This window comes from Rosa chinensis, chromosome 6 (assembly GCF_002994745.2).
Source record: "Rosa chinensis cultivar Old Blush chromosome 6, RchiOBHm-V2, whole genome shotgun sequence".
Taxonomy (NCBI): domain Eukaryota; kingdom Viridiplantae; phylum Streptophyta; class Magnoliopsida; order Rosales; family Rosaceae; genus Rosa; species Rosa chinensis.
In genome coordinates this window covers 15,470,533-15,528,568 of record NC_037093.1, presented here as the reverse complement: position 1 = coordinate 15,528,568, position 58,036 = coordinate 15,470,533, and the positions used below count along the sequence as shown (strand labels likewise).

General features: G+C 38.6%; 3 protein-coding genes and 1 long non-coding RNA gene across 9 annotated transcripts; 2 read left to right on the top strand and 2 right to left on the bottom strand.

Moving 5' to 3' along the window:
- Nucleotides 1-4,782: 4,782 nt before the first annotated feature.
- On the bottom strand, nucleotides 4,783-5,697 carry LOC112170900 (pentatricopeptide repeat-containing protein At2g15630, mitochondrial-like). Its single transcript, XM_040507554.1, has one exon. The coding sequence runs from the start codon at nucleotides 5,688-5,690 to the stop codon at nucleotides 4,869-4,871; it is 822 nt and encodes a 273-aa protein (XP_040363488.1). The 5' UTR covers nucleotides 5,691-5,697; the 3' UTR covers nucleotides 4,783-4,868.
- A 15,197-nt stretch (nucleotides 5,698-20,894) lies between these two features.
- Nucleotides 20,895-34,651, top strand: LOC112169583 (disease resistance protein RUN1-like). Of its 6 annotated transcripts, none has more exons than XR_005802397.1 (7): nucleotides 32,276-32,402; nucleotides 32,493-32,633; nucleotides 32,920-33,042; nucleotides 33,183-33,300; nucleotides 33,487-33,571; nucleotides 33,686-33,841; nucleotides 33,995-34,651. XR_005802397.1 is itself a non-coding variant. In XM_024306646.2 (6 exons), the coding sequence occupies exons 2-6, from the start codon at nucleotides 21,564-21,566 to the stop codon at nucleotides 31,986-31,988; spliced, it is 2,799 nt and encodes a 932-aa protein (XP_024162414.2). In that variant the 5' UTR covers nucleotides 20,895-21,396; nucleotides 21,532-21,563; the 3' UTR covers nucleotides 31,989-32,273. The 6 variants fall into 6 exon arrangements, 2 of the variants coding, with proteins under 2 accessions (XP_024162414.2, XP_040365650.1); XR_005802396.1 differs by having other exon boundaries at nucleotides 33,387-33,571; XM_024306646.2 differs by lacking the exons at nucleotides 32,276-32,402; nucleotides 32,493-32,633; nucleotides 32,920-33,042; ... (2 more) ...; nucleotides 33,686-33,841; nucleotides 33,995-34,651 and adding exons at nucleotides 20,895-21,396; nucleotides 21,532-22,075; nucleotides 22,330-23,431; ... (1 more) ...; nucleotides 23,963-24,426; nucleotides 31,550-32,273.
- A 265-nt stretch (nucleotides 34,652-34,916) lies between these two features.
- Nucleotides 34,917-38,451, bottom strand: LOC112169585. The gene is made up of 3 exons (XR_002924753.2): nucleotides 38,055-38,451; nucleotides 36,613-36,904; nucleotides 34,917-35,170 (listed from the first exon to the last, which is right to left on the bottom strand). It is a non-coding gene; the product is annotated as an uncharacterized LOC112169585 (long non-coding RNA).
- A 10,435-nt stretch (nucleotides 38,452-48,886) lies between these two features.
- On the top strand, nucleotides 48,887-52,348 carry LOC112170899. The gene is made up of 4 exons (XM_024308173.1): nucleotides 48,887-51,316; nucleotides 51,460-51,495; nucleotides 51,681-51,984; nucleotides 52,104-52,348. Exons 1-4 carry the CDS (start codon nucleotides 48,887-48,889, stop codon nucleotides 52,346-52,348), a joined length of 3,015 nt encoding a protein of 1,004 aa, XP_024163941.1.
- Nucleotides 52,349-58,036: the final 5,688 nt, after the last annotated feature.

Genomic DNA, 58,036 nt, shown 5'->3' with positions numbered 1-58,036 from the left:
GAAGAAGAATAAGAAAGCAAAGAGCTCCATCGAGCTGCATCTTGCCGATAATGTCTTGCTTCATATTGGTGAGAATATGACTGCAAAGGAAGCATGGGAGAAGCTTGAAAGCGTCTACAGGGGTAAAACTATCAGCAGCAAGTTACTCTTGAAGGAACAGCTCTTTGGCCTCAAGATGGAGGAAGGGGATGATCTTAATGATCACATATGCAAGTTTTAGAATTGCATATCGAACTTGGAGAAGGTTGGAGCAAAGATGGATGACGAAGACACGGCTGTCATGTTACTTCATTCGCTTCCTCCTTCATTCAAGCACTTCAAAACCACCATGATATTCAAAGATACTATCACACTTTCTAAAGTGTGTGAGAACTTGGAATCATATGTCAAAATGGACAAAGATGAAGAAAGTTCTCAAGCACGGGGACTTCATGTCAGAGGCAAGGAGAAAGGAAGGTCCAGGAATAGAGGTGGTGGATTTGAAGAAAGAGGCAGGTCAAAATCCAAGGGAAAAGGCAAAGAAAAGAAGAATGGTTGCTTCGAATGTGGTTCACTCGACCACTGGAAGAGGAATTGCAAACAATGGAAGGAGAAAAAGGCGCAGATGTTAGGAGAAAGCTCCAAGTCAGCCAATGTCGTTGCTGGAAATTATAGTGACGATGGAGAACTTCTCGCAGTAACAACCAGCTCCAGCGCGCTTAAATATTGGACCTTGGATACAGCCTGCACATTTCATATGTGTGCACACAGAGATTGGTACAATACATATGAAGAGAGGAACACCGGGGAAGTGTTGATGGGAGATGATTCACCTTGTAGGATTATGGGAATCGGAACAGTAAAGATCAAGATGCATGATGGAATTGTCCGAACGCTGGGAAACGTTCGACATGTCCCAAAATTGAGCAGAAATCTGATTTCATTGAGCACTTTGGATAGGGCTGGATTTTGGTATAAATCTGAAAAAGGACAGCTCAAGGTAGGAAAGGGACAAATGGTCTACATAAGGAGTGTGATGCAACCAGATAATATGTATAAACTTACGGGTTCTACGGTGGTTGGTGGAGCTGCAGTTTGTACAGAGGAAGACAAGACTGAGCTTTGGCATAAACGGCTAGGGCACATGAGTCAGAGAGGGTTGCAGGAATTACACAAAAGGGATCAGCTGGAAGGTGTAATGAGCTGCAAACTTGAATTTTGCAAGTATTGCACACTCGGAAAGCAGACCAAGGTGACGTTCAATGTGGGCAGCAGTGAGAACAAATCCAAAGGAGTATTGGACTATATTCACACAGATGTTTGGGAGCCTACACCAACAAAATCAAAGGGTGGAGCCAGATACTTTGTCTCTTTCATAGATGATTTTTCAAGGAAGGTTTGGGTATACTTTATGAAAACTAAAGACCAGGTTTTCACTAAGTTCAAGGAGTGGAAAGCTGAGGTTGAAAACCAAACAGGCAGAAAAATCAAGTGTTTGAGAAGCGACAATGGAGGTGAATATAGAGATAATCAGTTCTTACAGTTGTGCAAGGATGCAGGCATCACAAGACACTTTACTGTTAAGAAGACTCCTCAACAAAACGGTGTTGTAGAAAGGATGAACAGAACTCTTATGGAGAGAGAAAGAAGCATGAGACTTCATGCGGGGTTGCCTGAAATTTTTTGGGCAGAAGCGGTTAATCATGCATGTTATTTGATTAATCGATCACCTTCTAGGGCTATTAACTTCAAGTGTGCAGAGGAGGTATGGTCTGGAAAGCCAGTTGATTATTCCAACTTGAGAGTGTTTGGTTGCAGTGCTTATGCACATATTCCCAGCGATGAAAGAACCAAACTGAAACCTAAGTCCCATGAGTGCTTGTTCATCGGCTTTGAGAAAGGGGTGAAAGGTTATAAGTTGTGGGATATAGTCAACGACAAAAGGGTGATCAGCAGGGATGTAATCTTTGATGAGAAGACTATGCCATTGAATGAGGAGGTTAATAGCAAGAGGGAGAAGATCGCTGTTGTTGAAGAAGAAGCAATCAAGATTTCATTAGCTAAACCATCAGATGAAGATTCCCAAGTTCAGGTGGAGCAAATTGAGCAAGTAGGGAATGATCAAGGAGCTATTGAAGAAACAGAGCAGCAACAACAGTCACCAGTTAGGGCTCAGGTGGAGCAATCCCCACAGAGGGGTCGAAATTCCCCTATCCCACAAGCACCTGAGTCATTTAAAAGAAGCATAGCACTTGACAAACCTAAGAGGAATCCAAGAAAGATACAAAGGTTTGGGTTCGAACCAGAAGAAGATGTGAGTCATGCTTTGAGTATAAGTCAAGGAGATCCAACTACTTATCAAGATGCCATAGAAAGCGAAGAACGGGCAGGTTGGATTGGTGCTATGATAGAAGAGATGGAATCTTTGCATAAGAATTCCGTGTGGGAGTTGGTTCCTAAACCCAAAGAAAGAAAACTTGTTGGCTGCAAGTGGGTGTTTAGGAAGAAAGAAGGAATACATGATGCTGATGCCATAAAGTATAAAGCACGTTTGGTGGCAAAAGGGTATTCGCAGAAAGAGGGAGTGGATTATGACGAGATTTTCTCTCCAGTCGTCAAACACACTTCAATTCGGTTATTGTTGTCTATAGCAGCTCAGTATGATATGGAGATTGAGCAGATGGATGTGAAAACTGCGTTTCTTCATGGGGACCTCGAAGAAGACATTTATATGTCGCAGCCGGAGGGTTTTGTCGAAACAGGAAAAGAGGATCTGGTTTGTCGGTTCAAGAAGTCTCTATATGGACTTAAGCAATCACCGAGACAGTGGTATAAGCGTTTCGACACATACATGCTGAAAATAGGCTATACAAGGTGTCTATATGACTGCTGCGTTTACTACCATGTATTCGAAGATGGGGAGATTATTCTACTACTTTTGTATGTAGATGACATGCTAATTGCATGCAAGGATATGTTGAAAATTCAAGAGCTTAAGAAGAAATTGGGAGCTGAATTCGACATGAAGGATCTAGGAGCTGCACAAAAGATCCTTGGAATTGAAATAAGACGGGATAGAAAAGCTGGTAAAATTTGGCTGTCACAAGAAAAGTACATTCTGAGGGTACTTGAACGCTTCAACATGGATGGAGCTAAGGTTGTTTCTATCCCATTAGCTGCACATTATCAGTTAAGTGCAAAGCAAAGGCCATCAAGTCAAAAAGAGATTGATGCGATGAAGGATGTTCCATATGCAAGTGCAGTAGGGTGTCTCATGTATGCGATGATTTGCACAAGACCAGATTTAGCTCAAGCATTGAGCGTTGTCTCTAAATACATGTCAAATCCGGGTAAGCCCCACTGGGAAGCAGTGAAGTGGATTTTGAGGTATTTAAAAGGGACTAGGCAGCTTGGAATCATGTTTGAGAGGAAACAAGAAGTAGCATGTGTGACTGGTTTTGTGGATGCTGATTATGCAGGAGACTTAGATAGAAGGAGATCCACAACAGGTTATGTTTTTACTTGTGGAGGAGGACCTGTGAGCTGGAAATCAACTCTTCAAGCAGTCACAGCTCTATCTACTACTGAGGCAGAATATATGGCATTAACAGAAGCTTCAAAGGAAGCTATTTGGTTGAATGGGCTAGCAAGTGAATTTGGAATTCACCAAGAAGGCGTGGTAGTGAAGTGTGACAGTCAAAGTGCCATTCACTTGGCAAAGAATCAAGTGTTTCATGCAAGGACGAAACACATTGATGTTCGCTATCACAGGATCAGAGATTGGGTAGAATCTGGAAATATCTTTGTGGAGAAGGTTCACACAAATGACAATGCTGCAGATTGTCTTACCAAGCCCGTTGCTGTAGAGAAGTTCAAGCATTGCTTGAACTTGCTCAGTGTCACAACATGCTGAGTTGTGGTGGAGCACCTCCTCACTTGAGGTGCGTTGAGGCAAGAAGAGTCTTGCCAAGGTGAAGGTTCTTGAAGGTTTGTTCGGGATTACTTCAAGAAGTTCAAGACATCCTGAAGGTTGCAGCAATCGTTTTGGTATCAACTCACCAAGGTGGAGATTGTTGTGTTTTTGGCTCATTGATACAATCTGAAAATTAGGATGCAGAATTCAAATCCAAGTCTAGAAAGGAAAGAGGTTTGCGCGCAGCTTTTCTATAAGTTCTAGGAAAGTTAGTCTTTCAAGTTCTATTAGGATTTGTATTAAAAGCTTAGTCTATTAGGGTTAGGAATCCTAATCCCATATTGTATCAACAGCCTCTATGCCCTATAAATAGGGGCTGTAGTCAGTTTTCTGGAATTAAGACAGAAAGTGCAGAAAATTGAGAGTCAAGGTGATAGAGAGATAAGAACTAGTCTGAGGGGTTTGAGGGATCTGCAATAAGTACTTGTAAACACCTAAATTCTTCATAGTGCTAGTGAATCTCTCAAGAGAGATCACGAAGTGGACGTAGGCTAAAGTTTTGGCTGAACCACTCTAAAATCTGCTGTGTTGTTTCTGTTTTCAGTTCATCTATTTTCTGATTTTGCTTAAGTAAAACACAAAGATCCTAAAGGGGGCTTACACAATATTCCCTTCTCTTCCATTTCTCTAACCATACAATCAGCCTCACTCTCCCTAGCTTCCCAAAACAATTCATGAATCAACAAATTGTAATTTGACACCGTCGGCATTATACCCTTCTTCACCATCTCATCTCTATAACCAAAAGCCCTGTCCAGATCACCCTTATCAATCAGGGTATTATAAGTAACAGCACTCGGAAGCAGCCCAATTTCCAGCATTTAATCAAAAAGACCAGACACATCCCACTAATAAGCAATCCATACGTGTAAGAATCCGGCTGAACTGCTCTACCTTTCATAGCACTAAAGATCATCTAAGCCCCTCCAACTCTGCCTCTCAAACAAAACCCATGAATGATAGTATTATAAGTAACAACAGTAGGCTTAATCCCCAAAATCTCCATAAACCCAAGAAACTCCTTTGCCTTGTTCAACTTGCCTTCTTTGCACAACACATTAATCATGATGTTAAAAGTACAAACACTGGACTTGATCTTCAACCTAAACATGTCAGCATACAAAACCCAAGCCCTCTCGGTTCGATTCAATTTCGAAAACAAACTCAACAATTCATTACAAGTCTTAGTCCTAGGCATAACATTTCCACTCGTCATCAATTTAAAACACTCAAAAGCCTCATTAGCCCTCTTCAATTCACAGCAAGCACTTACCAGCAAGTCCAAAACGACGCCGCTTTGGGCAGTCAAGCGCACTCGGGCAAGAGCCAGCGAGTCGAAAACGTCCCGAACCGGAGCAATGCCGCTGCCGAGGAGTTGCTTCAGGAGCTCCAAGGAGGGTTTTGGGGAAGGGAGGGCGGCGAGAATGGCGACAGCGAGGCATTGGGTTTGGATTTCGAGGCGGGGAAAGTCGATGTGGGATGTGAATTGATGGACGAGGTGAGGGCTTTGGTGGAGATGGAAGAATGTTTGGGAGATTAGAGAGGAGGGAAGGTTGGGCGGAAGGTGTTCGATGAAATGCCACTGACAAGTTTGGATGGAATTGAGGAGAGAGTGGTGGGTGATGGGTGGAGGAGGGTCTGGTTGGGTGAGGAAACAGAGAGATTGGATTGGGAGGAAAATGGGTCCGAGCTTTTGGGGTTTAAGGGTCTGAGGGTTTAGGAGTTTGTGAGATTTCATTGTTGGCTAAGAAAGACGGGTTGTGATTTTGTGAACGGGAGAGAGGAGTAATGAGGGCGCCTTGGTGCGGAAACGAGCGAGGGGTTTCGATCACATATAAGTGTATTTTTGAATGTTTTTTAAGCCATAAGACCACCAATTATTTTTTCCCTTCATAAGACCATTAGATTAAAAATGGTGTTAAATTTTAAATATAAAAACCAACATATTTACATAAATGCCACTAGAGTAAAAAGTCAACAATCATTCTCTCTCTCCTCTCCTGCGAGGTCTCTGGCCAACTCCGGTCGACATCCGGCCAACTCCGATGGGTCTCTGGCAGACCTTCGACAGGTCTCCGGCCAACTTCCGGCGAACTCCGGTGACCACAAAAGCTACTGTCACCAGCAACAAAAGCTACTGTCGCCAGCAACAAAAGCTACTCTGGTGAGATTTCTGGCAACCTCCGGCGATATCACAAAAGCTACTGTCACCAGCAACAAAAGCTACTATTACCAACAAAACCTATACTCCCCAAAACCAAAAGCTACTATCTTCACCAACAAAAACTACTGTCACCAACACCAAACGCTACTGTCACCAGCAACAAACGCTACTGTCACTAACACCAAAAGCTACTGTCACAAGCAATAAACACTACTGTCACTAACACTAGAAAGCTACTCTCACCAGTAACAAAAACAATAACCAAACAGAACAAAAACTACTACCAAGCAGAACAAAAGCTACTCCCAGAGACTGAAAAAGCTATTCTAAAAAACTACAAAGCTATGGAAATTTAAAGGATACAACCAAAATAAAAATGCTACTGTAATAGAGAATGGAAAACATATTCAATAATACACAAAATATGCAGGATTCAACAATGATATAACTATGTAAAAAGCTACTTCCATAGTTGTAAAAAGCCACTACCATAGCTGTGAAAATCTATTACAATAGTTACATAAAGCTACTGTCAATGTTGTAATGCTACTGTCATTTTTCAATGGTGACGCTCTAAACTCATAGACATAATTCTGCCACCTTCAGCACGAGACTTCATTTCAACACTTCTTGGTTGACTGAATCATCTCTTGGTCAATGGAGGCTTCAATATCCAAATTCACATGATTTTGGAAATCTACTACTACAAATGCAAAGGGAAAGAATACTGCAAGAATAAAGATACAACAAAATATTAATATTTGAAATGAAAACTAAAAACAGCGATGTACCGCTACACCCCAAATTTGACAGTCTTTATCAACTACTATAAAACATTTAGAAAGCTACTACACCAGTGATAAAAAGCTACTGACATAGGTATATAAAACTACTACAACACATGTACAAAGCTACTGGACTAGTAATAAAAAGCTACTGACATAGATACTGATTGCACAAAACCAACTGATTATACATGTTGATAGTGTAATACAAACTCCAAACAAGAAATGATAGAGATACAAAATCATAACAAGAAGAAAATTGAATTTCATTCAGAATCATGCTTTTCCAATTTAATAAGCTAGTGACAAAAAACCACTTGAAATGAATCAAAATGAAAACAGAAAAGCTACTGACATCTAGTTGAAAAAATACTAACATAGGGATAGAAAGCTACTCATACTATGTTGAAAAGTCACTACAACATTTATAGAAAGCTACCGACTGCAACAAAAAATGAAACAATTTTTGGAAGAACAGAGACATGACAAAGATCAACAAACAGGCATGAATGAAAACATATGAATCTAAAACTCGATCAACTAGATTATTAGCTTCTAGTTTTGAGATGAATGAAAACACAGAGTAACTAACAAAAATGCACAGTAGGTTTGTTTCGCATTAATAGTAGTTTTTCAAAAGCATGCTAATAGCATTTTCAAACAGTATTAGTAGCTTCTTTCTTTTGCAGTATATCAGTTATCTAGAAAAAACATAAAAACTAACTAGAGGTTTGTTTGACAATAATAGTAGCCTTTCAAAACTATTTTCAGAGAGTTAGTATCTCAAAATCAATATACAAATGAAACTCATGAATGTCAATCTCAAATTTTGAGCTAAACAATCATATAATTACAGTAACTACTTGGACAAAACGTTATAGCTTGATGAGAATCACAAATATTTAACGTTTTAGATACCAAGCAAACACAAATGATTCAATAAGATAAATATAAGAAAATATAAATGAAAGTCAAGTCATCTCAAACCTCTTTAGAAAACTCGTTTCACTCTTTGGATTTACTCGTGGTGATTTACGAGGAGAGCTACCAACCCAAACACCACAAAAGCCTCAAATTCAAGCACAAACTACCAATCCAGTCCCTCAATTGCAAAATCATATAACAGGTAAAGATCTGCAGCAGCACAAGTCATAAAATCAAATCAAACACAAGTAAGAGAAGAGAATCGAAAAGCAAAACCGGAATTTGAAGTGAAAATGAGATTACTTGAACTGGAGGAGAGTCGGAGGCGGTGTGTTTGGTTTTGGTAAAATCAGGAGAATCCATGGCGGGAAACCCTAACCGACTGCATTTTTTGTTTTCCAAGTTTTACTAATTAAGCCTCCACTTCTCGCAATCGGAGTCTTCGTTGGAGACGCCACCGCCGTCGTCGTAAGAAGAAATCATCATCAGACCAACGCTTCGATCTCGCCGAAACAAATGGCCTCCTAACCTGCTGCTCCACCACCTTCTCCACACCTCGGAAAACGCTATCTCCGCCGGAGAACAAATTTCCGGGAACTGAGGGACAATAGCTTCGATCTCACCAGAACAAATGGCCTCGGAACCATTGCCCGCCGTTACGAATCACTAGTGATCGTGCGCCGGGAGAACCAATCATAGAGTTCAATTGACCTCAACGAGTACGTCGACGAGGCGGTGGCAAGAAATGTGTCTATGCTGAGGGGGAGAGAGAGAGAGAGAGAGGAACGAGATCTGGTTTCAAATTTGAACCAGCTCAAAATTTTCTTTGAGATATATCTGGAGGGCATAACAGTCCTAGTGTTTGGACCCAAAATGAGCATTTTGGCCTGACAAGGCACGTCTTGGAGAAATTGAGCCAATGTCAGTGGTTCAAGCTATATATTGTCGACAAGTTCGAAATATATATTTAGAGGCTAAATAAAGCCTACTATGGAAGCATGGAAGCATGAAAAATCAACTTTAGCACATTTTCCTACTTCGGCTAGGAGAAACCGAGCTAAACAAGGAAGGAGGGGCCGAAGACTAACCAAATGAAATTCAAATGAGCTAAAACTGTCCAGATTAAATCTAGACATCCCAAAGATCATTTCTTATGAAGAGTGCCAGAGCTAGTTTTGAGTGGAAGGCCTTCAAACAATCAGTCCAATTTTCTGCAGAAGCAAAACTGGAAAACTAGACCTGTAAGAGGTCCAGCAGCGTTTCCGGCCCAACCACTATATGAAAAGCTCTGAAATTTGACCAGGATGATCTACACTCATAGTGGAACATTTGTTATGAAGAAGTCACGGTCAAATTCGGAATGCTTGATGGAGATATAATTGAAGGAATAAAGGAGCCGAAAGTGCTTCCTTATCTCCAAAATTCATCATTCCTTATCTCCAATTATGCCTCCTTATCTCCTTATCTCCGAAATTCATCATTCTTTATCTCCAATTATGCTTCCTTATCTCCAAAATTCATCATTTCTGATCTCCAATTAATGCTCCACCATCATTTGTTTAATGCTAAACACTTTGGCATGGTAGCCTATAAATAGAGGTTACAATGAAACACAATTCACAACACAATTCACTCATCAATACATCTCTAAGATGATCTAAGTCTCTCTAGAGCAAACCTCTCTAAGAGCAACTCCTCTCCTTCTCTTTCTCTTACCGGTGATCACACTCCTAGTCCTAGTCTTCTTAGAAGCCGACTTTCAGTGCCACCAAACCCTCTGTCAACGTGCTTCGGTCCTAGTCTTCTCGGGAGCCGATTGTAGTACCACGACCACAACGGTTACGGAACCAGCCAAGAAAGGGTAACGCCCTCGCAAACCAGCCAAGCTAAAGTCACGCTTTAGCAAGTTCTCTCTACTTCCCAGTGGTTCTCGCTCTGCTCGATCTACAACATTGAGTATCGATTGTGATTTTCAAGAAGATTAGCAAAAGTCCTCACCACGAGGCATAAAGAATCCCACGACGAGGTTGGTGCTCTCCTCGTCTATAATCGCTTGAAAGAAGTCAGGTCAAGGGACACCCCCAACTACCGCACCTGAACGATGCTGGCACGCCGGCACAGAAAAGAGACTGTTGACCAGCTGCAGCAAAATTGGAGCCAAACACCTAGCACAAAAAAGTCATCACGTTTTTTGGTCATGAAGTGGCCTTATGAAGACAAAAATATTTAGGTGGCCTTATGACTAATATAAGTTTCAAAATGACACTTATCTGTAATTTTCTATTGATTGAACTATTTTACTAAAATGGCTCGAGAGAGGTGAATTTTTTTTTTTTTTTTCACAGCTAGACGCTTAACTTGCTTAGGCTGACTGACTCAAGCATTGTCGAGCTGAGTTTGATTGAGCTGACATATTTCTTAAAACGATAACGCATATATTCTCAAATGAGCTCGAAGTGAATAGAATTCTCATGTATAACACAAACACAAACTATTGTTTAATTCTAATTTATGGTACGAATACTGATAGTGAAGCCAGGGGTCCGTGTGTTTAGTGAGGTGATAAGACAATGAATTTCCATTTAGGAGGTTATGTGTTCGAACATATTAATTAGGAACGCGCGCTGTGATATTTGTAATGACGCTTCTTCGTTTTAGAGTAATCTTTCCGTTATGTCACAACTTTGTTAAAGCAAATTGAGTAGCCTTGTGTGCACTCTTTGCTAATTGGTGCTTGTCAGAATACATAGACTTAGTGGAGACTCCCGATATTATTTCAAGAGGTTCTATTTATGCTTATGCGCATTGTAATCAGGGGTTTAGGCTCTTTGTCCCCCCCTTGTATTCGGCAGTTTCATCAATCAAGGCTTGAGGGTAGCCGTACAAGCCCTTTATTTTCAAAAAAAAAAAAAAAAAAATCGTGAAACCATTGCCAAGCAATGTGTTTCAAACATTTAGAACTAAAGTTAGATTTGTGAAAAAAACCATAAGGACTTGTGATTGCCAATAATTCATATCATTCGTTTGCAAGTCTTTTTTCACATTACATTGGAAGGAAGTCGAACCCCTATTCTAACGACGTACTCCTATTCTAGCTTAATTCTAAGCTGATGAAGCACAAATGTCTAACCGTTTCACCACCAACAAAAATGTGAGTTAAGTTTAGATAATCATGAGACAGGTTACCAAATGGTCACTCAACTATGACTCATTCGACACTTCGGTCACTCAAGTTTCAAATATATCATTTTGGTCACTCAACTATTACACTGTCAATCACTTTAGTCACTTTGTTAATTTTTTTCATTAAAAAAAATACTCCTTAGGTGACTAAAGTGATTGATAATGTAATAGTTGAGTGACTAAAGTGATATATTTGGAACTTGAGTGACCAAAGTGTCGAATGAGTCATAGTTGAGTGACCATTTGTGGAATTTTTCCTAAAAATAATTCAAACCCGGCAATAATGATTCAATTTTTCATAATTTTACTTTACTTTAGCATTATTCATATTAAGAGATGAATTGGAAGTCAGCTACCTATATACAATGTTCAACATTTAGTTTAGCCCTTCTTGCTATTGGACATAATTTGTTTTTATAGAACTCTTTTTCTTTTTTTTTTCAAGTTCGTAATTTTCTTTGTCTATCACAATCCATGGACTTTTTATAATCCAAAATAATCTTAATAAAACAATGCCTTAGTCTAAATCCATATGGAATTTATCTAAATCCATATGGAATTAAAACAATCAGTCGAATTCTGAAGAATCCAAGCCCCGTAATTACCACACCATCTAAACAGATTCGAAAGTGCCAATACTAAAGTTACAATTTCTAAAATGGTATATAGAAGGTCTGGTTCAACAGTAAATAGAACAAAACAATTTGAAAAGAATAATAAAGCACAAAAAGCAAATTCAAATTGCTTATCAATTTCAACTGCTAAGCTTAAACGCTACATCCCAGCACTAATTTCATTACAAGACTCTACTTTACTTCCCCAAAGTTCCGATCACACATTCCATAGAAGAACAAACAAAAAAGGAGCTTCTTATGTACAGCGCTATAGCTTATCGGCCCACGTAAACGGAACCTAAAACTCATCAAAACAACACTAAATCATCATATTCTGCCCATTCATCCCAGCAAACACGAATTAAGCAGTAAACTATAATCTCCAAATTCATTCTTGATTTCCTAAACAAAAAGCATACCCATTTAAGCTCAAAAAAAGCTGTGATGTAAAATTATAACCCAAATTGTCGACCAGCTCTTCCTTTTTGGTCTGAGAATCTCTTTGTTTGATACTGGCTCAACATCTTTTCCCTTCTTACCCTGGTATAATAAGTTAAGAATGTAGCACTTGAGAAAAACGAATACCTGGCTCAAAAAGCAAAAGGAGGTGGAGATACTCTTATCTTCAAATCCTACTAATTCCATGCCTAAATACCAACTTAGGCGCATCAGTTCAGCTTCCTTTTAGGCTTCTAGCTTAGCCGCTGTTTACACATGGTCTTCCTTCATTATCATTCAGCTTCCTCTATTGTGTCGCTTATGGATTCAGAAATTTTGGTTTTGCATTTTTGAGAATTGGTATTTTCCATAAGAAATAACTTTCTAATTTCAAAAAAAAAAAAAAAAAAGTTAAGAATGTAGCATTCTTATTAAAGAGAGATCAATTGCTAAATAAGGTTCTCTGATAAAATCTGCGCCAGATATTGGTATTCAGTCCTACTCTGTGTTATACCTTTTACATTTAAGTTAATGGAACAAAAACGGATCTCAGCTGCTCCCAATGGCGGAGCTAGGATTTTTAAATAGGGTGGGCTAAAAAAAAAAATTTTTCTTAAAAGTTTACTAATGTTTTCAGATTATTTTTTTTCTTAAGTTTTACAAGTAATATGTTTTATTCTTTTCTTAAATTAAACTACATTATATTTTAAATACATATTAAATAATCAAATAGCTAAATGACCCAAAAAATCAACATTATAACGTGTGATAGAAATTCGATAACAAAAGTTTAAGACAAAAGAACACACTTACTCAAATTGTACTCCGTGCCCTTGAATAGAAGCAAAAATCTTTAATTATTGAATATGTATTATAATTCTCAGTTGGCTCTTTTTCAGACCTAATTTATCAAAAAAAAAAAAACACAAATTTTTTATGCGACTATGCCTCTTAAATCATAATACAAAATCAAATAAAATCAAATACTTCAAGCAAATAAATAACATATCTATACTATTATTAAGAGAATAGGCTTTGTTAGCCAAAATTGAAAATTTTGACAGATTTAACCTTGAAACATTAAAAAACTTTGAGAATAAATTAAATCGGAAAAATAAATAAGACAATTATAATAGATTTTTATTAAGAAAATAAAAAAGAAATGATTCAGGGACTTTTCTCTCCCACTATTTTCTCTCTGCAATAACTACCAGTGAATCTACTTCTTCTGTAATAACTACCCACCTTTAAAAAAAAAAAAAAAAAAAAAACAAAAAAAATTCGTACACATGCAGAGCATGTGATTGCAGACTAGTGTATGACTAAAACAAGAAAATAAATAACATATGGGCTAAGTTTAGAAATTTGAGGTGGGCTAATTTTTAATATTTAATCTGTTAAACCATAATTAAGCTACAAATTTATGTTTTTTCAAAATATGGGGTGGGCTGTAGCCCAACGGAGCCCGTGTATAGCTACGCCTTTGGCTGCTCCTATGCTACAATATATAAACTTTCTATACTAGTGTATTTTTCTCTTCTCGAATATGTGTTTACTGTTGTCCCTTATTTATCTACACAAGTTCAAACTGCAAAATGAAAATAGACGAATATAAGAATTTTCAGAGTTGAGGCCAAGGAGCAGAGCCAGAAGGATCAAACCCTTGTTGGTAAATATATTGGTCTAATTGCTATATTTATATGAAAATCAAGAAACATTTATGCAGATAAATCTAACCAAAATAAAACCGATAAAAGTTAGAAAAACCTTAAGTAATATGGTCGAGTCTAGAACTTGGTTCTATGTCCTTAAGACGAAATTGCCTCCTCATCGGTGCTTAAAGGATTTTAATGGCAAACGTCTCCCAGGATACAACGACCTTCTTCTTGTGGTAGTAGCACTCCAAACCTCAAGAACAGCGAACTTAGATTGTGTATGAACTCTCTCTTGAAAAGACTCAATTGGTTTTCAAGACATTAGGAAATACTCATATGTAGAAGGAGAGGAGGAAAGATAAATTCAAGAAGTTATTTTTTAGAGTAAGGTGTAGTAAGTGTTTTATAGATGTAAGGTGACTTTTGGAGGAGATATGACTTTTCACCAAAAGTTATCTTTTGTGATCAGCCATGACTTCTCATTGCATAGTCATTTACATTTATTTAACTTCACACCTTTTCACTAATTATTCATCCACAAATTATGGAAAATAAAATATGTGGTGACCCGAGAGGGGGGTCCCACAGCGCCGCGACTCCGAGCCAATGAGGAACCGACATGTCACGAATGACATCCCGATAACTCATCAACCCGAAATCGCAAGGCCTTTTGGGTTCAGACTGTTGGTTTACAAAACACTTTCTTGGACAAATCACTCTAGCAACCGAACAACATATTTTTAAAGGCGGAATTTAAAGTGGGCTAAAGGATTTGGGCCTACAATAGGAGCCCAATTTGGGAAATAACAAATCACGAAGTAAAAACAAGTATGAGAGACGCGCCCCAGGGTTACGAGTCTCTCGAAATTTTGTAGATGAGCGAATAGAAAACAAATCAATAAATAAAAAGGTAAATAAATAAGTTACTTTAAAATCCGATAAAGGACCAAAACCTTCTTTTGATAAAATTAAAGAAGGATGCGCCAAGCCGGGCCATGTGCCTCCCCTGTACGCTTCCCGACCACATACTCGAAACCTGCACACTATAGTAGGGGTGAGCTTTCGTCCTCGCATGCCCAATAGGGGCCGACCCAACCATGCTAGGTTTGAAAAATAATATACTTGAAAATATTTACTACATAATATTGTGCACGTTTATCGAAAAATACTTTTAATAAGAGGCAACCACAAACATTTATTTTCTTTTATAAAGCATATGCAATATGCTTCACACAATTTGGAGCTCCGAGATACTTACCTGCCGGCCAATATAAATCAAATCGGTGACCGACCTGGTTCGTCCTGAATTCGAGAACCGGCCAACTACTCTGTAGTACTTCTGACTACAAGTAGCGAAAGTGTCCATTTCCTGGCCCTGAGTCTCCTATGACAGGTTCACTGTCTGTACTCACTCTTCCTCGACAAACATAGGAGCATGGCCCCCTCCGGAGGTTCACGGTTATCGACACCGTGGGATCCCTAGGAATCTACGCGTCTAGGTCCCATTCACTTTCAGGTCACAAGTACAAACATACAATGGGTACAGTATCTCAACATGCAAGTCTACCCTCGGTTTTCACAATAAGCAATTATCAGTTATGGAAACACGGATATCACGAGGCATCGACTAATGAACAACCAAAAACGTACTTGCAGGCAACATATTATGATACTAGAGCATTCCACATATAGAAAAGCCTCTAACAAGGAATGGACAGCTCACCCTACCTGGATATGGAGTGCTCGTCCACATTCGGATTCGTTCCCGACTTTCGATCATTTGTCCGAATCGAAGTACACATGCTCGAGTCCTTTATAATAAAAATCGAATCAATGAGTAACTTAACGTCATTATAACTCAACCAACCGAGCAACCAAAACATTTACTTAATTTCCTTAAAGTCCAACGGATTATCTTTTAACATAAAAATTTACTATCCATTCCCAAACAATCCAAATGATATTGCCTTTGAACCATTTGGGATATGGTGATTATACTTAGCACTTTGACTTCATTTCTTTAACCTTTTTACTTTAGAAAAACAAATCACAATTTCCATTCCCGAACAATTCACTTAACATAGTAAGCTCATTCGGGAGATGGTGATCACACTTCTTTCCATTTTAAAGTTTCGGTCAACCGGTTTGACCTCACTTTATTTAGCCTTTAAACCTTAAGCAATTAAATAGCAACCACCATTCCCAAATAATTTCATTCTACGGTAAATCCGGGATATGATAGGTTTGGAATATTTCTATTCACGGACCTTAAATTGAACATCCCACATATTAATTCACTTATCCAAAACCAGTCCATTCTTATTTACCACTTTTCTCATGCATTTGACCAAACCACCCATTCCATTCTTATTCTACATTTCGATGTCGATAACAAATTCATCCTTTTAATTCTCAAGATAATTCTCCTCTATTCAATAAGCCGATTCATACTTAATCATGCCAAGTTTCCAACATAACTATTAATACACAAGCAGCATAACCATATCTCTTTTTGTTTACTTAGTAATGCCATAACTTCTTTCAATACAAACAGCACACAACCATATAGATCCCAAAATGCACAGTCCCCTTACCATTCTTCTTTTCCAAAACAGAAACCAGTTTCGTCGTAGCTGCAATCCCACCAACAGTCACTCGAATTCCTGGCAGCAGGACAAGTTCAATAATCCAATTCTTAACCAAATTCATATTCAACACAGAGTTCATGACCCTTACCTCAATCCATTTTCAATGGAAACTGACCCAACAGTTCTTCTTCTCCAAATCTTCAAACTCCCAGATTCCAAAGCTCAGGATTTCCAAAATCTCTCAAAGCAGAACAACAACTAAATTAGTTAATCCCAACGTCCAAACAACAATCAAACTCATAACTCAAAGGCCTGCATTCCTTACCCATTTTCAGTTCTGCCGAGACCACACTCTTCACCCTGTATCGCACCCATTTCCCATTTCAATCGAAACTGACCCAGGAGCTTCTTCTCTCCAGAAATCCCAAATTCGCATACTCCACAAAACCTCACACAGTCCAATTAAATGACAGAGTTAGGGATTTCAATCTAGATCAAACCAGAAGCCTCAACTAAGGAGAAGGGATAAAAATCCAGCTTACCAGACGAAAAGGATAAGCTGGTGGCGCTCACGGCGGCGTCCACGGTGGATGTGGTGGTCCACGTGCTATAACCGGCGCGTGTAGCGCGTGCGGTGGCCCTGGTCTGGATCGGAGGTCGGCGTCTCAGAAACAGGTGGGTAGTGAGGCGCTGATTACATCTATGGTGGTAGTTTAGCTCGATTTGGACTAGAGGTTGGGGAACGAAGGCATGCAGAGCTAGCTACGAGTTCCGGCGAGCTCGTACGGCTTTTCCCGGCGTTGAAGACGAAGAGGACTCTCTGGGTTTTACTCCACTTTGCTTGCTGAGTAGAATGACAGTGGCGGAAGGGCGAGGAAATCGCCGGAAATCAACGAAAGGGAAGGGGCAGTGGCGTCGTAGCTTTCCGGGCATGCATGTGGCGGTTAGGCACTTCTGATCGGCGGCGGAATGGCTGGGCTTTGATCAGATTTGGGTGCTGGTTCGAAGGGTGGAGACGGTGTGGTGAGATGGTGGCCGGAGCTGGAGTCTTCGGTGGTGGCAGAGGGAGTGTGAGAGGAAGAGAGTGTTCGGGGAGAGAGAGAGAAGACGCGGCCGAGAGGGTGAGGAAGGAGAGAATTTAGGGTTTTGGGTTCTTAAGTTCCTATTTATACTTATGCGTTGTAAAAAGTCGAATTTGCCCTTTCGACGAGTTACAAAACTCCTCTAGCTAATTGCTTTCGGTTTTGGGCACGTAACATTTTCTTTTATTCGTTTTTCGTCGGAAACTTCCTAAGTTACTCCTCGACTTCGTCCTAGGCCCAAAACTCGATTTCGTAAAAATTAAAAATCCAAAACTTTGTTACAACTCAATTTATCGTATTCGAAACTTCAACAAACGGTCGCCTCACTAAACTTCGGTAACCTTCTGGGCCCAAATCAAGGAATCTTGGCCCAAACTTAAATTATAAGGCCCAAATCGAAGTCTTGACACCGAAACAATTTCCAAAATCGATTTCTTCACTTAAATCACCTTGCGAAAATCTTATTGGCGAAAAATTACATTCTAAAAATTAAACAAAATTTTCAGGGGCTCACAAAATACTTAATATTAAATTTTCCAACAATCCCCCACATGGATGAAATAATTAGTTAGGAAGGAAAATTTCAAAAGACGACGCATGCGGACATATGAGAGAGTTCGGTTGAAATGATATCGCATCGGGATAAGTAGCTTTTGGCTTTGAACTTTCCTTAGTGAAATACCATCGGATTTACTAGCTAATTAGTGAACGTGATGTCTTGAACTATTCAGCCATTTATGTAAACCAAGACAATGGTATTCACACAATATCTTTTCATACACATCTAGTTCTACGGTTGTGTCCTTCCGGCCATGGACAACACCCGGTATTCATGAGTGCTTTAGAGAATTCAGCCTTCAAAATTCTCATAGAAACGGCCTCATTTCACACTCATATAGGTGGCTTCCTATGAAGAGTATCCTTCTATACCCCACTTGAAAATTCAAGCTATAGGAACCATTAAAAGCAAAGCTTACCCTAACTCATTATGCATTGTTTCTTCATCATAGGACATGGGAAGGAGATTTATCTCCACAATGCTACTTCAAAATTATCCACCATTTAGTTGTCCCTTTGAACCTAGATCTTGGGATCTCCAATCAACTAGGTTGGGTATCCATGATGGCGACTTTATGTTTTAGGCTTATATCCCATTCCTTTCGATGATCAACTTACTCTCTAGTCAAACTTCGATTCAAATCTTTTGGGCCCACTTTTTAACTATAACTCTATTGCAAATCAAATTCAATATATGAACTAATTTCATTGAGAGTAGTTGTTACCAAGGCAAGTCTTCGTTTCACCAATTGGTCGAGACTTACGACTTATGTTGGCTAATGATTCATTTAGCCACACACCCCCACATTTCTAGAAATTTGTAGGAAACTCGTTAAGTGTTCCGAATCTTGTAATGTAATCATGGGACTGTTGCAAGTTCTTAATTCATGTAAAATTTGAACAAAAGGAGAACAGAATAGTATATCATACTCTCAACAAAGTAGCAATTAGTTCTGTAACTGTTTTGCCAAATTCCCGTTCATTTTTCCTTGGAACACTTATGATCAAGCATGTTCTAGTTGTTAGTCATTCATCGATACTCACATTGATGGTGTGATATAATAATCACCCCATAGCTGAAACTGAATGATTAATAACATCGAACGTTGATGGCAAATTCATTCGGCAGTTGCTGCCAATGATTTTCTCTCACTGAGAACTCTTGTCATTTTCTTTGATTATATAAGATAATTAGATCGATCATATACAGTACACAGTGGTAAATGCACATACTGTTATCATAATATATGCTCAAGTTCAAATATCAAATCTACATGTAATCTCTGCATGTTCTTACAACATCTGCTTTTTCATATGACAATTAAGTTAATAAGACTTGAATTAAAGGCATAAATCAAGGTAAACATGTCAAGCCTTATTGAAGCATGAATAAATGGAATCTGACTAACTGATCCCTGATTTTCAAACATGCATTAAATCATAAAAGACCAAGTGTATCTGATGAAGAAAGGCTAACTGATCGATGTAACTTTTCAAACAAAATTGCGCACACACAATTGTATATTTACTTTTCCAATTATATATATATATATATATATATAATTGATTGATCTTAATTCTAAATAACTAACTTGTAACTGCAAATGCAATCAAACTAATTTGATACGTCTCTACCTAGTCATACTGGGCAAATAAAACATTAAATGTTGCTAAATTACATATCAGTAATTTGCAGATTCTTCAAACTATACAAATGCAATTATACAAATGCACTAAAGGACAGATGATGATTGTGCTCGAATCACACTCAAAAAGTAAACTTCTTAGAATGATCAAAGTAACCATAATAAAAACACAGAACCCAACTTAGATGGAACAAAACGCATGGAAGTTTATGCAGGATAACTATCGCACGGGTGCGCATGAAAATTGAAGAAGAACATGCGGTTTTAAGTTTGAAACAATGTATTCTGGTTTGTGTATACCAAGTCTGTGACTTCTTTCTCATGATAGTAATTAAAGCATGAAGCACAATCAAAATTCATATTTCTTCATAGAACACAAGCCATGTAAAAGTTATTGGGCGTACTTTAATTATCGATATAGCAAATAAACCAAACAATTTCGTCTTAAGATTGTTGGTAAATATATTGGTCTAATTGCTATATTTATAAGAAAATCAAGAAACATTTATGCAGATAAATCTAACCAAAATAAAACCGATAAAAGTTGGAAAAACCTTAAGTAATATGGTCGAGTCTAGAACTTGGTTCTATGTCCTTAAGACGAAATTGCCTCCTCATCGGTGCTTACAGGATTTTAATGGCAAACGTCTCTCAGGATACAACGACCTTCTTCTTGTGGTAGTAGCACTCCAAACCTCGAGAACAACGAACTTAGATTGTGTATGAACTCTCTCTTGAAAAGACTCAATTGGTTTTCAAGACATTAGGAAATACTCATATGTAGAAGGAGAGGAGGAAAGATAAATTCAAGAAGTTATTTTTTAGAGTAAGGTGTAGTAAGTGTTTTATAGATGTAAGGTGACTTTTGGAGGAGATATGACTTTTCACCAAAAGTTATCTTTTGTGATCAGCCATGACTTCTCATTGCATAGTCATTTACATTTATTTAACTTCACACCTTTTCACTAATTATTCATCCACAAATTATGGAAAATAAAATACTTAATATTAAATTTTCCAACAACCCTTTCGTCGAATGCCTCAGCCTCATCAAGCACTGATGTTGGGGTTAACCAAATGAAAGGTGGGATGAGCTCGTGTCAACCTTCTTAGCTCCTGTTTTCGGCCGAGTTGTGCTTGTCAACTCGCTTTTGACACGCTATTTGTCTGAAACCTCAGTTTCTATGCTTGTCGAGTGGTTTAGCCGATGTGTAGTCTTGTCGTTTTTCCCCCTTTTCCTTTTTGCTTCTTATCTCTCTCTTTGCTTAACTTTCAGATCAATAACTGTGCTAAGGTTGTAACATCTCAGTGCGATATTGTCGAATTATAGAGTTAGAGAAAAGTCAGAAAACCAGTCTGAACTATGTAATTAAGCCAACACTATCACATAATCTAAGAAAAAATTAAGCTAGATAATTACTGGTATTATACAACTTCACTTGACAGAAAACAAAAAACAAAAGTGTTCAGATAAATCAACAATCGACTAAAAGAAAAGTAAGGCAGAGGTGGCCTCTGGTAGACAATTTTGTTTAAGATAGGAACCTAAATAAAAAAGTTTGCAGCCATTCTTGAGTCTTGACTAACTAATGTGCTAAGGATCATCCCAACTCTCATATGTATTCACACAAATTAAAGTCTCATATGTATCATCTGAACGATCACCAAATGTTTTTACAGTAGTGTGAAGTGTCACTTTTTAGAAAGAGAAAGTGCCATAAAACCAAAGCAGATGCCCCGAAGGCCACTATCCCAGATTTTTGAAGATATCACCGTCTTTTGGGGTCTAAAGCCGTCAATCACGTTGGTGTCTGTCTCCCACTTTTGTTGTAGTGCTATTTCTAATGACCACTCCGTGACACTTACAACTCGATTACTTCAATTATTTCAAGAGATATAGTCCTTGACAGTAACAACATCATCCCAAATTATTTCAATTCAGCCTCCTCACTCATCCTCCTGCAATCAAACAACATGGAACTGAGCAAACCTCAATTTGGAGCCTCTTCCTCTTCATCTTCTTCCTCTTCCACCCATTCATTCACACACGATGTCTTTCTAAGCTTCAGAGGGGTGGATACACGCAACAATTTCACAGGCCATTTGTACAGCAATTTGGTTAACAAGGGAATCAAGACCTTCATGGATAATGACCTCACAAGAGGAGAAGATATAAGAAAGGAGCTTCTCGATGTAATTGAAGGATCAAGGATTTCCATTGTTGTATTTTCTGCCAACTATGCATATTCGAAGTGGTGCTTGGATGAACTTGTCAAGATCTTTCAATGTAAAGAATCCAAGCAACAAATCGTTTACCCAATTTTCTACAAGGTAGACCCTTCGAAGATACGATACCAGAAGGGCCAGGTTGGTGAGGCAATTGCTCACCTTAGCAAATACAAGGATAACTCAGAGAAGGTGGAGAGTTGGAAGGCAGCTCTTACACAAGCAACAACTTTGTCTGGGTGGCATATCTCGGATGGAGGGTACGTATGTTCAATCTCAAGTATCTCAACTTTATAATGTATATTTTAACGTTCCATCATTAACACATGGTTAACTTAGTTAACAGATCACATTATGTTTAATCTTACCCATGCATCAATAGTTTCACTAACTAATGGACTACAATTAGAGTATAATTTTAAATATGATCTAGTCCGTCATTGATCCGTCCCCTAAAAAACTAGACATGTAGGAAAGTTGAAACTAAAGGATTTGTATGCTTTTATATTTGCAGGCATGAAGCGAATGTTATTGATGAAATTGTTAAAGAGATAACAACCAAAATAATGAAATGCACCCCTTTAGATGTGGCATCATATCCTGTTGGAATAGAATCTCGTGTAGAAGATATACTTAAGCTCTTAAATGTTGGGGAAGACGATCCTCACATGATAGGGATATGGGGAATTGGTGGAATAGGAAAGACAACACTTGCAAAAGCTGTCTACAATTCAATTAGCCATAAGTTTCAACATAGTTGCTTCTTGGCAAATGTGAGAGAAGAATCATTTTCACATGGAGGTCTTGTCATGCTACAAAACAATTTTCTTTCTAAGATTATAGAGAGAAATCCACCTAATGTGACCAATGTGGATGAAGGAATCACTCAGCTGAAGCAAAAACTAAGCCAGAAAAGGGTTCTCTTAGTTCTTGATGATGTGGACCGCTTGGATCAGTTAAAAAAACTTGCTGGAGGGTGTGATTGGTTTGGTCCGAGAAGTATAATTATTATAACAACAAGAGAAATGAATTGCCTAAGGGCTCATAACGTCAATCCAATATATGAGGCCAAGGAATTAAATGATCAAGAAGCTTTAGAGCTCTTCAATTTCCATGCCTTCAAAGGAAATATACATATGGATGATTTCTTTAACCTTTTAAATGGTGTAATACGTTATGCTAAAGGGATTCCGTTAGCTTTGGAAGTTTTGGGATCAGATCTATGTAGTAAAAATAAGGATGAGTGGAAAGATGCATTAGAGTATAACAACAAATATCCTAACCAAGAGATTCAACAAGCTCTCAAAAGAAGTTACGATGCATTGGAGGATCGGATGAAGGAAGTTTTTCTTCATATTGCATGTTTCTTTAAAGGTTACGAGCAAAGCTATGTGATAAATGTCCTACAAAGCTGTGACCTCAATCCTATGTATGGTCTCAAAGTCCTCTTAGAAAAGGCCTTGATAAAAATTGAGAAAGACAATAAAATTTGGATGCATGACCTTCTAGAAGACATGGGAAAAGAAATTGTTCGGCAAGAGTCTCCTGATGAGACAGGACAACGCAATAGACTGTGGCTTTATGAGGATGTTCGCGAGGTCCTTGAGGACAAAACAGTAAGTGATATTTAAATTATTCACCTTTATGATAATTAATACTTCCTTGCTTAAAAAATTCTTAAAAATTTTAGAATTTAATGTAAATATTTTTTATAAGAAGAAATTGATTAACTTGACGTGATTGCTATTTTATATTAGGGAACGGATAGAATTAAAGGCATAGTGGTACGAGATTACAATTCACAAAAGATATGCTTGAACGGCGGAAGCTTCACAAATTTGAAAAATCTTCAAATTTTTAAAGTCGATTATAAGAAGCTTTGTGGAGAGGGCTTGGATTATCTCCCCAACCAGTTGAGGGTCCTTGACTGGATGGAGTGTCCATTACGGTCTTTGCCGACGAATTTTAATCCGAGGAAACTTGGTATATTGCACATGGGTGGGCCTTGCACAACTCCACTAGTGAACGAGGGATTGAAGGTATTTGAGAGAATTCGATCACTTTTGACACATATTTTAACTTATCGATCATTTCAACCTTTCTTTAATTTCAGTTTTCGATCGGTTCTCTTTCTCCCATGCAAACAGAATCTGCGATATTTGAAATCTATCAAATTGTGGTGGTGTGATGGTCTAACAAGAATTCCCGACTTGTCTGGATTAACAAGCTTAGAGTATTTGGAGCTGTCTTCTTGTGAAGATTTAGTTGAGGTTCATCCTTCGGTTGGCCGTCTCGATAAGCTCGTCATTTTGAAACTCAACTATTGTGAAAAGCTCCAGATGTTTCAAAAGAGGATCAACATGAAATCTTTGGAAACTCTGGATCTCTCTTGGTATCCGCTTAAGTTCTTCCCTGAAATCGAGGGAGACATGAAGTCTTTGAGTCACCTGGATCTAAGTTGGAATCGTGCCATCAAAGAGTTACCTTGCTCAGTTGGAAATCTCACTGGCCTTAAATCCTTGTCTCTATCTCACTGTGATAATCTTACAAATGTACCATCGAGCATTTTCTATTCATTGCAACGTCTGGAGGAGCTTCATCTACAGTGCTGTGTAAGATTAATATGGACATCATCATTTTAGTTCAATCAAGCATTTAACAACTTGTCAATCTACTCGCAGAATAAGCAATGGAAATCATGTGGCTTAAATCCAGATTGCCTATCCATTTAAGTATCAAAATGTGTAAGGCATGGAATCTGATAAACTTGGTAACAAAACCAAATGTTAATGATATACACCTACAATCAAGTGATTCTGTATTGAATGACCTCCTTTATGGGAGGGGGTCAAAGCCTAGGTTGAATCATATTTAAGCCTGGTCCCTGCACTCTCATTTCATCATCAGATATTCATGCTTGTCCCATAGAGAGCTAAGAGAAGTGAGCAGTGCAGAAGATCAGTGTCTTGAGATCAATGGCCTCTTCAGGTTTGTTGATTCTCTAAAGAACACACATCATATGCATATATGTATCATTGTGTGTTTATTATAGTTTGATTGATATTGTATTTATGTTCTCTTGTGTGCTGTTTTACAAGTTCCATCTTGAGTTTACATGTGGTATCAGAGCCTCACACACAAAGGCTTAAATCAAAAATAGTTTTCCTAGAGAATTTATGTGTACGTATCTTAAGGGTTTTACTCTTCAGAAATATAGATGAATAAATAAAGAAATTGCTGGGGCCTAGACACCTTTAGTCAAGGCATGTCCAACACCATATCACAAGGCACGGACCCAATAAGCCCAAGTTTTGGAACCACCGAGAGAATACCTTCTCTCTAATACAACCATTGTAAGAAAACGGTCAAATTTTGTTTTTCTCTGGAATCAATTGGGGCTTAGGGTTCATACGGACTTCAAAAGGGGTTTTTCGATTCAAAGTCTTCTGCACCAAATTGGTATGTTTTAAGACCTCAGATTGCTTTGATTATATGCTGCTATACACTATTTGCTTCCGCTAACATGTCTTATGCAGCGCGGGATAGCGATCGGGTCAGTTTTCGTAATGCCCTGAAACCTATTGATTTTTGTTCAAATTTCTCAGTATTTGATTAGAATCCTAGCAATTATGAAATGAATGGTTGATATCTTTTACATTCACTGATGCCTTGTTCATATCTAATGAACTGTGGGATTCTATGAATTAATCAATAGCGTTGATTGATTGAATTTGCTTGTGATGAATGATTGAAGATATATACATATAGAAATTGTTTCCTTCATCATGTGAATGCATTTTAGTTGAGTGAATATTCAATTCATCACAGGTATAGTTGGTGGTTCATCACCAATTGATGAACTTGCAAAAGTCAACAATTGATTTTGAGTCAGTAAGGGTTCCAGGGATACATGTCGCACAAAGCAACCTATTTCTGGGATTCTCACTGGCCATGTGGATACAAAAATCAGGAAATTTTGTGTTTATGTATTTTAGTATGTAAATGTATCTTACAAATAAGGTCTAAACTTTTATATTCTAAATTACATAAACAGCACATTACAAGATGAATTTAAGTGCATCAGGTTGCTTAGGTCTTTTCTTCTTGCCATAAAGGTGCTGACTGATCTATGCAAAAGGCATTTTTGTTTATCTTGGTTTTGTGATACAGAAAATAAGGAATGTTATATTATTTTGCCATTAAAGGTATTATATAACATTGAGACTTGTGGGATTCTATGTGAATGTCTGATTTGAGTTATGTGTTTTGCGTGAATTCGGTGTGTTGAGCATTATGTTTAATTCTGAAACACATCCCATAACATTAAGCAGAACAAAAAGACTTAGAAATGTTTTTTTTTTTTTTTTTTTTTTTTTAATTTTCAGCTTTGGCAACCTCTGGCATTAGTCTTGCTACCATTGAACCATTGACTGGTTCTAACTTTAAGAAATGGAAGGCAGACATTGAAATCTATTTAGGGCTGCTGAATATTGACATTTGCCTGACTGAGGATGCACCTGGGCCAATTACTGATGACACTCCTGACATAGACAAGGTGCATGCACAAGAATGGTTGAGAGCTGATAGAATGACTAAGCTCATTCTGAAAAGAACCATGAGTGAGACTGTGAGAGGTAGTGTTCCTGATGAAGGTACAGCTAGGGATTACCTGAATAATATTGCTGACATGTATCAGGAAAGTGAGAAAGCTGAGACTGGACAGCTTTTGGACTCTTTGATCACCATGAAATATGGTGGTTCCACTGGAGTAAGGGAGCACATTATGAGGATGATTGAAACTGCTGCAAAACTTAGAGATTTGCAGATTTCTGTGGATGACCAGTTCATTGTGCACATTGCACTGAACTCACTGCCCCCAAAGTTTAGCCAACTGAAAACAGCTTACCATGCTCAGAAAGACAAATGGTCTCTCAATGAGCTCATTGCAATCTGTGTCCAAGAGGAGGAGTTCCACAGGAAGGAAGTGAGTGTGAATCTTGTGGGTAGAAATCAGGGTAAGGTATGGAGGTTTAAGGGAAAGAAGTCTGCTAATCCTAGTGATGTGTCAAAGCCTAGTACCTCAAACGCTAAACCAACTGCAGCCTTGAAACCAAAGAAAAACACTGTCTTTAAGTGTTATTTCTGTAAGAGAGAGGGTCACATGAAGAGGGATTGCCCTAAGTATAGGGACTGGCTTAAGAAAAGAGGTAATTGCATAGTTTTGTCTATTGAAATTAATTTGATAAATGTTTCACCAAATTCTTGGTGGCTTGATAGTGGATCACCAATACACGTTTCCAATTCTATGCAGGGCTTTCTAAGGTGGAGGGAGCCAAGAAAGAGTGAGCAGTGTGTCTGTGTAGGGAATGGTCAGAGAGTCACTGTGAAAGCAGTGGGAGTAGTTCGACTAGAATTAGGGCCTGGAGTCTTTTTAGATTTGAATAATGTTTTTTGTATTCCTTCCTTAAAAAGGAATCTAGTTTCTGTTAGTCTCTTGATGAGAACTGGTTATTGTTTTTTACTAAGTTATGATGAAATAAAAATCTCTCTCCATTCAAATTATATTGGTTCTGGTATTCTTATTGGTGATTACATTCAATTGTGTTGTTCATATCCAACAGAAAAATCAATCTTATTTTTAGAACCTGCTGAAAATGTTGAGGAAAGAGTAGGAACCAAGAGAAAGTTTTCTGAAAATTCTTCTTTTCTGTGGCACAAAAGACTTGGCCATATTTCCATTGAAAGAATGAAAATTTTAGAAAAACAAAATCTTTTACCAAACTTGGACTATTGTGATTTTGAAACCTGCATTGAATGTGTAAAAGGGAAATTGACTTCGACTAGAAAGAAGAGTTCAACTAGGAGCTCAAAATTGTTGGAGATCATTCATACAGACATTAGTGGTCCATTTAGAGATACAACTATCTGTGGAAATAAATATTTCATAACATTTATTGATGATTTCAGTAGATATTGCTATGTATACCTCATGAATGACAAATGCCAATCTCTAGAAAAATTTAGAATTTTTAAGGCAGAAGTAGAGAAGCAGTTGGATAAAATGATCAAAATAGTGAGGTCTGATAGAGGGGGAGAGTATTTTGGGAAGTATGATGAGTCTGGACAACACATGGGGCCTTTTGCAAAATATTTGCAAGAGAATGGGATTACAGCACAATACACTACCCCAGGGACACCCCAACAAAATGGAGTGGCTGAGAGAAGAAATAGAACTTACCAAAACATGATCAGAAGCATGATGTGTGCTTCTGGTCTTCCCAAATACTTGTGGGGTGAAGCCTTGAAAACAGCTAACTACCTCACCAATAGAACCCCAAGCAAGGCCACAACCGGTACCCCATTTGAACTTTGGTGTGAGAGAAAACCTAGCTTTCATCACTTGCACGTCTGGGGATGCAAGGCAGAGGCCAAGCCTTATAATCCACAACTTGGGAAATTAGATAGCAGAACTGTCAATGCTTTCTTCATTGGGTATCCTGAAAAATCAAAGGGTTTTAAATTCTATTGCCCTTCACATAGCACTAGAATCATAGAAACCAACAGGGCAGTCTTCTTTGATGAGATGAGTGAGAACCAATCTGTGGAAGAGTATTCTTTTGAGAGTGAAGGGAGTTCAGAAGATGGAAACATACAAACCACACCAAAAGCTATGTCAGAGGCTGTTCTGCCACAAACTCAAACACCATCCCTGACTGCTATTTTACAAGAAAATCACCTGGGACATGAAAATCACATAGAAGAGCCTGCAGAGTCAATACCAGAACCAGAACCCCAAACTGAAACTGAACCACCAATTCAGCCAGTACCCCAAACACAAGCTGAAATCCAAGTTCAACCTCCACCACAACCACAAGACTTGAGAAGATCTGAAAGAGTGAGAAAACCTGCAATAAATCCAGATGAATTTGAGATTTATTTGCAGGAGGCTGAAACTGGTTTTGGGGAGGATGATGATCCTTTGAGTTACAAGCAAGCTATAGAGAGTGAGAATGCACAGAAATGGAATGAAGCTATGGAGGCAGAATTGAAGTCCATGAACGATAACAATGTGTGGGAATTAATTGAGCCAACTGGAAACCAAAAGCCAATAGGGTGCAAGTGGGTCTTCAAAACCAAGAAACATGCAGATGGCTCAGTGGAGAGATACAAGGCAAGACTAGTTGCAAAGGGCTTCACACAGAAGGAGGGAATTGATTTTAATGAAACATTCTCACCTGTTTCAACCAAAGATGCCTTTAGACTGATCATGGCCCTTGTTGCCCATTTTGATATGGAACTACACTAGATGGACGTGAAGACTGCTTTTTTAAATGGTGACTTGGAGGAGGAGATATACATGAGGCAACCTGAGGGTTTTATCATACCTGGAACTGAACACTTGGTGTGTAAATTGAATAAATCCATTTATGGATTAAAACAGGCTTCAAGACAATGGTACTTGAAGTTTGACTCGGTAATTAGCTCATTTGGTTTTGTAGAAAACATGGTTGATGAATGTGTATACATGAAGGTCAGTGGGAGCCAATTCATTTTTCTTGTATTGTATGTTGATGACATATTGCTGGCAAGCAGCAGTTTTGGTCTTTTAAATGAAACCAAGAAATTTCTGTCAAGAAATTTTGACATGAAAGACCTTGGTGAAGCTTCATATGTTCTGGGGATTGAGATAAAGAGAGACAGGAATAGATGCTTACTTGGTCTATCTCAGCAGAGTTATATTTCAAAAGTGTTGAGGAGGTTTGAAATGCAGAACTGTTCTGGGAATGATGTTCCAATAGCAAAGGGTGACAAGCTAACTAAACTACAATGCCCATTAAGTGAGTTGGAGAAAGAAGAAATGAAAAGCAAACCTTACTCTAGACTTGTTGGCAGCCTGATGTATGCGCAAGTGTGCACCAGGCCAGACCTTGCTTTTGCAGTTGGCATGCTTGCAAGGTTTCAATCCAATCCAAGCAAAGCTCATTGGATAGCAGGGAAGAAAATTCTTAGGTACTTGCAGAAAACTAAACATCACATGCTTGTATACAGGAGGGTTGAAGACCTAGAAGTCACAGGTTATACTGACTCTGACTTTGCAGGAAACTTTCCATCATCCAAGAAGTCTACTTCTGGGTACATTTTTGTCCTTGCTGGTGGAGCTGTGGCTTGGAAGAGTGTGAAACAAACTCTCACAGCTACATCAACTATGCAAGCTGAATTCATTGCCATTTATGAAGGAGTATGTCAGGGTCTATGGTTAAAAAATTTCCTGCTGCAGACCAAGATAGTGAACTCCATTGTAGCTAAGCCTCTAAGAATTTTTTGTGATAATACAGCTGCTGTGTATTTCACAAAGAATAACAAAAGATCCACAAACTCCAAACACATTGACCTGAAGTACTACAGTGTCAGAGAGAGAGTGAAGCACAGGGAGATTGAGATTGCCAATATAGATACTTTGTCACAATTGGCGGATCCCTTCACCAAGGCCCTGCCAATTATTGCCTTCCAGAAACATGTTAACAACATAGGAATTTTAGCTACTTTTGATAGCTGAGAACAGTGGGAGTTGTGCTTGTTTTCCTTGTTATTTGTCTTTCATACATGTCTTATTTCTTAGACCAAATTCTGTGTAATAAAGTTCTAGACATCTTATAATAAAGGCATTGGCATTCAGTTCATCCAGAATAAAATTTCAGTTCATATCCAGTTTTGTTTTAATTACTGCAGTTTCAGTACGTAGCTCATTTGAAACTTCATTGGACTTTCAAAATTGAGTGACATGTTTGCTTGTACATTTGCTGCATACATGTGAAATAGCTATTTATCAAGTTGTTGTTTGTGTTTAAAACAACATGAAGCATTTTACAGATATTAAGAAACACCTTCAGTTTGCAGTTCAAATTAAAGGCGATTGTGTTTCTTGAGGACCATAGCATTAGAAATAATTTTGATACACTCTGGAACTCTAATGCATTTACAGGTATATTATTGTTGGTGATTCATGTAATCTACAGCTGCTGCATTAGTAGTTGTGCAAGTCTTCTATTCTGTTGAATATGAAGTGTTTTCACAGCTCTATGTCTTGGTTATGGATTGACAGAATCTTGCATCAGATTAATTAAGCACTTGATTTCAGAATGTGCACTAAGGAACTTATTGCTATATCTGATCATCTTGGCATTCTTGTTGAATGAACTTCATGATATGTCCAAGTGGGAGAATGTAAGATTAATATGGACATCATCATTTTAGTTCAATCAAGCATTTAACAACTTGTCAATCTACTCGCAGAATAAGCAATGGAAATCATGTGGCTTAAATCCAGATTGCCTATCCATTTAAGTATCAAAATGTGTAAGGCATGGAATCTGATAAACTTGGTAACAAAACCAAATGTTAATGATATACACCTACAATCAAGTGATTCTGTATTGAATGACCTCCTTTATGGGAGGGGGTCAAAGCCTAGATTGAATCATATTTAAGCCTGGTCCCTGCACTCTCATTTCATCATCAGATATTCATACTTGTCCCATAGAGAGCTAAGAGAAGTGAGCAGTGCAGAAGATCAGTGTCTTGAGATCAATGGCCTCTTCAGGTTTGTTGATTCTCTAAAGAACACACATCATATGCATATATGTATCATTGTGTGTTTATTATAGTTTGATTGATATTGTATTTATGTTCTCTTGTGTGCTGTTTTACAAGTTCCATCTTGAGTTTACATGCTGCTCTTACCTTGTTACATTTCCGACAAAGTCAGAATCACTTCCTCCTCCACCGGTCTTTTCAACTAGCCTCACGAGATTACAAATTGATCTGGACGGTTGCAAGCGGCTGGAAGAAATTTCAGAATTTCCACGCGAAATAGATGGCTTATTTGTGAATTGTTGTGAGTCATTGGAAAGAATTTCAAAGTTGTCAAAAATTTTGGAGGGTAAAGATTCAAAAATGTTCGGTCAGTTGGACTTGACCACCTGCTGGAGACTCTGCGACAATCTGGCTCGTGGAGTTGAAGTTGACAAGCGACTATTTCATGTGGCCAAGAAGAGAAAGAAGATGACATCATCACCGTCTGCGGGAACCAAAGAATTGATGGCAGAGGCAGACAAATTGACGGCTCTGTTGACTCTTTTTTCTCTTGTCCGAAATCTGAAGAATTCCAAGTAAAATTTTCCGCTAGTGTTCCACTTCCAAACTGGTTCACCTGCCGTCAGGATGTGAATTGGGATGTGAATAGTGAAGTGATACATAAAGAGCAAGAGTTTTACATTGAAATTCCTCAAAACTCCAATTGGGACAACAAAGGGTTGGCTCTCTGTATTCAATCGTGTTTTTTTGAGGTCACTCATTTTGTTTACATCAATGGAATAAAGTTTGATGAGAAAATCACATATGGGGGTAAAGTGTGGGTGCATTATATTCCATTGGTTACAGTAATAAGGAGGTTCAGTGAGTGTTTCGAGTTATGTTTCGTTTTGAAGATAAGATAATTTTAGACACAATGACTTTGTGGGGAAGCTGGGGAGTCCACCTGATCGAAGATTTGGAAGGAGAGGCCGATGATGGTCCAGCTGACTTCCAGTAGGTTCATTATCTTTTTCCTTTTGTTTGTTTTGAGGCTTCTTTAATAGCCTACTATCATTCTCAAAATCAAAATCATATTTGAACCAGAAACGCATTCCGTTGTCCAAGTATATGCTGATTCTGCTGCCAGTGAGGATGACATTGACACACCCAAGTTACAAAACACTTACCTCGGAAGAAGTACTCCTTTGAAAACATGATTCTCGATCATCAACATACAATGTTAAGGTACTTATTCCCTGTCTCTGAGATAATGGCACATACATATGGTGTATATATATCATATATTGTTTCTAGTTCTAAACTCGCCATATGTAGTAGAACTACTCTTAGGTTAAACACTAAAACTTTACTTGAATTCCCTCGACTTACTTCGGTCAGGAGTTCAATTTAGAGGAAATGATCGAGTGAGTCTTTGGAATCAAATCTCTATGGAGTTGCTTTTTTTGGTGAATTAGTTAGCTAGTTGCTAATAATGGATTTTATTAACAATGGAACTTTTGTGTGTATTCAGAGCAAGTGGGTTATGTACGTCATTAGCAAGCAAGGTTGGACCTACCATGGATTTCAGTCATTTTTTCCATGCATAGTCAGACACACCTCAAGAAGAAGGCAAGACATGCCTCTAGAAGTTCCTGTAAGTTATTGATGGATAATCTGATTAAGATGAGAGGAAAACAGAATTTGGCCCTCTTAAGAAGAAGGCAAGACATGCCTCTAGAAAGTTTGAGTTATCCTTGATAAACGGTTCTAAGGGGTTGAGTAATGTCTGCCCAGATTGAGAAGGACACTGATGCAGAAGAGTTGCAGGCGGGTGGAAGCATTTGACCAAGAGCTTATATTGGAACAACATGGTGATGCTAAACTTGAGGAAGGAATTTTCTGCTCAACTATGGTACAGATTTCTGCTTCCATTAAGGCTTTTAGTGGAGACGGTCTCGTTTGACTACTTCTAAACATCTTTGTTTGTTTGTTTTGTAGGCACACTGATCTAGTCAGTGGGATGCCAACCTGAGATTTAATTACTTTAGTACTGGGTTCTACTCTGCACTCATCTTTGTAACTTCTGATATTTGACAAGGTGAAAATCAGCAATGTTGTCGTCTTAAGGGAAGCTAGATGATTCTAGAGATCTGGTCGAGACAATAATGAGTCACTGAGTTTAGGTAACTTCTTTTTCTAGGAGCTACTAGGACAGACAATCTTTGCAATATGTATTAAATGTTGGTCTTGTGGATTTGAACTTTTGAAGGAGCTGTCTCCTAATTACATGTGTGCAGTAATCTATGCAGAATGCATTGTAAGGTGCTTAGATTTTAGATTCTTGGTAGCTTGCATGGTGTGTTACATCCCTACTTTTCCGGTCAATTCTCAGCATTATCAGAAGTAGTCTGGAAATGCAACATGGATTCTGCATCGTGCATCTGCATACCAATGTGAGTGCCCTGTTTTTCTTTGTTTTGTTGCAGTTTGTCATTGCAATTCTTTCTTCCACAATTACTGTAGGTCTTTGACAGTAATATATGTTCAGCAAAGGTGTCCGGTCCTTTTGGTAATCGTTGATTTTTGCTGTCTACCTATTTGTGTAGGCAATCAGTTTGATTTTGCACAACGCGTGTCTTAGAGAGACCATGATCCCACTCTGCAGTAGGAATACGAAACCTACACGACTACTTAAATACTCAATGTACCCCAAACCTCCAACACAAATTGTCCCAACTGGTGCAAGGTTAACATTGACAGTGTTGCAGCTCTGTCTCTGGAAGAATTGGTGCAGGAGAATATTATGGAGTTTAGCAACCGGATCAAAGGTTTTTCTGTAACCCTTGCTCTTCGTACATTCATGAAAGCTGGAGTCTGGGGTTTATTGAAGGTTCTTCTTATTCCAGCTTAGTTAATCTGCAAAGAGCCTATTCCGTCTAGCTACAAGGAAGTTAATGAAACAGCAGTTAACTTGCCAAGCTCGATCATCCTTAGCCATTGATTTGGAAACGCACCCTATGTAGTTGAATTTCAGATACTTACGGCTTTGTGTGCCACATGAACTTTTTTGGATATGGGAAACTGATTCCTTTCCCTTTCTTCCAAATTTTTGTTTGTACTATTTTTGTTGTATATCTAGGGAAAATGTTGAGACTTGAGAATTCTAGAGATAGGCAATCATGAGACAAGTTAGACAATCATGAGACAAGTTATATTGACTTTATTGATGATCGTATCACAGAAGTAATTCAACCTGACGTAAATGATTCGAAATTTTTTTACTTTACTTTAGCATTATTCATATTCAAGAGATGTCTTGGAAGTCAGATATCTATATACAATCATAGCCTATATACTATATCTATACACAATCCCTTTAGTTTACACGTTAGGGTCACCACTACTCTTTCCACCAGTGTTCTCATTCAGGATTTCTATTGACTGCAAATCCACAATGATGAACAGATAAGGAAAGATAACTAGTCCCTTGCAATTCCATCTACATTGAGATCTAAAAGCATTCGCAGATAGTGACTAAAGTGATACCTTCCTTATATTGGCATCACATTACGTACATGTATTCAGTAAAATATATGTCAATCAGTCAGGTTAAGCTCAATAATTATTATAAGAATACCATCCATGTATCTCAAATAAATTCCCTTTCATGTTGAATACAAAATTTCCCACTCCTAACTTGCACACCTAATATTGAGTTAAAATCTAACAAAACTTGGGAAGAATCCTTCCACCACTTGGCCACCTCCTCCATACAGGGCCATCTGCAATACAAAAAGCTTTCACAGAATTAGTACAGTGCTTGGTATGTATACCAAATTTCAAACTTGCATGAAATCCAATGAGTAGTGCACCAATGACCTCCTAAGTTATAAGTTCCACTCTAGAATAATGACTTCCAGTTTAGTTTTTTTTTTTCAACATCAGCTTAAATTTTCCGATCAAACTCAATGCTGCAGCACAACTTAAAAGGGAAAAGAAAAAAGTAATGGCTACTTGGGGTGCTGATATAATAATTTACAAGTTATAATAATTTTTACCCAAACAACATTCTAAATCATTTTGTTTTTGATGAAGGATTTAGGGAAATAAAATACTGTAATAAAAGAATGCCAAAGTATCCCTCCCCGGCGTACAAATTATATCTAGCAAATATATTTGTCAAAAATGAGTTGGCGTTAAACTGCTCAAAATCAATGAATTCTCTTTTCAACAAGGAGAGCTAAAGTCCAAAGATGAAAGAAGAGAGAAAACTATAAAGAAATCAATCAAGGGTTGGTGCCGTGCCCAACCAGGTCAGCAAACAGAACATCCTAAACTTAGGAGGGGCGAAAACAAGGTAGAGTCTAGTTCAAATGAGAGATCCATCCATGTGGCGACGGCTGATGGGCATAAGAAAGATTACAAGACTTAACTCTTCCTATTAGAGTTTTACACTGAAAATCTCCAGTACTTAACTGCAACCAGAAGGCTAGCTTTAATCAGTTTCAACCATGATTTTGGAGCATCCTCCTTCACAGTCCTCTCAAGACAATTTCAACTCCAAGTATAGAGTCCAGGGCTTGGCTAATACCCAGGGTAGCAGCACGTGCCCCAATCAGCCCTCACAAACTAATTACCACACCATCCTAACCATATTTGAAAGTGCCAATACTAAAGGCATCATTCTCACTAAAAAGTTACACTTTCTAAAATGGTATGTTGAAGTTCCGGTTCAACAGTGAATAGACCAAGACAATTCTAAAAAAATAAAAACATAAAAAGAAAATTCAAATTGCTTATCAATTCAACTGTTAAACGCTACATCCAGAAAAAGCACTAATTTCATTACAAGGACTCTACTTCACTTCCCCAAAGTTCCAATCACACATTCCATATAAGAAGAAACAAAAAGGAGCTTCTTAGGTATATCCTTATAGCATATCGGCCCATGTAAGCCGAACAGAAAACTCATCAAAACAACACCAAATCATCATATTCTGCCCATTCATCCCAGCAAATACGAATTAAGCAATACATTAAACTGTCCTACTATAATCACCAAATTCATTCTTTGCACACCCATTTAAGCTCAAAACCAGTAGTGATGTCAAACTATAACGCAAAATTAGCAAAGAATCCATTGTTTATTTGATGAACGGAGTTAACAACAGTAAATGCAATACAGTACTGGTAAAACTGAGTGTGTTAATAAATAAAATTTAACCTGAAATCCTAAGCGACGGTGAGGGATTGTTGCTTGGAGGGCTCGAAGGGTTTGGTGGGTTTCTTATCCATGAAATCTTCGATGTTGTAAACGACGGTGATGTAGAGAGTACAGCTAGGACACCGAGCAATCTCTTCCCCCAATTTCAGGTCTTCCTTGGTAATCTGGAACAAGTCTCCGCATGGGCATGGGTATGTGTACGCCTGGAGCTCATCGTTCCACTCCATATCTTCAATCTCCACGTCGTCATACGACATCGTTTAGCTTCGGCAAGACAGGAGAGTGTAAAGACCTGGCCCAAAATTAGACAAAAGCATGGTTACAGGCTGAATTTAAAATTTAAATACAGATTAAAAGAAAAAGAAAATTCGCTATAAATAAAAAGTAAAGAAAAAGTTCACAGCAGAACCAATTTAGCAAATAAATCCCAAAAGAATTCTATTAACCAACAATCATAAAATCATAAACAAAAGCGAAACAGTTTATAACCATACCGAAAATAAAACAAAGGATTTAAACAAAGCAAAGCATTTGGTACACATTGTAACAAAAAGTACCCAAACCAATATCAGCATGATCAGTGAGTTCACATGATAACAGATACCCAACATTATCAATTACAATACCAAATTCAAAAGTAACAACAGTAAGGAAGTTGGCGTAAAGAAAATAGAATTTAGCACATTAGCAGTTTTACCAAAGTTGAATGGATGCAAACATAAGACCCAAGAAATGCGAAACCACATTTGCTATCAAATGATAGAAAAATCATCCTAGGTTCTATCCACAATGACATCAAAAATTCACATGAAGTATATAATACATAAACCTAACAAGTACAACTATTGTACTTGGCGAAACACAATGAAGATGGTAATGCAAACCTTTTTTAGGCTAATGTCGGCTAGAGAACAGGGTAGTGCAACTAATTGCATTAAGATATGCGCCCAACCGCATATACAATGCAGAGAGACAGGTATGAACTTTGCAACTCTAGTAAAAATATGAATAAGCATCACGACATCTAGAAAGTGGTCTTCCAAAAAAACTGAACCAAATTGAGAGGTAGCAAATCACATAATTAAATTCAATGTCTAGATCTGACAATGAAGAGTCAACAAAGAAGTATTATGGAAAGAAATCCACCTACAGAAGAACAGAAAAGAAAACATTCAATAAAATCAAGTTGGTTTAAGAAATCAAAGTATAATTGCTTAAAAGAAAAGCCACTCATACAGTAGAGAATAACAGATAAAAATCAAACCACCACAAGCACAAAAACCCACATCGCTGTTCATATACTCAATCATCACAAATGAAATACTAAGGAAACTAATACTTGACAGATTATCGTTTCTCAAGACCATGATTTCAATTCAAAGCATAAACCAAAAGAGCAATATTGAAATCAAGTAAAATTGTAAAGTAAAGAAGTCACTTACGGTAAGGCAAGGCAATCAAAGACAGTAAACAACCCAAAACAAAGCCCTCCACTTGAGAAACTTTCTCCCCTTTTGCCTTTCTATAAATCTGATCAATGGCAGAAAACCGAACTCCCAATTGTTCGTCTTTGCGCTTCTGAAAATCAATCTAAACCCTCAAATCCAGAAATACCCAATTCGCAGCCTTTTTGACAAAAACCCAAACTCAGCTCTCTCGCTCTTGCTCTGATTCTTCTTTCTCGTTTTTTTTTTCCCTCCTTTTCTTTTCCTGTTTTTTTCTTCGGGTACGAGATATCACCGGGAGCTTGGACAGGGTTAACCCTAATTTGGAAATTTAAAACCCAAGAATCGAAAATTTTGAATAACCTCCCAATATCGCTGGAGTTTTGGACTTTTGCGGAAAACAATATGATGAGTATTTATAAATAAAAGTTTTTTTTGTATTTTTTTAATTAAATCCGGAAGGATTTTTAAAATATTGCCTGGCAGACGTTGGTGACGGAGATTTATCTCCTTGCCGTGTTTGAAAATTATTGGACTCAGTACCCTTTTTTCCCAAGTACTTGGTGCTGTAATGTCTTGGAAAGGGTCTTGATCGAAGCAATAGTCATAGCGTGAGATATGTGGGCTAGGGGTTGTCGAAACGGATTCGGCACACATATCTTTCAAAGCTAATTTCTTCAATTTCAGATCATGTCATGGCCAGAGTTGTGAGCTCTTGATTTTTAACGACACAATCACATGATAATTATCTTTGAAAAAATAAGGAGTATAATTGATACTCATTCTTTACGACAGACTCCCTCAGTGTATATGTGTATTGGAAAAGATTCAAGATGAGGTCACAAATACATGCAGCTAAAGAGGCTGAACATGTAGTGGCACGACTAGATTGTACAAACCTTTCTCAACATGATGAGGAAGAAGATTTATGGATTTTTTTTTTTTTGTCAGATGTATGTAGCTAGGAGTTTTTTTTTTTTTTTTTTTTTTTTTTAAGTAGGAGTTGTTAATATGCGACTTTTTTTTTTTGATGACTTGTTAGTATGCGACTTTTGTGTGCATGTTTAAGAGTTTTTGTTGAATGTATTGTGTTTGATGAAAATTTTTATAGCTTATTAGGATATTTTCATCTTGCCAGAGGGTCTTTTATTGCAAGATAATAACCACCAAAGAGACTTAAATAGAGGAAGTTGGTTTTAAACTCACTGGTTCCATAGTGGTGTCATAGGTGTCAACCCCCTGAACTTTGGGCCTAAAACTAGACTGGTCCTTAAACTTTTTTTTTTTTAATCATACTGGTCCTTGTACTCTCAAACAACATCACCCGAGTTCAAATTTTGAATCCGGGTCCAAAAATGACGTCATTTGCTGAGTTGGAGCTGACATGGGGGCCCACACTTCAACTTTTTAAAACCTGAAGGAGGGCAGAATAGATATTTCTAATTTAATATAATTTCTAATTTTTTTTCTCTATATTCTCTCTCTCTCGATCTCTCATCTTCTCTATATCGGAGACTCGCGAATTGGAATTGAGGTGGGACAATTGAGGCTGCGTCGCCTCTGCGCCGTTGGAGGACGAATTGACGGCGTTGGGCTCGTCCTTCCTCATTCTGATGGCATTAGTTTCTCCTCTCTCAATTTCTCTCTCTCCCTCTCTCTCTCTCTGTTTGAAATCAAAGCCCCCTCTCCGCCTTTGAGAATCGATCACGAAATCAAGAAGGTGAGGTTGAATTTGAGGGACGTGGAGGCAGTGGTGATCAGTGGTGGTGGTCGTCTCTCACGTCGGGGCTTCAGAGCCTAGAAACACAAATCCTCAGGACCTAATCGATGGGGTTGGGAAGCTCGGTCAAAAACGGGTTGTGGGGTCGGGCCAGCCTGGTCGTCAAGGCGCTTATCAGGGAGCGTTGAGGTGCTGGGCTCGGAGCGGGTTCAGGCTTTACGGGAGCAGATCCAGAGTTTTGTCATGACGAACTGGGTTTATGGGAAATCCAATTGGGTTTTGTCATGACGAAATTCAATTCCAGTGAAAGCTTTTTCTCCATCTGGGTTTGTGATTCAATTTTAGAGCCCGATTTCGGTGTTTCAAGGTTCGGTTTCGAGTAGCAGCAGTGGGGTTTCGAGCTCTACAAGAAGTCCTCCGATGAGAATTGCTTATAGGTGCACAGTTGCAGCACAAGATTTTATGTGAAGAATTTGTTATCAAGGCTTTCTACGAGGCTGAGAAAGCACACAGAGGGTAGGTAATTTTGATTTGATTGCTCTAAGTGGTTTTTATTTCAGTTTGGGAATTTGGTCAATTTTTATTGAGAAGTTGTGTTGCATCTTATTTGCAGCATTGTGTTGAAACGGCGGTGTGCTCGCATTGATTGGAGCTAATTAGGAATTTGAGAGGGTGTGGAATTTGGTTGAGAATTTCAGTGTAGTGGGTGGTGGGAGCTTGTGAGGTGTGAAAGAGAGTTGGGTCACTGGGTGGGGAAGAGAGGATCAAAATTCAGAGCCTAGTCGGAGAAAGAAATCGGAAATAAAAAAGGAACCAGTGTTTCTGGCGGCGGTGAGGGGTGAGGCCAAATTGGGTTTGAGTTTGGTTGTTGATAGGTTCAGAATGGCGTGGAAGAAGAAGAAGGAAAGTGAATTGGATGGGTTCAGAAGAAGAAGAAGAAGAAGAATGAAATCCTCTGATTTTTTTTTTTAAAATCTTTTTATTGTGAGAATGTCTAATCTACCCTCTCTAGGGGTTTAAAAATCTAAAGTGTGGGCCCACATGTCAGCTCCAACTCAGCAAGTGACGTCATTTTTAGACCCGGATTCAAATTTTGGACTTGGTTGATGTTGTTTGAGAGTACAAGGACCAGTCTGATTTTAGGCCCAAAGTTCAGGGGGGTAAAATGAATTTAATCAAAAATTAAATCTGCAAGATACTAGAGCTAAGTGTTGTCTTTTCCTTAAGCTTTCGTACATAATTTTTCTTGGAGGTTAGATATGAGCAGGTTTAGTTCATCAAACTCAACTTCTGTTAATTATACGTTCACTATCCTCTCGAAAGGGTGTTCAAAATTTCAAATCAAAATTCATTTATACTTATGTGATCAAACCAACCCTATACCTTCATAGCAGGGATTTGGGATTTTAAGAAGCTTCATCTTTGATGGTAAGAGGGACTTGAAGAAAACATACATAATATGCATTTTTTCTTTCGTGCCACGTAAGATGGATTGCAACCACATTTACGACAATGTCCATATGTGAAATGTCTTTTTCAAAAACAAAATTCGCACGCGCGAATGCAGCCCTTCCACACGCGCGTACGCGTGTGCAGGAAGGCTAGTAAGAAATTAAACAGAAAATATAAGATAGAGTTTAAGATAACTGAGTAAGTAATACATATATATTTTTTAACATAAAAATGTGTGAGGGTCCTTTTTGAATTAAACAGCGACTAGGCCAAAATCAACCCAATAATTTGATTAATGGGATGACTTTATATGTGATTCAGATCATATGAAAAACAAAGGATTAAATTCAGTTTACCCCCTGAACTTTGGGCCTAAAATCAGACTGATCCTTAAATTTTTTTTTTAATCAGACTGGTCCCTGTACTCTCAAACGACATCATCACCCGAGTCCAAATTTTGAATTTGCTGCAACCTTGGATCCTTAAGCCAACCTGACCCTTAGATCAAAACATTTAAACGAGTCGCACTGGACCCAAAATGTCACCCAATAACTAAAAAGGAGAAATCACAACCTGTGACTCCCAAATCTTCAAATACTTTTCAAAACAATAGAAAATATCATTTCCCACAATATATTGTTTCTCGAAAGTTATACCCCGAAACAATAAATGAACTCACTCACACATATTGCTTGTATCACAACAAAATCACCAATACATATATATTTCACGTAAATATATATATATATATATATATATATATATATGTAGTCATTCACTCAGGAATGCCATCATTACCAACTATAGTTTGCAGTTAAATAAATATGTCCAAAAAACGTTAAGGTAACTCTGTTCATAAATGAACATTGTGAGATTACTCACCTCTAAATCCAGCTGCATCTTCTCTCACAGCTGAGATAAAGTACAGACCCCTCTCCGTCAAGCACCTAAGTAAAATAAGGTCTCAACTTAGTACACGATTAAAACGAAAGTAGTTACGGTTCGAACCAAGCACTCGAACAAAAAACAGAAGATTTTATCAATCGAGACAAAATTTCTTCTGAGACCTCCTAAGGTCTCCAGAACACTTCTAGGATCGATATGTCAAAACGACAAGTCGATCCAACGGTTGGATCCTCACGGATCAAAAACCGAGATAATCGAAATACGGAAAACCTAGCATGCTTCAAATGATTACAACTTGACCTCATAATATATCAATATGCTCGTATCGATGAGTAGATGACAACCATGAAAATAGACACCAAAAAACTGGTCAGACGCGCTGCCACGCACCACCTGCAACCCCTAAATTGGGTCATAAAACCTATGCCAAAATGTTCATCTCAACATGTACAACAACTTTCACAACTAGCTCAAAGTCATAATCGAAGCCATTTGGTCGGAGTTTACCTCGAAAGCTCAAGATAGAAATCGGTGAAACCCGAAATTGGATTTTTTGATCGATTCTTCCTTCTCGCTGCGAATTGGTTCGAGCCACTTGGAAAAAATGATCAACGTCTCCTGGGCTTCAAGAAATGACCGGTGGCACGACCAGAGGTGGTCGGAGGATGGAGAACTCACGACAGACCGAAAAAAGCCGCCGCTCTTGCTACGTCGTCCAGGCAACGATTCACCGTGGATGATATTGTGGTCACCGGCAGTGATGATCGCCTTTTACAAAGTTTTATTGATGCATTGGGTCGTGGCTTTGACATCAAGGACCTTGGTTCCCTACACTACTTTCTTGGTTTACAGGTTACACCTCACAATAAAGGGATTCATATCAGTCAACTCAAGTATGCCTATGATCTCCTTGTGAAGCATGACATGTTGCTTAGTAAACCATTTAGCACTCCTATGTCAGCAAAGGCGACTCTCACTGCTACTGAAGGAGACTTCCTTCCTAATCCCTCGGTCTTTCGGGAAATTGTTGGATCTTTGCACTATCTCACCATCACCCGCCTTGACATTTCCTTTGCAGTAAACTCCATCTCTCAATTCATGAGTCAGCCACGCATACCGCACTTGATTGCTACCAAACTCATCCTTCGCTACATCAAAGGCACCCTTGATCATGGTTTGTTCTTTGGTCCTCAACACCAACCTCCTTTCCTTGCTGCCTATGCTGATGCAGATTGGGCTGGATGTCCGGATACTCGTCGTTCTACATCCGGATATCTTGTCTATCTTGGCACCAATTTGGTCTCTTGGTGTTCTAAGAAGCAGCCCACCATTGCTCGTTCAAGCGCTGAGTCTGAGTATCGTTCTTTGTCTCATGCTAGTGCTGAGACCACTTGGTTAGCTTTCTTACTCTATGAGCTTGGTGCTCGCCTTCAGTATCCTATACTCTTGCACTGTGATAATCTTAGTGCTACATATATGGCGTCTAATCCGGTATTTCATGCACGCACTAAGCATATTGAACTTGACTATCACTTTGTTAGTGAGAAAGTGGCTCTTGGCAGCCATCGTGTTTGCTTTGTTCCATCTGTTGATCAACCTGCAGACCTTCTCACCAAGCCTTTCCATAAGCATCGACATGTCTTACTTACTCGCAAACTTGTTCGTCAAGGACCGCCAAGTTTGAGGGAGGGTGTTAGAGAGATTTCCTCTCTGCATTCAAAACTGATTCAGTAACTGTTAATCAGATTTGATCCTCTGTACATATAGTCTTTAATGCTCTTTATAGAGTTTTGTAACTGTAGATTATATCTAGCCTATATATCTGTACATTGTAAACACAATTGAATCAATGAAAACCAATTTCTACAGACACTGATGCAGAAGAGTTGCAGGCGTGTGGAAGCATTTGACCAAGAGTTTATATTGGAACAACATGGTGATCAACATATATAAAATGCTAAACTTGAGGAAGGAATTTTCTGCTTCACTGTGGTACAGATTTCTGCTTCCATTGGGGCTTTTAGTGGAGAAGGTATAGTTTGACTTCTTCTAAACATCGTTCTTTGTTTGTTTTGTAGACAGACTGATCTAATCAGTGGGATGCCGTCATGAGATTTAATTACTTTAGTACTGGGTTCTACTTCGCACTTATCTTTGTAACTTCTGATATTTGACAAGGTGAAGATCAGCAATGTTTTCGTCTTAAGGCGAGCTAAGATGAATCTAGAGATCTGGTTTAGGTAACTTCTTTTTCTAGGAGCTGCTAGGACAGACAATCTTTGCAATAAATATTAAAGGTTGGTCTTGTGGATTTGAACTTTTGAAGGTGCTGTCTCCTAATTACATGTGTGCAATGATCTATGTAGAATGCATTGTAAAGTGCTTTCAACAAGATTTTGGATTCTTGGTAGCAGCCTCATGGTGAATTATATCCCTACTTTTCCAGTCAATTCTCAGCATTACCAGAAGCAGTCTGAAAATGCCAACATGGATTCTGCATCGTACATCTGCATACCAATGTGAGTACACTATTATTCTTTGTTCTACACTGTTATTCTTTAATCCTCACTGAACAAGGTTATAATTAAAGATGAAACTCATGATGCTACGCATGCTTCTAGTCGAGTGGGCAGGGGTGAGCTTGCTTATCCCATAAAATCTTTTACCTGCACTGTGTTTGTTTTTCCTTTTGCATGTATTTAGTTTGTATATTTTCTGTTTCTATCTAGCCTTGCTCACCAAAAGGGCCAACCTTGGTAAATCTCAAGTCGGTCTCTTGCCACACCTTATTTACGTATCTTTTGGTCTTTTTACTAGGTAAAAACCCTTATGCAGTGCCAGTCTTAAGACGAATTGAGATGAAACTAAATATATATCCGACAACAGGTAACTGCTTCTTCTGGAGATTTTATAATGTTAGATTGTTGGTAATAATTGATATGATTGTGGACCGTTGTGTATTCTCAGAGAAATTAGTATATATATCTCCGAACAAGTGGTATATTTACTTAACCAAGCCGGCCACTGGTGTAGACGATCTTTGCAGCTGCTGCCTTCTATATGTATGAGGCGGATTAATTGAGAATGGGGTTGGTTAATTCGTTTTTGCCTTGCAAAATTAGAGAATTGAGAATCGAGCCTCTTAAACTGGGCAAGGGATTAATTGCTTCAGCAGTCCCATCTCTTTTGGCTTCATATCTCCTGATCTTTTTAATGAGCAACGGTGATTATTTCATAAGAAATTGGCCGTCAATGTCTAATAGCTGCAGTTGTTGGTGATATCTGGTTAATTAGACCTTGCCCTTTCTAGAATGGCCAGCTGTGTCTTTGGTGGAGGATAACTTGAAATTTTTCAAGTGTTATCTCCCTCTAAATTATGTATGTGGCAAGAGAAGCAGTCTCATGTGGAACTCGTGTTAGTTCGTATTTGGTGGTTGCTAAGCTGTCTTCCCTGCTTTAATGCCCTATAAATATGGAACAACTTCGCAGATACCATTGTGGCAGACTGGCAGGAGAATGCCATGTGAAGCACTTTGAAGAAGTTTTCGGATTTTAGCAGCTAGCTGGCCTGGTGTAACAAAGTTGTTCGTCTGTGGAGAAGCACTTCTACTCCCAACAGGGAGTCTGTATCACAAGTTTACTACCAATGAAGCCTCTTCTACTTTGTCTAGTTGCATTTTCTGGCGTTGCTATTTAGTGTTCAATGGGTAGTACATCTTTAGCCAGGTTGTCCGGTTCATCTTGGCAATTACTGATCTGAGGATGTCTTCTTCATTTTGTAGGCAATCAGCTCACTTTTGCACATGTTGCAATTGGTTTAGGATATCTAACCTCGCATGCAGGAATATCAAAAGTATCGAACATCCAAAATATAGGAAATTCTTAATTTTGTCAACGGCATTTGTCGACCAGCTCTTCCTTTTCGGTCTGAGAATCTGTTTGTTTGATACTGGCCGGGAAAGTTCAACATCTTTTCCCTTTTTACTCTGGTATAAGTTAAGAATGTAGCATTAGTCAAACAGAACAAAGACAAAGAGAAAGTTTGGGAATTTCTGATGTATTGATCTTCTCCAAAGATGGAGTACATATACAAAGTATACACATTCCTAATAGGAAACTAATTACACCGTGATATTCTCCCCCTTAACTACATGATATTCTCCTTAAATATACAATCCTAATTATACTACAATTCCTACAATTATGGAGAGTGACTCACGCCAACACTCCCCCTCAAGTTGGAGCATACAGATCACGGATGCCCAACTTGTCAAGTGAGTCACAAAACGCCTTGCTAGGAACTGCCTTTGTAAGAATGTCCGCCAATTGCTCCTCAGTAGGTACGAAAGGAAAAGAGATGATTTGTTGATCCAGCTTCTCTTTGATGAAGTGTCTATCAACCTCCACATGTTTTGTGCGATCATGTTGGACAAGATTATGAGCAATTGCAACTGCAGCTTTGTTATCACAGAATAAGGGCATGGCTTTCTTCTGCTTGAACCCCAAATCCCTCAACAAGTGCCTTAACCACAACATCTCACAAACACCACGAGCCATTCCTCTATATTCAAATCGAATTGGGGATGCGAGGTTATAAGTGCTAGGGTTTTTGTTGAAGTTGAATGACAAATAGCATAATGTTGTTGTTTCAGTACTGGCCTGGGTTAACTGGAAAGCATTTGCTAATTTGAATTGACAGTCGTTGAATTCCGAATGTAAAGCTCTGCTCTTTTTCTTCACTACTCCTTCACTTTCTCCAATTAAAGTTATAGAATTTGGTCTCTTTCTTGACAACATTTAACTGTAACCAAACCTGGAATTGTGATTGTATGTGGGCATTGACCCAATTATAGTTTGGGTTCTATGTGGGCAGTTGCTGTTTACTGTGTTCTGTCATTATTGAAATATGCTTTACATTTCTAATTGTCATCTTGGCTCTTACATTGGCTCTTATGTTTGATGTCAAGATGCCAGGTCAAAACAAATTATACACTAGATGATGCAGTATAATCACTGCCTAGGCACCAGGATCAACAAACTCTAAGTTATAGGGCTTTAACACACAGGTTTGTAGGGTAGAAAGTGAAAACTAAGAACTAGGATTCCCTCCCAGGTTTCTCACTCACACACAAGGCTTCACACCAACACTCCAATCTCTGGAAAACTCAGAAACACTCTGAAATTTTTATTCATCACGACATATCTGGCCACTTGGCACTTATACTTATTTATATTTGAGCAGATAGCTCATATTAACTAGCATTAAAGACTCTTTCATAGCTAGGGCTGTTATACTTCACAAAACTGAAGCATAAAAGACCTAATAAAGGAATTTAAATTCGTAACAGAAACTGAAATAATAAAGAAACCTTAAAAATCCCAAACTGAAACTGAAAGACACCTGCCTAGAGACTTCTAGAATGAAAGCAATTAATCAAACCATATGGAAAGGGAATGACTAGCTGCTCTCTTTTTCCATTTCTTTCACTCATAAACCTTAAAAGGTTGGCTATGATGTCCTCATCACTAGAAGTAATCATTGATCTTTTTGGATAGGCTTATAAATTAAATATCCCAGACTTGTTATTCATGACATTCAGCAAGGTGCATATTTAATCTTATTTTCAGTCTTTTTTCTTCACTGTTGACTTTGTCTTATCAAATGCATTGGAATGTAGCTTCAGATATTGTAGATTGTCTTTTGTTGGGTAATATAATCATGTAATGCTGTTGGAGATGTTGTATATTGTCTCTTTAGTTATGTTTGTTTCTTGTCTTGTGATTGGTTATATTAATTGCAGAGTTAGAGTTACATTGTTGGACGATTTGTCATTGCAATAATACTTGGTAGGAGAAATCCAACTTACAATTATTTAGTTCCAGTCATCTCAGTTTTCTACTTCATACTCTAACCCACCATTTTTAGATTCTAAACGAACTTTTCCATTTGTTCTGCTCTCAACTATTTTCTGTTAAAGTTTTTCATGAGCCCTTTTTGAATATGTGGATTGCTCACCATCCAATGGTTGGACAGCAAAACAATTCTTAATGTTCGGCTACTCCCTATTGAAGTTTTGAAAAGTCAACTATGAGTTTGTGTATTTTGTATGAACTGCAAGTATTGGATTGTCATAATCATGTGAACTGCAAGTATTTTGTCTCAAAATCTGATGGTAGCCATTTCCATGTGGACATGTAAATTAGGGACCTTGTGGTTATGGTTTTTCACCTTTGCTATTGATCTGATGCTGAATACATAATGAAACTCTTAACACGTCAAACAAATTGACACTGTCTTATGATTTGCAGAGTTGAAAAATCAGTGACATCATGAATTAAGCAAGTCTGGAAGTGGTGGAAACAAGTTGTGGTGTTTGAATTGGCTTTGACTTAAATCAATTTTTGGTGAGTTCCATGATCATTACAAGTTTGTTTTGTTTTTTTTTTTCCATTTTTCCTGTGTTGGACTACAAATGAGCAATGTGGAATTATTTCATGGCTGGTATTAAGTATGAATTGTATGATGATGTAAAGCTAGAAAGATTTATACTATGTTAAATGCCCCTGTTATCGTATCGCTTGATGATCGAAGTGCTAAATGTACATGAAGTAGCTAATTGCTTTATTGTATTGCTTGATTTCAGATGTGCATAAATGTACATGTTTGTGTGAACTAGCTAGTTTATGTAGCATGATCCTAGCTAGGTATAATGTTAATATTGTAATTGATACATTTGTTTGTCTATATAAGATGGATAAGTCATGGATGAAGGCTGATAGAAGATCACTACAGTTTCAGTTAGGACTTGAAGAATTTCTGAAATTTGCATCGGATAATGCAAGGGACACAAATAAAATATGTTGCCCTTGCTTGAAGTGCCATAACACTGATTTTGGTGGTATAGGGCTGATTAAGGACCATATATTTTTTAACGGTATTGATGTTAGTTATAAGCATTGGAAGTGGCATGGAGAACCATCTACTTCTGCCTTGCATGCTCTTAGAGGGGATTCTGAAACAGTCGAAATGAATCCTGATTCAGGCATACAAGAGGATGATGTAGGGTTAGAGGGTAGTGAGGATGAGGAGATTTCTGAAGACTCGAATGAGTTTATGCAGTTTGTAGAAGATGGAGATAAGCCTCTATATCCTGGTTGTACCAAGACAACCAAGTTGAATGGTTTGATACAAACATTCAATATGAAAGCAAAGCACGGCATGATTGATGCGTGCTATTCAGATATGTTAATTATGATTGGCCTCTTGCTTCTCGAAGGAAATGACTTACCAGGGTCTACTTATGAGGCTAAAAGAACACTTTCCGCATTGGGGATGGGGTATGAAAAGATTCATGCTTGTCCAAATGACTGCATCTTGTACAGATTGCAGCATGCTGATGCGACCAGTTGTCCAACTTGTGGTGAATCAAGGTGGAAACTTGGAAAGGACAAATCTGAGAAAGAAGGGGTTCCGGGGAAGGTATTGTGGTACTTCCCTCTGATCCCAAGGTTCAAACGGATGTTCCAATCGACAGTGTCAGCTAAGGAGCTAACTTGGCATGCCAATGATCGAAAGAAAGATGGAATGATGAGGCATCCAGGCGATTCCCCAACTTGGAAAATGATTGACACAAAATGGCCAGACTTTGGTCTAGAAAATAGGAACCTTAGATTAGCGCTTTCATCAGACGGGTTTAATCCACATAGTTCTCTAAGTAGCAAATACTCATATTGGCTTGTTATACTTATCACCTATAACATTCCTCCATGGTCCATGATGTTGACTATGTTAATTTCTGGACCTAAACAGCCCGAAAATGACATCGACGTCTATCTACAGCCATTAGTGGATGATTTGAAAGTGTTGTGGGATGGGGTTGAGAGAGTATATGATGCTGTAAGAGGAGAGTATTTTAAACTGAAGGCGATACTATTATGGACAATTAACGATTTTCCCGCGTATGGGAATTTATCGGGAAGCATTGTGAAAGGATACAATGCTTGTCCAATATGTGTTGATCAGACAAGACCCTATAGGTTGAAGAACTCTAAAAAAATGGCATTCATGAGGCATCGACGATGGCTGCCACGACATCATCCTTATAGAAATCAAGCTGCTGCTTTCGACAACACCATAGAGGAGGGTAAAACTCCTACACCATTAACTGGAGAGGAGGTGTTGACCAGAGTTCAAGGTCTAAATCGACCATTTGGCAAGAAAAACCCTCCTCCCCCTTATAAGGGTCATGAAGATGAAAACAGACCTTGCTGGAAAAAAAGGTCTGTTTTCTTCGAACTTGATTACTGGGAACATCTTCCGGTAAGACATAATCTTGATGTGATGCACATTGAGAAGAATTGTTGTGATGCTATTCTTGGTACGCTGTTGAACATTTCCGGGAAGACTAAGGATGGGGCTGTTGCTCGTTTAGACATGGTCGAAATGGGTATACAGACTGATTTGAAGCCTACAACTGCTGCAAAAAGGGACAAGTTGCCTTTGGGTAGTTGGAACTTGTTCCTAGATGAGAGAAAGATTGTTTGCAGTTCCTTTTTCAATATGACCGTTCCAGTTCAGTTTTCATCCAATGTACGAAATCTGGTGTCAATGGAGGATTTACGACTTGCTGGTCTTAAATCACATGATTGCCACACTATAATGCAACTTCTTCTCCCTGTTGCATTACGTTCAGTTTTGGAGAAACCAGTTAGGTACGCAATTATTCGGTTCTGCCTATTCTTCAAAGCAATATGCAGTAAAGTGATCGACGTTTCGAAATTGCAACAAATGCAAGCAGACCTGGTCGATACAGTTTGCCTGCTTGAGAAGTTCTTTCCACCATCATTTTTTGACATAATGATTCACCTAACTATTCATCTTGTTAGGGAAGTCGAGTTATGTGGTCTGGTATTTTTTAGATGGATGTACCCTTTTGAGAGGTACATGAAAGTGTTCAAAGGATATGTGAAAAATCGACAATTTCCTGAAGGGTGCATTGCAGAGTGTTACATTGTAGAAGAGGCAGTTGAGTTTTGCTCGGAACGTATGCTTCCTAGAGAGGCTGCCACTATTGGGATCCCTTCGAGAACCAAACTTGGGCTCTTAAATGGCTGCAAGCCTTTATCAGGCGCCACCATCATTACTGTAGACAGAAAGCAGCTTGACATGGCCCACCTATGTGTATGCACGAACACTGAAGATGCAATCCCATATTTCAAGTAAGTAATAATTTTACTTATGTTTTGTTTTCGATCATTTGTACTATATCACCTTACGCGTGTTCAGTTATGTTGCTCATTTGCTTAGTTTTTCTTCCATTGCAGAGAGCATATGGAATTCCTAAAGTTGAGTTTTCCAAGGTTCAAAAAAAAATAAGAAGTGGTTGAAGGACAAACAGAACCTTACCTTTGCTGGTTGGTTCAAGGATAGGGTACATAACTTATCTTCGACCTCATTGCAGTAGTATAATGTCTATTCAATTTTGAGTTTCGAGTTCAATAAACTTGTGTGGTTCCATACTTTTGACATATCAATTTATTTGTAGGTTGTAAATGAAATGAGATTTGCCGATAATGATGTTCCTGAAACCATTAGGTGGCTGGCTGGTGGACCAAAAAAGGAGGTCCCTACATTTGGTGGTTACCATGTGAATGGGGTTGATTTTAACACTTCAGAGCGGGACAAAGTACGATCAGTTCAAAATAGCGGGGTTTTTTTGGTTGCTGATGCAATGCAAGTTGCTAGTGCAAGGGATAAAAACCCTAAAACTGATGATATGGACTTTTACGGCAGGATACAACAAATTTGGGAGGTGGATTACTACAAGTTTAGGATACCCGTCTTCATGTGTGATTGGGTGGAGTTAGCTAGGGGGGTTAAAGTAGACAAACTTGGGTTTACTTTGGTTAAACTTGATAGGGTAGGGCATTTAAATGATCCGTTTGTCTTAGCTACCCATGTGAAACAGATTTTCTACATACAAGACCCCTTGATGATCAATGGTCAGTGGTAGTACGGTGCTCGGAAAGAGACTACCAAGGAGGGTGTAATGATGAAGAGCTGGAAGATATTGAACTGGAACAGCACCCATTCATTCCTACAATGCCATCGATTGAGACCTTTGATGATGTAGTTGGTGATCTGCCTAGCTCCTATATTCGAGATGGCAATAAAGGAATATGGGTTGAGAATGAGGATGGTCGACGTGTTTAATTATATAGGCTGATATTAGTATAGGCTGCTTTTCTTTGTTTTGATTTCTTGCTTTGTTAAGTAGCCTACAAGTTTAAGAATAATATACACAGACCACTTTCATCCATTTGTTTCTTGTTACACTATTGCTTTAGTTATTTTTTATTGATATTCGGTTTAACTATTAACTGCTTCTTATCATGATAGTATTAACATGTAGCTAACAACATGCATTTGGGTTATGTGTTTCAGAAGATGTCGCCCTCTACTGGATCATCAAGTTCTGCAAGAGCCATAGCTCTAAGGATTAAGGCTGTGGCAATGAAATGATCGAGGACAAAACCAGCGACACCAATTCCTGCAATTGAAAGGGCTGAGACATCAACCAAAAAGGCTGCCAATCCCATATCTAAAACTACCAAAAAAGCAGCCTCTCCCAAGAAGTCTAAGACTACATTAACAGCTGCCTCTCCCAAGAAGGGTCGGACTACCAAAAAGGCTGCCTCCCCCAAGAAGTCTCAGACTACTAAAAAGGCTGCCTCCCCCAAGAAGTCTCGGACTACCATGACTATAACTGCTAAGTCCAACAAAGCTGTGTCATCAACCACGTCAACGAACAAGTCTGTTTGCAGTAAGACCAAGAAGTCTGAGGAGGATGATGATGAAAACAGAACTGGTGGATTGAAGTTGCTGAAGCGAGGAATGGTTACCATGAGCCGCATTACAAACAGGCTTATCTGAGGAAAGAGGCTCACTGTGAAGTTAAATGAAAAAGGAGAACCTGTTGGTAAGGCTGCAAAAGAAATACAGTCTTACATTGGGGTGTTGGCACGTACAAAGATCCCTATCTCAATAAATGATTGGAGAGAAGTGGATCCAGATGAAAAGGAAAAGATATGGGAATCTATAACGGTACTTACTGACCATATTTCAGCTTGATTAGTTTATATATATTCTACATGTTAATTAGCTTTGCATTACAGTAGCTTAGTTTATTCTACATGTATGTAGGATGCATTTGTGGTGCCTAAAGAGCTTAAAAAAATGGTGATTTCATCTGCTGCAACTAAATGGAGAGAGTTCAAGAGCAAGTTAACAAACGTGTACATCATCCCTTATATGGATGAACCAGAACTGTTAGAAAATCCTCCGGATGATTACCGAAGCATAACGAAGGATACTTGGCTCCATTTGTTGCTGATAGGCTTTCAGCTACCTTCCAGGTTACTGATTTGATAAAATTCGTTGTGTTTTTTGGTTTGAGAAGGTGCTCTCTCTATGAATATTCATTGCAGTTTCTAATTTACTTATGTTATGGTTTGCAGGAAATACGTGAAGCCCAAATTGCAAAGCGAAAGGAGAATAAATATCCTCATCGTATGTCACGCAAAGGTTATGCAAATTTAATGGAAGAACTGGTTAGTTTTATAATTAGATGAGTCAACTAAATTAGGTTACATATGTATAGAATATTAACTAATTCATTGTGTTTTCATTTGTCAAAGTCTGAAAGTGTCCCTTTAGAAGAACTTGATAGAGCTACAATGTGGATCAAGGCTCGGCAAGATAGGAATGGCAACTTCAAACAGCCTGAGGTAGAGAAGAAAGCCGAAAAAATTGTAAGTATGTAGGACATCAAGTTCATATTTATATATATGCATGCATGTAATGTTATTGCAGCATTTAGAGCGGATATTTTGAATCAGGAACATTTAAGGAAAAGGGAGGCTGAAGGGGAAATTGCCACATCTGGGTCTGATGATGTGCTCACTCTTGCATTGGGGAATCCGGAGCATAGAGGTAGGGTTAGAGATGTTGGTGGCAATGTCAAGCCCGATTTATATTTCAACTTGCCAAAACGGCAAACGATGACTTTTGAACAGAGGACTAGGTTATCGCTGAAGAAGATACTAGAGGAGGAGAAGGAAGTTTTGTTAGCTAAGGAAAGAACTGCATGGGAGGAGGAGAGGGATAGAAAACATGCTGAGGAGAGAGCTTATTGGACTGAGAAGATTGCGAAGCTGGAAGAGAAGGTCGATGGGAAGGAGCTGCCTGTTGAGTCCCCCAAACCTGTCACAGCAGTTAATGACCTTGGTTCAGGACAAGGGAGTTGTTCTCGCCAAGGGGAGAAGGCTGCACATGATAATATTGAAGCTGAGGTGAAGGGTGTGAAGAAGAAGTTGGTTTTAAGAGATGAAGTGAGCATCGAGGTTGAAGAGGAAATTGTGCAGCCCAGTGATGAGAGGGTACGGTTAAACCCGATATTGGAAGAGGAGGTTAGAGAAGATGTCATTGTACTAGAGGCACCAGTACATGGTGAAGAGGTAAATATCGTGCTTGCCTAAATAAAGTACTTGAACTTTGTAGGTATGCTGATATGGATTTTTGGATATAGAACTGTATGGATTTAATTTGTTTCATGTATAGGAACAATTAGGTGAGACCAAGTATAAACTGGCCATTGACACGGTGGAAAACATTGTGGCTATTGGAACTGTCATCAGTGTCGACCTTGAGACCAAACAGCAAACAATCCATGGTGTTCCACTTGGAGAGGAGAATTTGCGTGTCTCTATCACAGAAATTGTTGTTCCTGAAGCTTTGCTGCCATTTCCCATAAAAGATGAGATAGTGAAGGTCAAGGATGCCATTGGGACTTGTGTCGCTTGGCCGAGGAACCTTGTTATTGCCCCTGCACCTGGTGGGAAGGTAACTCGATCAATTTCTTTGTGTTTACTTCTGCATATGTGATTATGGAATATAATCTAACTTATTTTTTACAACATAAGAAAAAACCAAAGCGTAAAATTCCTAATAGGCCACAGAAAGATATGTTTGATGATAAGGAAGACTTGCAAATCCTGCCATTGAATCTCCCTGCACCTTTAAAGGACTTATGCATTTGGGCAAACACTGGATTGCGGAATGGGGCAACCATCCACGCCACTTTTGGACCAGAACTTTTTGGTCATCCACATAAAGCCTTTGTCTTTAGAAAGGACATCTATGCTATGACACACTTGTTGGAAATTTCAGGCAGCTGCATTGTTTTTACATGAGGTAATGCAACACGTTAAAGTTACCTATTATTTGTCAGGTTTTGTGATTTTTCATTTGTGAAATCAGTTGAAATGTTGTGAAATGTCGATGTAGCTACCTTCAAGGTGTGTTGAAGAAGGCTAAGATGAATGACATGGTCGCCTTTGTCGACCCTGCTCACACGGGTGCAAGTGGCTGTGGAAATCCAACCGAACGAGCTCGCTTAGTATCAAATCGGTTCATAAATGGGAAGTCTGGGCAGATTTATTTGGTCCCATATAATTCAGGGTGTGTAACTGAATTACTATGCAATATGTTGTGTTATATTACATTTTGGTGAATACTTTATATAAACTAGTTTAAACTTATAATGAGTTTTGTTTATGGCATATAGTGGTCATTGGACGTTGTCTGCTGTGAATCCAGATGAAGAAACCATTCACTTCATGGATCCGTTAAAGAGGCGACTCATTGCTGGTGAATGGAAAACAATTTTGGACAAGTAAGTTAACTGATTTTTCACTGTATAAGTCAATAACTAGGAGTTGTTTGTGCATTATATATGCTGATGGTCTGCTATTGATTTGCAAGCTCCATTAAAATCTACAATGCACACAAGAATAAGAAAGGGAGGAAAACCATTCAATGGAAAAATCTTGCTGTAAGTTAATTGCCTTTTTGGGTCTTATCACCTAAGGTTTTATACTCTTAAGTGCTTCTGATATGGTACGGTGTATTTTTTAGGCCCAAAGTTCAGGGGGTTGACACCAGTATGGAACTAGTTAGGGGTGGGCATAATTGACCGAAAACCCGCAAAATCGAACAGAACCGACCCTGACCGGCTGGTTCGGGTCGGGTTTTAAATTGAAAATGAGTGAAACTTGCCGGTTCGGTCCCAGCACTCATAATTCCCGGTCCGGTCCCGGTCCTTTACTTTCGCTGAATTTGTGGACCGGAAAACCCGAATGCTACACTTGTCTTCCATTTATAGGATATTTATCGAAGTCTATACTAATAGTATAGACATGACCACAGCAGATTGGTACGAAAACGGTAAAGAGGTCAACCCTATACGACATTCCCAAATCGATCGCCTCTCACCTCTGAGTCTCTCGACTCTCTCGCCCAAATCGATCGGCTCTCAGCTCCGCCTCTCACCCAAATCGATGAATCAATCGGCTCTCAGCTCCGCCTCTCACCCAAATCGATGAATCGATCGGATCTCAGAGTCTCAGCTCCGCCTCTCACATTTTCACCCAAATCGATCGGCTCTCAGCTCCGCCTCTCACCTCCGCCTCGAGCTGTAGAACGAAACACCCCAGGCTTCCGGCCACCAGTCTAGGACTCTAGGTACTCTTCTCGACCACCAGTCTATTCGATTTGCAATTGGATTGTTGGATTTTGCTTTCGATTTTGCACTTGGATTTTGTTTTCGATTTTGCACTTGGATTGTAATCTCTGAATCTCACCTCTGTTTTCTCAGAAATGCATTGCTTGTTAACAGTTTAACAGTTTTGCTTGTTATCTGTCTGTTCAGAGAATGAGTTGGTTTGTAAATTGTAAATTTGTAAATTGTGATCTCTCTGTTCTCACTTCTGAGTTGGTTTGTAACTTTGTATTTCGATTTTGTTGAAACTTGAAACCATTTGTATTTGGCTGATGGGATTATCCTTTTCCTGGCTTTGTGCTACAATTTCATTCTTTCAGACTTGATGGCAACCTCAAGTGATTCAAGTCACTCATTGAGTTCTCATTCTGATGGTGAGAAAGATGAAGCAGTTGGGAATGATGTAGTAGCTATGTGTCAGCAACTTGAGAACAAGGAACCAGAAGCTACAGCTGCCAAAGAGCATGTAGATGAAGCTCCAACTCCAACTAAGGCATCCCGAGGTGAGCCGAAAAAGAGAAGAAGAGAAAATAAAACAAAGAAGGCTGCCCCGAGGTCAAATGTATGGAATCATTACGAGAAGTATGACAGAACACTCTACATTGAAAAAGATGGGAAGAAAGAGGAATGTGGATTTGAGAAACGGGAAAAATGCAAGTATTGCGCCGCTGACCTTGCTGCTGATTCTTCGTTTAATGGTACAAGTACTTTGCGTAGACATATCGAAAAGGTGTGTAAAAAGTATCCTGGAAGGGAGGATTTAGAAGACACACAGCAACTATTGATTAGTGATGGTGGAGTTGATCCTAGCTTGAAGGTGAATAAAGGGTGGTCACAAGAAGCTTGTGTCAAAGCTGCGACTCAAATGATAGTTATTGATGAACTGCCATTTAGTCACATTGAGAATGAAGGGTTTAGGTTGTTTTGCAAGGTAGCAATTCCTCGATTTGAGGTGCCTTCTAGGAGAAAAATAGTGAGGTGTTTCTTGGAGATGTATGAGGAGAAGAAAGAAGAGCTTCGGATGGTTTTAAGGAACCATAGAGTGTGCTTAACAACAGATACTTGGACATCTGTACAGAACATCAACTATATGGTGTTAACAGCACACTTCATAGATTGTGGTTGGAATTTGCACAAAAGAATCTTGAACTTTTGTGTAATTCCCAATCACATGGGCAACACAATTGGAAAGTTGTTAGAGACATGTTTGCTGCAATGGAGGATAGACAAGGTTTTGACAGTCTCTGTTGATAATGCTAGTGCAAATAAGGTGGCAATCGAGT

Bases quoted from the DNA above. Each gene is read 5' to 3' on its own strand.
- LOC112169583 (XM_024306646.2), top strand. From the start codon at position 21,564: ATGGAACTGAGCAAACCTCAATTTGGAGCCTCTTCCTCTTCATCTTCT. The intron at 22,076-22,329 runs GTACGTATGTTC...TTATATTTGCAG, and splicing joins TGGCATATCTCGGATGGAGG to GCATGAAGCGAATGTTATTG. The intron at 23,432-23,572 runs GTAAGTGATATT...ATTTTATATTAG, and splicing joins AGGTCCTTGAGGACAAAACA to GGAACGGATAGAATTAAAGG.
- LOC112170899 (XM_024308173.1), top strand. From the start codon at position 48,887: ATGGATAAGTCATGGATGAAGGCTGATAGAAGATCACTACAGTTTCAG. The intron at 51,496-51,680 runs GTTCAAAAAAAA...ATTTATTTGTAG, and splicing joins CTAAAGTTGAGTTTTCCAAG to GTTGTAAATGAAATGAGATT. The intron at 51,985-52,103 runs GTGATTGGGTGG...CATGTGAAACAG, and splicing joins TAGGATACCCGTCTTCATGT to ATTTTCTACATACAAGACCC.
- LOC112170900 (XM_040507554.1), bottom strand. From the start codon at position 5,690: ATGAAATCTCACAAACTCCTAAACCCTCAGACCCTTAAACCCCAAAAG.